Source organism: Anolis carolinensis, chromosome 2 (genome assembly GCF_035594765.1).
Source record: "Anolis carolinensis isolate JA03-04 chromosome 2, rAnoCar3.1.pri, whole genome shotgun sequence".
Taxonomy (NCBI): Eukaryota; Metazoa; Chordata; class Lepidosauria; order Squamata; family Dactyloidae; genus Anolis; species Anolis carolinensis.
Window position 1 is genome coordinate 248,219,981 of NC_085842.1, and position 72,089 is coordinate 248,292,069.

The following is a 72,089-nucleotide window of genomic DNA, read 5'->3' on the forward strand; positions in this document are numbered from 1 at the left end:
GATAACGAATTTTCGTTAATTTCGAATTTTTTGGGGGGCAAAATTCGGAAATACCTTCAGAAACGAAACGCTGCCCCCCTCTAGTTTTGAAACGAGTTTAGAATCAAATTTTTCGTGGATCGATCAAGCCTAATATTTACATAACTGAGAAAAATTGGATGACAGTTCTCAGATTTTTTCCAGTCAACTTGACCAGAACCCTGGCTAACGGAGGATTTTGACAGATGTAGACAAAACCCTGAACGCTTTCCAATCTTTTCCACTCTTCAGTAGGTCTAGGACTCAGACATAGTGCTCATACTCAGGCAAATGCTGAGGCCCTAAGAGGGTCATGTATACCTGAATAAACTCTCCAACATTTCATAGTTTGATCAGTTTAAGACTCACTGTGACCTCAAACCTCTGCAGGGGTGGTGGACTCCAAGTCTGCATCTGGATTTATGCCTGTTTATTTGTCTGAAGTAAGACTTCCTGGCTTTCTTTTGCATTATTTCACTGAGTGTACTGTACTTCCAGGAAGTCTTACTTCAGACAAATAAACAGGCATAAATCCAGATGCAGACTTGGAGCAGGCATACAGAGAGTGAAGGCATTAGAGTCAGTTTGTTACCAGCAAGAACTGGCTGCACCTGCTTCTGCTTTTATAGCCCTGGGTCCCCACACAGCTGCTAGGGCAGTTCCTAATCACTCAGCTGCATTTCTGGCAGCTAATCTAGCTGAACAACATCTCTGCTCTGTCTGGCCCCACCTCCTGCACCACGCACCCTGGGCCAGCCGGCCTGGGCCAGCCAGGCTGCGGCGGGAGTCTCTCCAGGCCACAGCAAAGGCTTCGCTGCGGCCTGCCTGGTAGGCCTCTGCCACAGTCTGGCTGCCCCAGGGTGGATGGGCCAGGGTGCGCTGCGCACCCTGGCCACGCCTCCCGCGCTGTGCACCATGACCCCACCTCTCGCACTCCGTGAGAGGCAGGGCCAGGGCAAGGCGGGAAAGTCCTTCCAAGCTGTGGCGAAGGCCTGGAAAGACTCCTGCCGCAGCCTGACTGGGCCAGGCCGGCCGGGCCACGGCGCGTGGCATGGGAGGCGGGGCCAGACCTGGCCCCACCTCCTGTGCTGCGCTCCCTGGCCCCGCCTCCTGCACTGCGCTCCCTGGCCCCGCCTCTCGCACTGTGCGGGCGGCGGGGCCAGGGAGTGCAGTGCGGGAAGCGGGGCCAGGGCACGGGAGGCGGGGCCAGGTCTGTCCCCACCTCCCGTGGGGCTCAATAGCGCCCCCACAACATGGCACCCAACGCGGGGGCATGGTTAGTGTCCCGTGTTGGGCCGGGCCTGCTTGGAATGAGGGTACTAGCAAAGTACCCCCAGACTCCAACTCACCCTCAGATTCAAGAACACGTTCCTGCTCCCCTCCCTCTTCTGAAGAAGAGGAATCCCTGACACCCTTGTGGCTAATTAAATCAGCCAGAGGAGGGTTGGTAGAGTGGTTTGTGATGATAATTAACACATCTTTAGATCAAGGCAAATTAGGCAAGCCCCCACCCTGGTAGCATTCAGGAAGAGCTTGAAAACCTGGCTCTTCACACAGGCCTTTGGATAAAGATCACCCATCCCCATAACAATCATGTATCCTGACCATTTATGTACTGGTTGCACCTTTTTTCCTGGTTATCTTGACATAGACACAGGGTTTCTCCCACCCCAAATCGCTCTCTCACGAACTTGCAGCACTTTATCAGTTACCTCATGTTTACAACCTTTACATGGTGCACTTTACCCAGTCTATTTTTTCTACAACCTTGCCGTTTTTACTTCATGTTTTATTAGTTTGTTATTTATCTTTACAGGTTAATGTTTAAAATTTATAATGGTGTATGTTTTTTGTCTACTGATATACTTTATATTGTTATTGTTTTATCTGGGCATGGCCCCATGTAAGCTGCCCCCAGTCCCCTTTGAAGGGAGATGGAGGTGGGGTATAAAGATAAAGTTATTATTATTATTATTATTATTATTATTATTATTATTATTATTATTATTATTATTATTAAAACTGAGACACGTGTAACCAAGTAACATCAGTGTGTGGTCACCATGTTCAAAATTATTAATTTCTAGCTTGGGGACCCGGCGATGCCTGCGTTATTTGAAAAAGGCATTATTTGTCTTTGAATGTTAGGTATTCTCAGTTTGGAGTAGGTGAACTACAATTCCCAGAATTGTGGGTCAATCTTCCCCAAACTCTGCCAGTATTCAAAGTTGGCCATTTTGGGTCTGTGTACCAAGTGTGGTTCAGATCTGTCGTTGGCTGGTCATCGCCTGGCTGCAGTGCTCTCTGGATGGGGGTGAACTACTACAACTCCCAGATTCTTGGGGCATTTGTCCTGAAACATCTGTCAGTATCCACAGCAGGCTATGTTGAGTCTGTGTACCAAGTTTGGTCCAGATCCGTTGTTGCCTGGGTTCAGTGCTCTTTGGATGTAGGTGAACTACAACTCCCAAAATCAAGGCCCATTCCCACAAACCTATGCAGTATGTTCAGTTGGTCATGAGGCTTGTCTGTGCGAAGTTTGGTCCTGTTTCATTGTCTGTGGCAGTCACTGTTTCTATGGATGCAGGTGAACTATAACTCCCTTTCCCCCAAACTTGTCCAATATGTTCTGTTGGTTATGGGGGCTCTGTGTGCCAAGTTTGGTCCTGGTCCATCATCAGTGGGGTTCAGAGTGCTCATTCATTGCAGGTGAACTATAAATCCCAGTACCTACTACTCCCAAATGTCCAGGCCAATTCCCCTCAAAACCCACCAGTATTTAAATCTGGGCATATCGGGTATACATGGCAAGTTTGGTCCAGATCCATCATTGTTTGGATTCATAGCGTTCTGGGTGTAGGTGAGCTACAACTCCTCTAAATTCCCCAGTAGGAGTCACAGTGCTCTGACTTGATGCAGGGTGAACTTCCAGTAAGTTTAGTTGGGCTCAGTTCTGCTCTGTTTGTTAATGCAGACACATTTGAAAGGGAAGAGCAGTAGGTGGGGTCATGCAAATTCCACACCAATGGAGAACCCTGGGATGCAAAATCTAGGATGAAATAGTCCCCAAATGAAAGCATTCCTTGGGTGGTGGGCCGTAGTGTTTGGGGAGGACATTGGCAGGGGTTAGGGCTACATGTTCATGGCGCTTGCTGTAACCTGCAATGTTCTAGGAAGGAGTGACTTGGTGGCTCCTCAGCACTGGGAACTATAGCCTGTTTGTGGAGGTCGGAGGCTGTCTGTGTGAGTGGACACCCATGCCACATACACACATACAGGTTTTCACTTTTATTATGTGTATAGATTATCAAGATAGAAGAGGCTACAGCAATTTGCTTTCGGCTGCTTTTGCCCGAGACTACTGGGAAGGGCATAATTGTCCCCTTCTCTCACTGTCACCTCTTCAGTTCATTGAATGGAAACTGCTTTTACATTTTGAACTCACTTTGTAGCAACTGAAGACAAAGATGAAGTAGGAGAGACATATTGGAACACAGATTGCTCCTGAAAATTAGGAAAGGTGGAGGGTATGCTTAAGACCAGCCTAGGATCAAGAGTCCACTTTAAAAAAAAAAAATCATGCCACGGACAGAAGTAGCAAGATTGTGAACACTGAGTCGTCTTCACTTCATTTATCTCCCCCAGAATGCAGCAAAAAGTGTATGCAGGGAGTGGGAGTGCATCAAGAGAGTTCACTCAGAAGGTCTTGGCCATGGGTCCTTCAGACCTGGAAGCAGCCGTGCTTTTCTGTTTGCAAGCATGCTTCCTTTTTCTGCGCATCACCGGGCAGAAAAGAGGCATCATTTCTGTCTCCAGTAACTGTAAGTGTGACCTTCAATCACAAGTAGACTTTTTTTTCTTCAGTCTTTGATCTTGGGGTGACAAGTTTTACCACTTATCTTTGTCACTTGACAAGTGATTGCTTCCACCAGCCATGTCTGAAAATTGTCCTGAGTGGTGATGTTGAGCACAAACATTCTGTAAAGCCACCTGAGACTTAAGGTTTTCACAACCTATGGTAGCTGTTACTTTGCTGCTAGTGTCCTCCATAAGTTCTTTTGAAATGGGTTGGAATGTTGATAGATACAGAATGGAATAAGTAAGTAAGTAAGTAAGTAAATAGGTTCACTGCTTGCCTGTTTGCGTGGTTGTTCACAACTCCTCGGTACCTTTGGATTCCTTTCTTTTTCTTTGTAATGATGCACTCTGTCTTTTCTTTTAGAAATCCCACAGAAGGCAAGCTATGAAATGTTGTAATTAGAAACAAAAAAACTGCTGAAGCTATCTACACTGTCATATAAAATTCAGATTACCATATATACTCAAGTATAAGCCGACCCGAATATAAGCCGAGGCACCTAATTTTACCACAAAAACTGGGAAAACTTATTGACTCGAGTATAAGATGAGAGTGGGAAATGCAACAGCTATGGGTCAAATTCAAAAATAAAAATAGATATTAATAAAATTGCATTATTTGAGGCATCAGGTTAAATGTTTTTGAATATTTATATAAAACTGTAATTTAAGAAAATAATAACACTTTAATAAGATAAGACTGTCCAACTCTGAATACCTATATACTCAAGTATAAGCCAACCTGAACAGAAGCCAGCCAGGACCCTCACTCGAGTATAAGCTGAGGGGAGCTTTTTCAGCCCTAAAAAGGGCTGAAAAACTAGGCTTATACTCGAGTATATACAGTATCTGCTTTGAACTGGATTATATGGCAGTGTAGACTCATATAATCTAGTTCAAAGAGGATAATGTGAATTTTCTACTTTGATAATCTGGGTTATATGGCAATGTAGAAGGGGTCTTTGACCTTAAGTAGACAAGACAAAATTTATCAATGAAGGTACCACAATGAAATTCAGAACAAAAAGATGATAGGCAATTCACCATTAAAAAAATCGCTGCTCTCCAAAATAAGAATAAGGTAAGAAGCTACCTTCATGGAGAGGTAACTTCACTTAATAGTTTTGCATCGATTTCCAGAGCAGACAACTTGAAAACCTTTGCCATAGTTCTGCCCTAGAAGGATGAGAGTTTAGTGTTCTGGTCTAACTTTCTAGAGTCATTGTCCTTCTTAAAGATAACAGACGGAAAAGCCTTGGGTTTACTTTCCTGATTCACAGCACGGTTTGGTTTGAAATGAATGGAAACAGAGAACACAAGAAGCCGCTAGCTATTTGTGAAGAAAATGTTCTTTTTTTCAAGAAAAAAGTGGAGTAGTGAGTGTAATTTTTGTCACATGCATCTGTTGCTATCACCTCTCACTTTATGCTGAAGTGTTCACCAGAGCATTTACCGAAGTGATTCTTCCTCCCACCCCTGACATCTGCCACCGAGAATCCTACATTATTCATCAGCGTGCTAATGGCAGGTGATGAGATCTTTTCACGCTACATCCCTCTCAGTAGGTGTTTATTACTCTGTTCACCAGCAGCCCTGCTATTACTGCAGGGCCAGAAGAACTCTACATACTCGCTTGACAGGTAATGGGAAATGTGCTCTGCTCACTTGGCTCACAAGTGCAGATGAAGGTTATTACCAGGGCAGCCGCTGCATCGTGGGCCCTGAGATGGTGGTCCCTTTAAGCGAACAGATACATTTTGGAAATCCATACAAATGCCAGCAGTCTGCCTTCTTTGCCTTCTATTATTTCAGCCAGCCATCGCGCTGTAATAATTTCACTTCTGCTTCGCCAGTGGTCTCTCTGAATAAAAGGAGTGTAGTCTAGAGTGGGTGGGAGAAGTAATGATGAGCTTGATTTAAGGTCTGAAGATGCTGCTGAAAAAAAGGCTAAATGTCTAGTAATAAGAATCCCACTCTCCATCTTTCTCTCTGTGTGGGCGAGAAAAAGAAGAAAGGAGGGAGAAAGTCTAGCAACTGGCAACAAATGGTTTTTTTCAATTTTTTTAGAATCTACTTGACAAGTGAGAAATTGTTTCCAATGATTTATGTGGAGCCTCATGATAAAAATTACTGAGTACAAGCATACCATTGCATGGGGGCAATTCAAAAAGGTTTTTTTCTCCCCCTACTGAAGTGACAACCTAATTCATAGAAAACCTTCCCTGAAGCTGATGTTTCCTCTAGTATTTTTTGTTATAGGCAGGCATGCTGTGATGAACAACCTAAAGAACTGTGAGGTGATGGCTGTTTATTATTGAAAAATAAGTAAATTTAAGTGGAGAAATTATCCTTCTTTTGGTATATGTATAGTGAAGGTAAAATGTTAGAGGCTATCATCTTTGGGCATATTGTGAAGTGACATGATCCATTGGGAAAAATTATAATGCTTGAATGGAGTAAGACAAGAGGAAGACTGAAACACAGATTGATTTGATCTCATTCCTTCCAACTGTCCTAGTTTTGGCAGTGACTGCTATCCTGATTAACCATCTACCATCTTATCTGTTCAACTGCTTTTAAAATGTCCCAGTTTCTCTTTTTTCCAAGTTCTCCCTTATTTTCTGCAAACTTAGTTCAAAGGGCCGAAGTAGTTTACACTCATTTAATTCTGCATGAGCAGACTTTTATTCTTCCTGTAGACTCTTGCAAAAACATAATTCTGCAGCCTGTCTTAACTTGTGTATTCTTCGTCTTTAATAACTTTTGCCATCTTAACCACTCTGTTGTTGCTTGGTCACATGTGCCCTGCTTTTTGATTTTGTTTTTTTTAGATTTTGAAATGTGTTGTTGAAGACTTTCATGGCCAGAATCACAGGGTTGTTGTGTGTTTTCTGGGCTGTATGGCCATGTTTCAGAAGTATTATCTCTTAACGTTTCACCCACATCTATGACAGGCATCCTCAGAGGTTGTGAGGTATACCACACAAACTCTGAGGATGCCTGCCATAGATGTGGGTGAAATGTCAGGAGATAATACTTCTGGAACATGGCCATACAGTCCAGAAAACACACAACAACCCAGATTTTGAAATATTTGCATGTATATTATAAGATATCTTGGCAATAGGACCCAAGTCTAAACATGAAATTCATTTATGTTTCATATGCACATAGCCTGTATATTGTATATATACAATATATATATACAATGTATATATATATATACATTGTATATACATTGTATATATACAATATATATTTGATATTTGAAAATTTTTCAAAAATATTGTTTTGTTTTATTATCCAGGCAGAGGCTATTAGGAGGTGCTAGAGAGAGAAGGATAGTACATTTTATGGGGGGTGGGGTAGTCGAAGGAGAAAAATCATGTTCACCTTTGCTGGTTATGCCCCCTCCCCCTTCTCATATCACAAACAAGGGCTGTTTCCATGATGGGAACATGGGTGAGGGGAGGAATAACAGGAAAACAATGGCAAATGGTTTTACTTCTTCAAACCACCCTCCACTTCCATAAAATTGACTATCCTTCCCTCTCTAGCCCCCTAGTGGCCTCCACTTGGATAATGAAACAGTACTAATAACTGTATATAAAACAAAGTTTAATTCACGAAATATTTGAAACCAAAGGCGTTACTATCTTAGACACCCGTGATGGTACTTTTGGATTTTGGAGCATTTTGCATTTCTGTACAATCAATCATAATTAGTAGCTGGTAGCAATGCTGAAAGGAACTGAAGCATTGCTTTGTCTATATAGCACTTGGCAAGGTGTGCGTGCGCATATTCTTGGTTCTTTTAGCATTTATTGGCTGCCTGGTTACTATTGGGGAGGTAAGAGAGATAAGATGGTAGGAAGAGATAGGAGACAGAAGGAACAACAGACAGCAGCTGTCACTAGTGTCTTCTCTAACAGATAATTGAGGAAGAGTGATATCACTTGGGATCTTTTCCATTTTCCATTAATCAGCAAGTAACTGGATTCTGGAGAGAGTTAGAGAGTTGGGTATATATCTTATCTCATTCTAAGACTTTATTCAGATATGCACCAGTAGTGCTAGATAATTTGTCCAATAAATGCATGACTGAAATAACTGACTGGTTTGGAGAGTCAGAGTAAGGGGAAGAGACTGTAATTTCTTGGTTCTAGGTTATTTGAAGGAAGGTATTTCTCTTTATAAACCTATCAGAACACTATAATCATCCGGAGAAGGTTTTCTTTGTCCCATCAGCCTCTCAAGCTTCTTTGTTGGGAACAAGGGAGAGGGCCTTTTCGGAAACTGGTTATTGTGCCTATGTCAAATATATATTGGACCTTTTATCATATTTCAATTGATCTACAAAGGCACATATACATTCCTGCAGAGAGTTTAATACATCCAACAGATCTTTAACAATAAGTTTATTGAAACAGTTTTTGAAAAATTGAAAAAAAAAACCCAAATTAGAATGCCATAAAAATATTCAGAATCTGAAGAAAAAAAAATCTATTTTCATCTTCTCAAATAAATGAATGCTTTTGAAAATAGCACAACCTGCTTTGAATCAGCATGATAGGGACAAGCTACATAAACATTCTTTAGCCTTTAAGGCATTTGTATAGACATATTAAAACGTAGAAGCCCATAATTAGATGCAAGAAACGATAAAAGGGTGGAGTGGGGAGGCAAATGACAACTTGTTGACATTAAAGAAACTTGGGTGATCAAAGAAAAGAAATGTCTCAGTTTGTATCTAATAATGGCAAGTATCCACCTAAGGGTAAGTTTGTTTCTTCTTACAGCTTTTGATATGTCTGAATTAAGACAAAATGCTGTGTTTAAGTTGTCGAAAAAGCCATTCTAGAATACTGTGTGTGTTGGGGGGGGAGCATGACAAGGATGTCTTTGAAATGTTGATATCATGATGAAAATATTATAAAAAAGATCTTGAAACAACCTCTGAAGTAGCAGTCAGTCTACATATCTGAAAATTGCATATGAAGAGCAAGACTTTAATCCTGGTAAAATTACAGTATCTGAAACAGACCATAAACATTGTAGTTATTTTAAAACTCTATAAATACAAATGACTTTAAGCTTTCACAGTGATAATATATACTGTGTGTCTGAATTATAGATGGAATTCAAGACAAAAATAATTCTTTGTCTGTGAATCTACAAAGGGGCTTAATCTAAATAAGATGTAAAATAATCCATAATCCATATATTAAACCAGTCTATGTTTGTTCAGACACCTTTCTTGTTATGTGTCTTCAAACCAACTCCAACATATGCCATTGTCTACAATAGAATTTCTTGGCAAGATTTATTCAGGAGAGGTTTACAATGCTTAGTGCCTGAGAGAGTATGACTTGGCTGATCAGGATTCAAACCCTGATTTCTCAGAATCCCAGTCCCACACTGGCATTTATACCACACTGTAAAATTAAATGCAGGCAGTGGCACATATGGCTGGAGTACCTGGCACTCAGTAAATAATAATAAATAGAACACACTTCTCACCAACAGATAACAACAATCTGTCTTTCATTCTACATGTGCTTCCATACTATATTAGTCACAAGGGCCATAAGAAAGGATGTGTTCAGAACACTGACATTTCAAAACATCAACATCAATACCATTGCTTTTTAGGCATATTTGAAAAGGTGTGATTGATTTGGGGCTGAGGCCAAGTGACTCTAAAATGAAAGGGGCTTTAGTTATTAATGACTGACTTAAGAATGCATCTATCACATAGAATTAATGCTGTTTGATACCACTTCACTGCCATGGCTCAATGCTATGGAATCATGGGAGTTGTAGTTTTGCAAGATATTTAGCCTTTGCTGTACAGACCCACAAATCCCATTTCATTGAACCATGTTAGTTAAAGTCATTTCAAACTGCCTTCATGTAGAGCCAGCCTTAGGCGTCTACAACAGGATGGTGAAAATGACCCCGACCTTCTTGGCCTTCCAGACCTTGCAGTATTCCATATTTGGAGATGAGTTAAGGAATTCTAGACTGAACAAATCTGTTTATATCATCAGCATCATCATCATCATCATCATCATCATCATCATCATCATCATCATCATCATCATCTTTAGTTTTATTGTGTTGTTAAAGGCTTTCATGGCTAGGATCAAAGGGTTGTTTTGTGTTTTCCGGGCAGTATGGCCACGTTCCAGAAGTATTCTCTCCTGACGTTTCACCCACATCTATGGCAGGCATCCTCAGAGATTGTGAGGTATATGGAGAAACTAAGCAAGGAAGGTTTATATATATTTATATATCTCTGGAAGATCCTGGGTGGGGAAAAGAACTCTTGTCTGTTGGAGGCCAGTGTGAATGTTGTAATTGATCACGTTAATTAGCATTAAATTGTCTTCCCAGCTTCACCTCCTGGCCTGTGGGAATCCTTTGTTCAGAGTCGTTAGCTGCCCCTGGTTGATTCCTGTCTGGAATTATTCTGTTTTCAGAGTGCTGCTTCTTATATACTGTTCTGATTTTGGAGTTTTTTAAATACTGGTAGCCAGATTTTGTTCATTTTCATGGTTTCCTCCTTTCTGTTGAAGTTGTCCACATGCTTGTGGATTTCAATGGCTTCTCCAATTCACCATGGAAAAAGAAAAGGAAGGAAAACTGCAATTTCTAGATGTTCTAGTCATCCACAAACCCAATCAACAATTGGGCCACACAGTTTACAGAAAGCCTACACACAGAGATAGATACCTTCATTAAACTCCAACCATCACCCAAGTAAAAAAAGAAGTACAATCAAAGCTCTGACAGACCGCGCACAAAGAATCTGCGAACTTCACCTTCAGCAAGGTGAACTAAACCACCTAAACTGTGTTCTACAGGCCAATGGATACTCCACCACAGACATCAGAAGAGCTGCAAGGCCAAGAACAAGCCATGAGAGTAAAGACAAAGATACACCCAGAGGAAAGGTGTTCTTACCATACATCAAGGGAACCACTGACCGTATAGGCAAACCGATGAAGAAACACAACCTACAAATTATCTACAGACCCACTAAGAAAATCCAACAAATGCTATGTTCAGCGAAGGACAAGAGGGATCCTCTCACCTCTGCAGGAGTCTACCGTATACCATGCAGCTATGGACAAGTCTCCTTAGGGACCACCAAACGCTGCGCCCAAACACAATTCAAAGAACATGAAAGGCACTGCAGATTAACTCAACCAGAGAAATCAGCCATAGCAGAGCACTTGATGAACCAATCTGGATACAGTATATTATTTGAAAACACAGAAATGTTCAACCACTCCAACAACTATCATGTCAGACTACACAGAAAAGCATTGAAATCCACAAGCATATGGCAATTTCAACAGAAAGGAGGAAACCATGAAAATGAACAAAATCTGGCTACCAGCATTAAAAAAACCCTCCAAAATCAGAACAGTATATAATGAGCAGCACTCTGAAAAAAGAGGAGTTCCAGACATGAATCAATCAGGGGCAGCTAACCACTCTGAACAAAGGATTTAATCCTCTTCCTCTTCATAAGACAATGAGCAGAAGTATGTTTTCAGTTGTTTTTTGAAAGCGAGAAGGGAGGGGGCCATCTTTATTTCCTTAGGGTGGGGATTGATCACTGAGAAGGCCCTTTCATTCCCACGAGCCATGCTTGAGACAGGGGTGGGACTGAGAGCAGGGCCTCATCTGCTGACCACAATGTCCGAGTTCGTCTATAAGGGGAGATGTGATTAATCAAATAGCATGGACCTGAGCTGTCTAGGGTTTTAAAGGTAATGACTTTGTATTTAGCCCGGAAGCAGATTGGCAGCCAGTGGACCTGCTGCAACATGGCAGTGGTTCTCTTCCTGTGCTCCAGTTAGCAACCTGGCTGCCAATCTCTGGACCAATTGAAGCTTCCGAACTATCATAAAAGGCAGCCTCACATAGAGAGTAATGCAGTAGTCCAAGCGGGCTGTGACTAAGGTGTGGATTACCATGGCCAGATCTGGCATGTCAAGGTACGGATTCAGCTGGTGCACAAGTTTTAATTGTGCAAAGACGCTCTTGGCTACCTGGAGTTCCAGGGTCAGCAATGAGCTCAGGAGCACCCCCAGACTGTGAATCTGGGTTTTCAGGGGGAGTGTGACCCCATCCAACACAGGCTGTAATCCCATATCTTTCATTCCCTCCACTTTGGCTTTAAAGGCAACTTACAACATTAAAACAAACATAGTTAAAAATTCACAGCACGCAAAAGTTAAAAAGCAATCAAATTATGATAATATTTTTTAAAAAACCCAATTAAAATAATAAGCCATTAAGAAAATAATAACTATAGCAACAACTCCATTATATTATGTAAAGTGTGATTTCCCTTTTTAAAAAAAGGACCACTTTGTAATCTTGTAATTTTGTAATCACAATTGATGTGATGTGCACTTAGGATCCATGTCACCCATGCAACAGCTGCTGACTGCCCCATTTTACAGGTCTTATGTTAATTATCCTATTGGGTAATTTTCCATAGTTAGCAGAAATGTGCCTGTATGGTGCTGTTGATCCAGATACCCTTAGTTTCCTCCATCCTTTGGTTGGCATTTAGTGGCAGCATTCTCTGCATAAATGTTGCACCCTGCCATGGGTTACTGCTGAATGAATTAATGCTGACTTTTTTTAGATTGTTTTAAAAACAAGAACAACATGTAGGGGTATTTTTCTGGAAAATAAGTTAGTCCCCAACAGTTTTTGATATACTGTACACATAGGCATTGCCAGCCTCACCTTTGCTTCCTTTCCTTCAGAAGGCAGAGATACTCTGGTTCTGCAGAGTAAGGCAGTCTGAAAAGTCATCAGGAAAGATAGTCAATGTGAGTTTTTTTAGAAGAGTGAAGAATAAGTATTTTTAGACTGCAGTGGAGAAAGTTGAATTGTGCCTTCACAGAAGTTATCAATAGAGTTACTAGTTGGGTAGATGCAGGGAACACTGTGGATGTCGCGTATCTGGATTTCAGTAAGGCCCAGGGCCGGTTGATTATAAGAGGCCGCTGATGCGGCCGCCTCGGGCGCTGGCCGCTAGGGGCGCTGTCGAGGCGTCGACAGCGGCCCGTAGCGCCACGACGCCTCTGGTGTTGGCGCGGGGCTTCAATCCCCGCGCCCACGCCAAACCGCTAAAAACAGATAGGCCATTTTGCCCTTAGTCTACAAACTAAGGGCAAAATGGCCTATCTGTGCTGTGCGCATGCACACAACACAGATAGCCCATTTGGCCCTTAGTCGACAAACTAAGGGCAAAATGGCCTCTCTGGCAGTGCACATGCGCACAGCCAGATAAGCCATTTTGCCCTTAGTTTGTCGACTAAGGGCAAAATGGCCTATCTGTGCTGTGCGCACGGGCACAGCACAGATAGCCCATTTGGCCCTTACTTCCTGGCCACGGCCTATCTGTGCCTATCTGTATCTGTGCGCATGCGCACAGCGCATTTCACCCGTGGAAGCTTCCAGGCACTAACAATCTACCCTCTACGCATGCGCAATACCATAGCCCGCGCTGTGCATGCGTACTGAAAGCAAAACATCTTCCACGTGGCGTGTGGTGTGTGGGGACTGACTAGGACAACCAGCCAAACAACAATCTTTTAACATAAATAATCAAGGGCCAGGGATACCACAGGTCTCCAGCAGCCTTCTGAGCAAGGTAATCAAGGCTGTCTGAATTAGTGACAAGTTGCAACTAAACTTACAAGTCAATCTTACAGTATTTTTCAAAATGGATGGGCATTGCTCTTGTGCTTTCATGTTTCCTAGCTTCTTACTACTATAATCAGTTTTATTTTATTTTTTCTTTGTTGTCAGGAGTGACTTGAGAAACTGCAAGTCACTTCTGGTGTGAGATAATTGGCCATTTGCAAGGACCTTGCCCAGGGGAACACCTGGATATTTAATTATGTTACCATCCTGTGGGAGGCATCTCTCATGTCACAGTTGACTGTGTGTATCAATTGTACAAAAAGTAAACAGTATAAAATATATAGAAGCATAGAATAAAAAATGGAAGTGGATGGGCCAATTTCTAATGTGTGTGCATTCTAATGTGTTAATTCTTCCATCTATGGAATCATTTCTGTAGTAATGTGAGAAATAATTTCAGATATGTGATACAAATACATATTTAAATATTAATTTGTACATGCTTTCTATAAAAGTACATGTTTACTGTTTAATAGGCTTGATCGATCCATGAAAAATTTGATTCTAAACTCGTTTCAAAACTAGAGGGGGCATTTTTTCGTTTTTGTTGCTAATAACGAATTTGGCCCCCAAAATTTTTCGAAATTAATGAAAATTCGTTATTTTCGAAATTAATTCGTTAATGGCGGACGCGCATGCGCGGTGGTCCAAAAACAGCCCGAAGGGGGGGGGACTTAGGGGGCTCTCCCGCCCTCATTTTTTGAGTGATCTTCTTCAAACTTGGTACAGTGGTAGAACACATTTAACACTGATAGCTCACCAAAATGTGGAACGTTTCCCTTATCCTCTGATTTTTGGCAAATTTTCATAGCTTTTATAATAAACCATTTTTTAATAATTGCAGAAACCTGTTCCTGGTTTGAAAGTCTTATTTCCTGTTAAATTGGGTTGTCTTTACTGTGAAAGTCATTGCTCTACTTCAGAAACTTTGTTTTTGTGGCTGAAACTTTGTTAAATTGGTGTAGTCCCCGGTTGAGACACAAGCAGCCCCGCTTGTGTTTGAGAGCGGTGAAGGGACAAAGGCACCCCCTCTTCTTTCCCCAAAAGGAGTTGTATTTTGTACAGGGAAGTATGGGATATGCAACTCTTTCCCAAACTTGGCTTAGGATTATCAGGAAGCGTCCCTGGCTGAGACACAAGCAGCCCCGCTTGTGTTTGAGAGCGGTGAAGGGACAAAGGCACCCCCTCTTCTTTCCCCAAAAGGAGTTGTATTTTGTACAGGGAAGTATGGGATATGCAACTCTTTCCCAAACTTGGTTTAGGATTATCAGGAAGCGTCCCCGGCTGAGACACAAGCAGCCCCGCTTGTGTTTGAGAGCGGTGAAGGGACAAAGGCACCCCCTCTTCTTTCCCCAAAAGGAGTTGTATTTTGTACAGGGAAGTATGGGATATGCAACTCTTTCCCAAACTTGGCTTAGGATTATCAGAAAGCGTCCCTGGCTGAGACACAAGCAGCCCCGCTTGTGTTTGAGAGCGGTGAAGGGACAAAGGCACCCCCTCTTCTTTCCCCAAAAGGAGTTGTATTTTGTACAGGGAAGTATGGGATATGCAACTCTTTCCCAAACTTGGCTTAGGATTATCAGAAAGCGTCCCTGGCTGAGACACAAGCAGCCCCGCTTGTGTTTGAGAGCGGTGAAGGGACAAAGGCACCCCCTCTTCTTTCCCCAAAAGGAGTTGTATTTTGTACAGGGAAGTATGGGATATGCAACTCTTTCCCAAACTTGGCTTAGGATTATCAGGAAGCGTCCCTGGCTGAGACACAAGCAGCCCCGCTTGTGTTTGAGAGCAGTGAAGGGACAAAGGCACCCTCTCTTCTTTCCCCAAAAGGAGTTGTATTTTGTACAGGGAAGTATGGGATATGCAACTCTTTCCCAAACTTGGCTTAGGATTATCAGGAAGCGTCCCTGGCTGAGACACAAGCAGCCCCGCTTGTGTTTGAGAGCGGTGAAGGGACAAAGGCACCCCCTCTTCTTTCCCCAAAAGGAGTTGTATTTTGTACAGGGAAGTATGGGATATGCAACTCTTTCCCAAACTTGGCTTAGGATTATCAGGAAGCGTCCCCGGCTGAGACACAAGCAGCCCCGCTTGTGTTTGAGAGCGGTGAAGGGACAAAGGCACCCCTTTCTTTCCCCAAAAGGAGTTGTATTTTGTACAGGGAAGTATGGGATATGCAACTCTTTCCCAAACTTGGCTTAGGATTATCAGAAAGCGTCCCTGGCTGAGACACAAGCAGCCCCGCTTGTGTTTGAGAGCAGTGAAGTGACAAAGGCACCCCCTCTTCTTTCCCCAAAAGGAGTTGTATTTTGTACAGGGAAGTATGGGATATGCAACTCTTTCCCAAACTTGGCTTAGGATTATCAGAAAGCGTCCCTGGCTGAGACACAAGCAGCCCCGCTTGTGTTTGAGCGCGGTGAAGGGACAAAGGCACCCCCTCTTCTTTCCCCAAAAGGAGTTGTATTTTGTACAGGGAAGTATGGGATATGCAACTCTTTCCCAAACTTGGCTTAGGATTATCAGGAAGCGTCCCTGGCTCGGATCCCTTGTTTCCAAAAACACTTTTGCGTGGAAAAAAGAAAGGAGAAAGCCCACCCCGCCCGCAAGAGGAAAAATGGCGCAGCACCAGGAAAAAAACACCCACAGGACAGCCCTTTGCAAAAACAAAAGAAAAAGAAAGACCCAACTAACACACACCACCCAAACTCAGCCAGCCACCCCACCTTTTCTCCCGGTCTTCACACAGCCATGCTGTGACGCAGCAATCTTTCCTGCCTGCCAGTGCCTGCACCAAAATCTCCCTTCCACCCTCTCCAAAATTCCCAGTGCGACTGAGCCACGAGGCGTGTGTGCACGCTCAGGACGTCCTACCAGCCCCTCCCCCTGGTTAAACGTGCTCTCTGATTGGCTACAAGGTGCAAACAACACGCTAGATTGCCCCAGTGGACTTAAACAAGTTTGGATGATTTGCCAAAGCATTTTTTAAAAACGAAAAAAAAGGCGCCATAACGGAAAACGGCCAATCACGGTTCGAAACCGCGATATCCAGGCGTGTGGACAACCAAGGTTCGATATTGCTTCAAAACAAACGAAAATAACGAATCAATAACGGTAAACGGGGAAAACGAATTATTTGAGCAAGCCTACTGTTTAATCCCTTGTTTTGGGAGTTGTAGTTGGTGATTTTATGTTATGTTAAAAAATTAATTGAGTAGGGAGTTGTAGTTGCTGGGATTTATAGTTTTAATAATTAGTTTAATAATATAATTTAATAATAGTTTTAATAATTACATATATTATATAATAATAAAGTAGCTGTGCCCAACCACGCTTTGCTGTGGCGAAGTATGGTGTTCTGGGAAATAAAGAACAGTAGAGTCTCACTTATCTAACATAAACGGGCCGGCAGAATGTTGGATAAGCGAATATGTTGGATAATAAGGAGGGATTAAGGAAAAGCCTATTACACATCAAATTAGTTTATGATTTTAGAAATTAAGCACCAAAACATCATGTTAGACAACAAATTTGACAGAAAAAAGTAGTTCAATACGCAGTAATGCTATGTAGTAAGTACTGTATTTATGAATTTAGCACCAAAATATCACAATGTTTTGAAAACATTGACTACAAAAATGCGTTGGATAATCCAGAACGTTGAATAAGTGAGTGTTGGATAAGTGAGACTCTACTGTATTGAGGAATTGGTGGTAGTTAAGGTAAAGGGTAAACTTGTTGTCGAAGGCTTTCATGGCCGGGATCACAGGGTTGTTGTATGTCTTTCGGGTTGTGTGGCCATGTTCCAGAAGTATTTTCTCCTGACGTTTCACCCACATCTATGGCAGGCATCCTCAAAGATTGTGAGGTATCCATACCTCATTAAGTCCAGTCATTAGGCTTGAGCGATCCATGAAAAAATTGATTCTAAACTCGTTTCAAAAGTAGGGGGCACCAGCATTTCGTTTCTGATGTCATTTCCGAATTTTGCCCCCCAAAAAATTCGAAATTAACGAAAATTCGTTATTTTCTAAATTAATTCGTTAATGGCGGACGCGCATGCGCAGTGGCCAAAAAAAAACAGCACGAGGGGAGATTTTACAGGACTCTCCTGCCCTCATTTTTGAGTGATCTTCTTCAAACTTGGTACAGTGGTAGAACACATTTAACACTGATAGCTCACCAACGTTTCCCTTATCCTCTGATTTTTGGCGAATTTTCATAGCTTTTATAATAAACCATTTTTTAATAATTGCAGAAATCTGTTCCTGGTTTGAAAGTCTTATTTCCTGTTTCATTGGGTTGTCTTTACTGTGAAAGTCATTGTTCTACTTCAGAAACTTTGTTTTTGTGGCTGAAACTTTGTTAAATTGGTGAACCAAACCATAATATGTTCCATCCATGTCGCTTGCACAAAGTTCAGGCAGTGTCATAGATTTTGCCATGTTTCTATGACAGAACCAATTAGGAAATGACATTTATCACCCAGGAACAGAAATCATAGTACACCATCAAATCCTTCCTGACAGATGGCCATCAGCCTCTGAATAAGGAAATTAGTTCCTGGTTTGAAAGTGCTATTTCCTGTTCCATTGGCTTTTCTGGGCTGAGAGTGTGTGACTTGCCCAAGTGGGTGGCTGAGTGGGGAATCAAGCCACAATTGGAGTCCAAAATTCAAACCTCTTCCTCCCTCCTTCTCTCTAAACTTCTCATACCTTCCAAGAATTCACATACTGTATGAAAGTTTGGTCAAGATGGTCAGAGGAGGGCAACTAAAATGATCTAGGGTCTGGAGAACAAGCCCTATAAGGAGTGGCTTGAAGAACTGGGCATGTTTAGCCTGCAGAAAAGAAGGCTGAGAGGAGACATGATGTATAATATGTGAGGGGAAGTCATAGAGAGGAGGGAGCAAGCTTGTTTTCTGCTGCCCTGCAGACTAGGATGCGGAACAATGGCTTCAAACTACAGGAAAGGAGATTTCACCTGAACATGAGGAAGAACTTCCTCACTGTGAGCTGTTCAGCTGTGGAACTCTCTCCCCGGGCTGTGGTGGAGGTTTCTTCTTTGGAGGCTTTTAAGCAGAGGCTGGATGGCCATCTGTTGGGAGGGATTGGATGGTGTCTTCCTGCCTGGCAGAAGGGGTTGGGCTGGATGGCCCACGAGGTCTCTTCCAACTCTACTGTTCAATGACGCTATGATTCTAAGTGAGGACAAAAGGGGGTGGGGAATGTTAAGAGGAGAGAGGGCCTGGAACACCTGGGAATTGTAGTTTGCAAGTGGGCATAGTACTATTGGAGAAACGTTGGCTTCAGCCCAATGCTTTTATAAATGGTCAATATTCAGAGGCTTCCTTCTCCTGCATTTTGAAAGCTATTATGATGAAATTTGCCAGAATGGAAGCAAAAATTAAGTACTCAGCCTATCAAGTTTCATAATGTTTGACCCATCCACTGATTTTTGGGGATTTCTGAAGCAACATTTTTTTAAAATGTTAGCACATCGATAGCCACGCCTCCCTGTCCTTCTTCCTTCCACTTTGATTGGCTTGCTAAGGCTTCTGGGAAATGGAGTTTTTTCTCTCGTTATGGCGAATTGCTTCATTAATGGTCAATATTCAGAGGCTTCGTTCTCCTGCATTATGAAAGCTATTATGATGAAATTTGCCAGAATGGAAGCAAAAATTAAGTACTCTTTGCCTATCAAGTTTCATAATGTTTGACCCATCCACTGATTTTTGGGGATTTTTGAAGCAACATTTTTTTTAAAATGCTAGCAGATCGATGTCCATGCCTCTCCCTCCCTCCCTCTTCCGCTCTGATTGACTGAGAGGCATGCCAACATGGCTTCTCCTCTCAGAGGGGCTACAGCTTCATCCGAAGACATCAGAAACAAACGAAAAAAGGTACTTTTATTATTCAAATTCGTAATATTTGTAAGGGCAGTGAGCAGATGGTTCAATATTAATTCAAAATTGCTTACGAAACGAATTTTTAACTAATTTAACGAAATAACGAAAAATTTGCTCTAGCCTACCAATCATGTCTGATTCTGGGGGTTGGTGCTCATCTCCATTTCTAAGCCGAAGAGCCAGCGTTGTCCGTAGACTCCTCCAAGGTCATGTGGGATGACTGCATGGAGCGGCGTTACCTTCCCTCCAGAGCAGTACCTATTGATTTACTCACATTTGCATGTGTTTGAACTTCTGGGTTGGCAGAAGCTGGGGCTAAAAGTGAGGGCTCACTCTGTTCCCCCAATTCAAATCTTTCGGTCCAGAAGTTCAGCAGCTCAGCGCTTTAACACGCTGTGCCATCAGGGGATATTATTTCCTAAAGGTTGTGAATATACAATATTTCTAATTGGGTTTTTTTTTGGCTGTTAGATGCAAGCATGAATGCTGCAATTAGGGAAAATGATTAGGATGTAAGCCTTGCAGCTTTAAAGCCTGACTGTTTCCTCCCTGAGTGAATTTTTTGTTGGGCGGTGTTAGCTGGCGCTGAATGTTTCCTGTGTGGAATTCCCCTGTTTTCAGAGTGGTGTTCTTTGCGATATGTTATGTGCTTGTACTGTCTGTGGCCGTGAGAAAACAGTGGATTTATCAGACTTTGATGATGGGAATACTTTGTTGGGAGGTGTTAGCTAGCCCTGATTGTTTCCTTTGTGGAATGCTTTCAGACTGTTGGTCTTTATTTATTGTCCTGGTTTTAGAGATTATATTGTTCTGCATTATTCTATCCCAGTAATTATTTCATATTAAAGTAGAATCTCACTTATCCAACATTCGCTTATACAGTGTTCTGGATTATCCAACACAGTCTGCCTTTTCGTAATCAATGTTTTTGTAGTCAGTGTCTTAAATTCATTGTGATATTTTAGTGGTAAATTTGTAAATACAGTACAGTAGAGTCTCACTTATCCAAAATAAATGGGCTGGCAGAATGTTGGATAAGCGAATATGTTGGATAATAAGGAGGCATTAAGAAGAAGCCTATTAAACATCAAATTAGGTTATGATTTTACAAATGAAACACCAAAACATCATGTTAGACAACAAATTTGGCAGAAAAAGTAGTTCAATACACAGTAATGCTATGTAGTGATTACTGTATTTATGAATTTAGCACCAAAATATCACAATGTATTGAAAACATTGACTACAAAAATGGCTTGGATTATCCAGAACGTTGGATAAGCGAGGCTTGGATAAGTGAGACTCTACTGTAATTACTACATAGCCTTACTACACATGTAACTACTTTTTCTGCCAAATTTGTTGTATAACATGATGTTGTAGTGCTTAATTTGTAAAATCATAACCTAATTTGATGTTTAATAGCCTTTTTTTAATCTCTTCTTATTATCCAACATATTCGCTTATCCAACGTTCTGCCGGCCCATTTATGTTGGATAAGTGAGACTCTACAGTAGAGACTCTACTGTAGAGTCTCTGCTGTACTTAAACAGTCCTCAAGTATAGCATGAAAAGGAATAATGCTCAAATGCTTGGTCCATAACCAGGTCTAGCAAGGCTATTCAATGCTAATCATCATTTTTTGATTATCCAACGCTCTGCTGGCCCGTTTATGTGGGATAAATGAGACTCTACTGTTCTTGGATGGAGCTGCAGGCTGTATTTCTGCTGTGTTGTCATAAGCTGAAAGTTGTTCTGCGTCAATCCCCTTCCTTATATGACGAGTTGGGTTTTTTAGCAGAAAATGTCAAGCAAGAAGAAGCCATCGGGAGCATTTCATCGTAAAAGGAGGTTGCAGCATAGCCAAGAAGATAAGAGTCAAGCTAAAGCATTAAAAAGGTTTTTCACGACTTCACCATCATGCCAGACAGGAAAGCCAGAGACAACTAAATTGACTGAATCAGATCATGCTGATGACGGAAAGATACCAATCTCAGAGCCTCTACCAGGACCATCAACCAGTCAAGACCTTCTCACTGCAACTTCAGCAATACCATTACCACCTTCCTGTATTGGCATTACTGGGACTGACACTGAAGATGTGGATGAGGATTCATTAAGAGATGCAGCCCTGCCATCTACTAGTCGGCAAGCTATTGAATCTGTAAGTAGATTCAATTTAAAAATATTAGTGCAGATTTTTGGGAAATATAATTGGCCTTGGCCTGTCTTGTTCATTTTTTATTTAAAGATTGCATAACGAGGTATTATACTTATTGATCTTGCATTGCATTACATCTTAGAAAAACTTCTAGAAGTTAACATACACCCCCCTTTTTTTTTTCAGGAACAAAGAAGAGACCCATTGTTATTTCTTTCCAATGATTGTGGAGAGTGGCCACTCAAAATAAATGATGAGGCACGGAAAATAATTGTTGAGCGAGGACCACAGCAAGTCAGAGGCATAAAGTTTCCTAAGGACATTCATGGCAGAAAATTTTCCCCATTTCATTATTCAAGGAAGTTGTGTAATGGAGAGCGTGTCAACAGATATTGGCTACAGTATTCTGTATCAAAAAATGCAGTGTTTTGTATTACTTGCAAAATTTTTGGAAACGACACATCCGGTCTTGCAGGTAGCCAAGGGTTTTCTGACTGGCGGAACTTGGGCAGGCTTTTGAGCAGTCACGAGAAATCCCGTCCTCATATGAAAAACCGTTCATCTTGGCGTGAGCTCTCGCAACGTTTGCATTTAAACAAAACTATCGATGCAGAGCATGAAAGACTTATTAATGCTGAAATTAAACATTGGGATCAAATTCTGAAACGCTTGCTATGTGCTACACGGTTTTTGGGGGTTCAAGGATTGCCATTTAGAGGGACAAAAGATGTTCTATTTGAACCTAATAATGGCAACTTTTTAAAATTGATAGAACATATAGCACAGTTTGATGATCCGATGGCTGAACATGTGAGAAGAATCACTTCCAAAGAAACACATGTCCACTATTTGAGTAAAAATGTCCAGAACGAGTTTATTGCTTTCTTGGCAGGCAAGGTCCAGAATAATATTTTGGAACAACTACATGAGGCAACATATTATTCTATTATATTGGACTGCACACCAGATATTAGCAACACCGAACAAATGACGTTGGTGGTTAGATTTGTTACATGTAAAGCAAATGAAGATATCTCGATTAAGGAACATTTTTTAGGCTTTGTTCCTGTTGCCAATCCTTCAGGTGAAGGTATGACAGAAATATTACTCCATGAGTTGGAAGCACTACGTATTCCATTAAAAAACATGAGAGGCCAGGGATATGATAATGGTTCTGCAATGAAGGGACAACATGTTGGAGTCCAGAGGAGGATCCTTGATTTAAATCCTAGAGCCTTTTATGTACCATGTGGAAACCACTCCCTGAACTTGGTCATAAATGATGCAGCTATGTCTTGCAAGATTGCAGCAGACTGTTTCGCCACCATACAAGACCTCTATAACATTTTTTCAGGTTCCCCAGTAAGATGGGGTACTTTGTTGAAGCATGTTTCAACTCTCACACTCAATCCACTTAGCAGTACTAGGTGGGAAAGTAGAATCGAAGCATTGTTGCCTTTGAGGTTCCATATTGAAGAAGTATATGATGCCGTATATGAAGCTTCTCATGATCAGAAATTTGATGGACTCTGTAGGAGCCGTGCTGGTGCTCTTCTTAAAAGACTGCAAAGCTTCACATTTCTGTGCAGCATAGTGACATGGCATGAGATCCTGCACAAGATAAATATCGTTAGTAAACAGTTGCAAAAAGTGTCAATCGATCTTCAAAATTCTATGGCTCTTATTAAGAGTGTGAAAAGTTTTCTAGAAAGGATGAGATCTGAAGAAGGTCTAAATAGCATCATTACAGATGCAAAGGAACTGGCAGAAAAAATCGATGCTACTGCCGACTTTGAAAACGAACAGGAAGCTCGACCGAGAAAAGTAAGCAGACAATTTTCATATGAATGTAAAGATGAAGCTGTACATTCTGGCAAAGAGTCTTTTAAAGTGAACTTTTTTTTTGTTGTGCTTGACACAGCAATATCCTCATTAAAGGAGAGATTTCAGCTAATGGACAACCATAGTGGAAGTTTCAAATTTCTGTATGACATTTCAAGCCTTGGGAAATGTTTGAATGAAAACGAATTGAAGTACGCCTGTCAACGCCTTGAAACTGTTTTGACAGATGGAGAAGACCACGATGTGAATGCTGGTGATCTGTATAAAGAGCTACAATTACTTGCAAATATGCTTCCCCCTGGAAGTCTCCCAGCTGATGCCTTGTCTTTTATAAATCATGGTTTGGAGGATGTTTTCCCAAATATCTACATTGCACTGAGAATTCTGTTAACACTTCCAATATCCGTGGCCAGCGGTGAAAGGAGTTTTTCAAAATTGAAACTTATAAAAAATTACTTAAGATCTACTGTGAGTCAAGAGCGCTTGAGTGGACTATCAACCTTGGCCATTGAAAATAGCTTGTTGGATGACATGGACACAGATTCCCTAGTACATGAGTTTTCCAAATTGAAAGTCAGAAAAATCAGGTTTTAATTTTTACAAGTGTTCAAGTTAATTTGTGTTAAGGAAAACTGGATGTTAAAATATCCACTCAAGTGAAGGGGCCATAGGCTGGCTATGTTGCCACTCCCATTACAATGGTCCACGCTGGCATGGCACTTCTGAAGGACAAGAGTTCACTTCCTGAGAAAGGAAGTATCTATTTTCCTATTCTCCTATTGTTCTCCCAAACAAAACTGATCTAAAGCTAGTCCAAAGTCTGGAAAATCTTCTGAAGAGAGATCATGACCAGGAAACCTTTGTGTAGTACTTGTAGACTAGAAATAACAAAAAAATTAAAATAGTTGCAAAGTTTATTAAAATATTTATTTATTAAAATGCAAGATTGGTGTTAATTCTATGTAATGTTACTATATGAACATAATGTTGTTAATAAACTTCTGGTTGTAAGGTAAACTCTTTTATCCATTCTATTCACCTCTACCTTCTACCTTTTATTTCTCGGTGATTGGGTTTTTTTGGGGGGGGGGGGGCACCAAAATCCTGTTTCGCTTACACTTGAAAATTTCCTTGGGCCGGCCCTGGTAAGGCCTTTGACAAGGTCCCCCATGATCTTCTGGCAAACAAGCTAGTCAAATGTGGGCTAGCCAAAACTACGGTTAGGTGGATCTGTAACTGGTTAAGCGAACAAACCCAAAAGGTGTGCTCACCAATACGTCTTCTTCATCTTGGAAAGAAGTGACGAGTGGAGTGCAACAGGGTTCCGTCCTGGGCCCAGTTCTGTTCAACATCTTTATTAATGACTTAGCCAAAGGGATAGAAGGCATGATCATCAAGTTTGCAGATGACACCAAATTGGGAAGGATAGCCAATACTCCAGAAGACAGGAGCAGAATCCAAAACAATCTTAACAGATTAGAGAGATGGGCTGAAACTAACAAAATGAAGTTCAGTAGAGATAAATGCAAGATACTTCACTTCAGCAGAAAAAATGAAATGCAAAGATACAGAATGGGGGACGCCTGGCTCGACAGCAGTACGTGTGAAAAAGACCTTGGAATCCTTGTGGACAACGTTAAACATGAGCCTACAATGTGATGCAGTGGCGAAAAAAGCCAATGGGATTTTGGCCTACATAAATAGGAGTATAGTGTCTAGATCCAGGGAAGTCATGCTACCCCTCTATTCTGCCTTGGTCAGACCACACCTGGAATCACACTGTGTCCAATTCTGGGCACCGCAATTGAAGGGAGATGTTGACAAGCTGGAAAGCGTCCAGAGGAGGGCAACTAAAATGATCAAAGGTCTGGAGAACAAGCCCTATGAGGCTTAAAGAGTTGGGTATGTTTAGCCTGCAGAAGAGAAGGCTGGGAGGAGACATGATAGCCATGTATAAATATGTGAGGGGATGTCATAGGGAGGAGGGAGCAAGCTTGTTTTCTGCTGCCCTACAGACTAGGACGTGGAACAATGTCTTCAAACTACAGGAAAGGAGATTCCACCTGAACATTAGGAAGAACTTCCTCACTGTGAGAGCTGTTCGGCAGTGGAAATCTCTGCCCTGGATTGTGGTGGAGGCTCCTTCTTTGGAGGCTTTTAAGTAGAGGCTGGTTGACCATCTGTCGGGGGTGCTTTGAATGTGATTTTCCTGCTTCATGGTAGGGGATTGGACTGGATGGCCTGTGAGGTCTCTTCCAACTCTATGATTCTATCTGTTCTTCTTGTGATAAAAATCCTATGGCTTTCAAACAAATAGTCTATGACTTCCCACTCAGTTTTTCAACTTTGGCTTCAGGAAGAATGTATCCCAAAATACATCATATATGTCAGGCTTAAAGCAAGGTGATTTTCATAATGCAAAAAACATTTCATGCACAGTGCTGCATAACAGGTTGAGGGTGTCAAATGATTCTGCATGGTAAAATAGTGGAATATGTTATTTAGTTTTATCTATAGGACTATAATACAACATATAGGCAACTGCTCTTTACTTATGACCAATCCATGATGATACTGGGTGCATCTAAACCATAGAATTCATGCTGTTTGACTCCATTTAACTGTAATGGCTCAATGCTATAGAATCCTGGGAGTTGTAGTTTTACAGTTTTTAGCATTATCTGCCAAAGAGTGCTGGTACATCATCAAACTTAGAAATCTCATGATTTCATAGTATTAAGCCATGAAATTTAAAGTAGTGTCAAACAACAATTTTCATTATTGTTCTGTGTTACTTTATGTCAACACCATGTATAGTGTAGTCCCAGATCTATCAATTCCAAATGTTTGATCTCCAGAGTTGCATTTATCGTCATCTGGTCAAGTTCTGTATATAAAACTTTCTAGCATGGAAGGGAAATGTTCTTTCTTTGACTGCAAGGATAGCTGCCTTTTTAGCAACAGGATATATATGTATATATTAAAAATGTAATATTATATCCTCATTTAGGAGAGAAATGTATGTCTACATATATATATGTGAAGAACAGGCAGCCACTCTTTGGAAAATTAGGAAAATTGTGTAGCAAGATAGAAGTGTCAATTATTTTTATTTTTTTTACAAAAGATCTGAAATGTGAATAGTATTGAAAGTAGAATGTACTCTCCAAATGTGAAGCCTCACCTATATATCTGGTTGTTTTTTTTTTAAAGAGATTTTCCACAACTTGTATTTTTCAGCCCCTCTTTATATCATCCTCTAGCATAAACATTATGACTAAGATGGACACTGTTAGAGGATTGTGAAAACCTTCTGTTTTATCATGAAGAATTTCTTCCACAGACCATAAATCTTCTGATTCAACATTGTCAGGCTACCTGCATGAACTCTTCCTTAATGTTTCTATATTACCTTCAAATCAGCAGAGTAAAAAAAATCAAAGTTTTTTTTAAAAATAGAAAGTTTTCAGAGAATATCCTTTTTTATTTTTCTTCATTATTATGCCTTCACTTTGCCTGTGTGAAGGAGGAAGAGGGGTGAAAGTGGCTGTCAAGCTCCCCTTTCCCCCAAATAAAAGGTGCTGACAGACAAAAGAACTACAGCATGAAAAATTTATAACCAGATCTCCCAATATAGAAAAGAGGGAAAGCCAGCTCTGTTAATAAATGCTGGATCTTCATGCATATCTTGTCAGAGATGTTCCAGTGGCAAAATAATGCTCAAAATGTTTTATGGCCCAACATGGCTATAAAATAGCTACACTTGTCATTTGAGGAGACTAAAATCAGAATTATACTAATGTGCAACAGGATGACAGCAGTATATAATCTTGTCAAGCTGAGTTTGCAGAACCAAACTGTAAGATACAGATTAATGCTCCTAGGAAAGCACATGACATTGCACCAACAATAAACTAGTGCTATAATTCTATATATTATGCATTGGTAACAATGTAACACCTCTTGGCCTGTCCCTCCCATCCCACCTTATGAACCAGCAGCTGGATGAGCTGAAACAGGTCAATTCCGCTTCTAATCAGGCTGCAATAAAGAAAATGTTTCCAACTTCTTCCTGTCAGCAAGCAAGACTGTGGCAAGGACTTTTAACAAGGATCCAGATTCTGCTTGTCACAGACTCCCTCACTGGTAAGAGGTGAGTGAAAACATCCTCCTGTTCCTCCTTTTCATTCATTCATTCATTCATTAATTCATTCATTAATACACATTTTCCCCAATAATTGAAACCTAACAATGTATTTAAAAATAAAAAAATAAAATCTATAAAACCTTTAATAAAATTTAAATCTACATATTATTTAAAAACAACTTGCACATTACTTGCATTGATTCTTGATTAACTGAGAATGGTGTTACATTGACAAGGAAAAGTGGACTTGATCTGGCATCTCAGATGCTGGATGAAGCCTGCTTGGCACCCTGAGCTTTTTAAAAGGCTGTGGGGAATTCATGCCAAACTGCTGGGCAAGGACCCTAAGTGACACCCCGTCCACTAGTGTTGCAACTGTAGTCAGCTAGCAACCTTCTGCTAAGACACAAGCCTCATGAAGAAGGCTGGAAGAGGGAGTGGATAACCTGAACCCAGACAGCATGGGGTAGCTGTCAAGACAGCTACAGCTGCTTCCACTTAGGAACCGGCCAGGTGTCTTGACAGTTCCAAACTGGCTCAGAACTTTACCCCCCCCCCCCCAAATGAGTCAACTGGAAGTGAGAGAAATCTACCCCTAGGAAGGGAAATTCACTCATGAATAATGGGTAAAACGTATCTCTGCTGAAGCTTTATCACTAATACTTGTTTCCATAACAAGCCAACTTTTTCAAAATCAAATTATTAAAGGGACAGAAAAGGAGGTGAAATCTTTTGAACATGGGCACAGACAGCCAAATAAACACCACAGGGGTGTTAATCCTTCCTTATTCTATCAATTTATCTCTCAGTCTATCTATCTATTATCGAAGGCTTTTATGGTCGGAATTACTGGGTTGCTGTGAGTATTTTGGGCTGTATGGCCATGTTCTAGAAGTTTTCTCTCCTGATGTTTTGCCCACATCTGTGGCAGGTATCCTCAGAGGTTGCAAGGTTGCATCCTCAGAAGTTGCATCCTTACAAGCTCTGAGGATGCCTGTCACAGATGTGGGTGAAACGTCAGGAGAGTGAACTTCTGGAACATGGCCATACAGCCTGAAAGATTCACAGCAACCCAGATCTGTCTGTCTGTCTGTCTGTCTGTCTGTCTGTCTGTCTGTCTGTCTGTCGATCTATCTCTCTATCTATTAAGGTGTGCCATTCTTTCATTAGTTATTGTAAGTTGTATCAAATTCCTTAAATTCATACTTGCAATGTGATATTCGATACATGGACATGGCCCGTGCCAAAAAGATAAGACTCAAAACTTACCCAATACTTTTTATTTGAATTTTGTAAACCTTGGAAGTCTTCCAAAATCACTCTCATTTTCAGCACAAGCAAGCAAAGCAAAGCCAAAAAGGCTACCTTTCCTTTTTAAATTAATGACCTCTCGCCATTAGGAGAGGGAAGCATCAGGGAGAAAGCAGATTTCACTGGGAAAGAGACTGAGAAAACACAGAATTCTGGGAAATGTCATTTGGGAAGGTGAGGAACCCTATACCAGGGAATTTAAAAGGCCCTGCCCTAAACTACATTTCCAAGAATTCTGCTCACCATCAGAAAGCCCCAATCAGGATAGGGGAGAGATTTGTCCTTCCATAGCAGCAGCCAGCCAGAGTTCAAATAAATTGTTCAATCTGCAAAGAAGTGGACTGATACTTCTATTAAGTAAATCACTGTGCTGGCCTGGGAAGAAATCCCTAAATGGAAGTTCTATTGGTTAATATGAGAGTCATTCAATGAGGTAGCTATCATGGCTTTTATTTTTTTTATTTTTTTTTAAAAAACATTTTTGTAAAAAAAAATTAAAATCCCTAAAATGAGTGGATGTATGAATATTTCTGAAATTGGGGGGGGGGGGGATGATCCCCTGTTATCTTTTGTCATTGTATAGAAAATTCAAGGAGATAGCTCTTGTAGTTTTTTAAAATGTTGTTTATAAAAACTTTGAAAATTCCCCAAAAATCCGTAAGTGAAACACTCCAAAACTTAATGAGCTAGCAGTGGTAAATGTGTTCTACTATTGTGGCAAGCTTCACCCCAATAGCTGTAAAAATGAGGGAGAAAGGAGCCCCTGAAGTTTCCCCACTTGCACAATTACTATAATGAAAAAGTAATGACATTTCATTACGCTCGTTATAGTAATGACATTTTCACTAACTATACTTTAGAAACATTTTAGAAATGAAGTACCAGCATGCCCTATTTTTCCATGATGTTTGAAACTTTTTTAAATCAATCACACATGCCTACGATCTATCTATTTGGCTGAAGTTACACTTAAATAATGAACCTGTTCAACACTGAACCTCTTCACGCATTTTGGTGGCAGCAGGTATTTAACAGTTCTGTCACAGAGCACAATGGCTCCCATCACACTCCAGAGAAGTCCTTCTGGGGTGGCTCCATGGCTGAACTGATGAAAAACCCCTGCCACCGCCAAAAAGAGGTATCCTGTCTTTCCCTTGAAATCTATGGAAGGAGCCGGCTTCTTCATGTTTCCTCCTGTGTAATGAAGTTAGGGCAGAAGCCGGGATGGTCTGCTACAATTCTCAGTGATTCTGGTGGTGCATGTGACAAGGTCCTTAAGAACAAACCTACATAACCTATCTTGTTCATAACTTGGGATCTACCTGTATAGTATTTCCAATATACATGAATGACAATCAATAAACTAATCACAACATTTAAAAAGTGGCCAAGCCAGCATTGGGGAAGGGGGGATTCCTCTCATCCAGCTTGGGTGCTACACTGTAGAATAAATGTAGTTTGACACTACTTTTCCTGCCAAGGTCAATGCTATGAATCTTGCATTTGCAGTTTGGGGAGGTATCAGCAATCTTTGGCAGAGAAGGCTAAAGACATTATAAAACTAAATCCCCATGATTTCATAGCATTGAACCATGTCAGTTAAACTGCATTTATTCTATAGTGTATATGCATCTTGTGTCTCTGGCAGTTCAACCATTTCAGGCCAAGAAAGGAAGAATTGGGTACTGTAATGTGAAATCATGTGTCTCAAGGAAGATCTAGGGAAAGAGAGATGGCTAATCCCAAAGTATTGAGGTGGTTTTTTGGGGATTTGAACAGGTTAATATTACTTGTAAAAGAAAAATACTAAACTTTAAAGGCAGCCCATGGATAAGCTCTCAGTGGGGAAAGGTATATATTTAATTTAGAACATATGAGTTTGTTTTGAATTTAAAAAATCAAAATTGAAAAGATGTGGTGACAAATATGTACAAAATTGACAGTGATAGGAAATAGAGTGATCCATCCATCCCTAATTTTGGAAGTGCCATCTGGTTGTAGAAGGGCTGTTTCACACCTTACATTGAAAGCTTCGCTCTGAAAATGCAAAATTTTAAATCTGAAAACATTCTACTGGTATGAACTTGCTTTAACCCTTTGTGGAAGAGGAAGTATGAGATCATTAATGAAATTTAATCATGGTAGCATTGTAGAAACCATGTGAACAAGCACTTGAATAACAATGTTACGACAGTTGTTTCCCTCTCACTCATAGCTTGATAGCAGTATAATCTATTATGCCCTCAGGATGGCCTTCTAGTGATGATTGCCAAGAGGTACAGCCAAAGAAATTTGTCCTGGGAGGTGGCCAAAGGGAGTGAAACCCGGCCTAAGGACAGTTCTCACTAGGTGGCTATTAACATAAGAGTTGAATCATTTCAGGTTTATTCCCCTTAATGGTGTTTTTGTTTACAGGTGGTTCCAGAAATTATAAATACAGCAGAACCTCTGTTGAACCTCTAGGCTGCAGAGGCACCTCAAAACCACACTGGAGCCCCAGAATATAAGCAAGTAAGCAAGCTGTTTATTGAAGATTATATGCAAGCAGTAGCAAACCAAAGTTCAAAGTCAATGAAATGAGGTTTAAGTCTACGAGGACAAAATACTTGAGAATCTTGAAGCAAGAGTCTATCAAAGTCATTCAAAGATCAGAGTCCAAACAGGATATCAAAGTTATTCCCAATAAAGGTATCAAGATTAGTCCAAGCAAGGTATCAAGGATTAGTCTAAGGCACAGAATCAAACTGGAACACAGGAGGCAAAACTGGAAGATCCAACTGGAACACAGGAGATGACACCCCAAGATTAATTTAAAGTACAAGATCAATGCTGGAACACAAGGCAGGGTCTTGGCTGGAGCAGAAATCCAAACTGCAAATTACTGGAACATCAACTGGATACACAAAAATCCCCAGAAGCAAGGACAAGACTGGAACAAGAATCAAGGTACAAGGCTTCAGAAATTTACATGGAATTCACAGGAACATTGAGCATGAAGCAGAGATCTCTCTCTTAATGAGTAAAGTTACTACCTCTGAATTTCTTAGAGAACACAGTTCCTCTTAAAGGTAGATTCAAGGCCTCTTGCCATGGGAAGACTGCTCATTATTATTTCTGAATAACAATCTCTGGCTGTGCCGAAAACCCTCCTATTCTCTCCTCTGCTGATAAATCACTTTTCTACGGTCAAGCTCATTGGCCTTATCACAACGAAAATCCTCACTAGAATGCCAATCTGGCAAAGGCAAACCCGACCTTGACTCCTTCAAGGAATGCAGTTCAAGCTGCTGGCTAGGAACCATTGTGTGCCTGTTCCCAGAATCCTCCAGCCCAAACTCTGGCTGGCCTGGGACAGCAGTTTCCTCCACTTCTGGCTGCATAGGAATCTCAGGCAGAATCTCTTGACAAGTCAGATGCAGGAACCATCACAGAGTCAGGAGTAGGAACAATCACAGGTTGCACAGGCCCAACCTCAGGCTGGGCTACAACAACCTCAACATATGAGTGTCCCAACTTGAGCTAAGAGCTGTTGCTCGGCCCAGGTTTTGCTTTGACATATGAGCAGCGTTTTGTGTTGAGAGAGCACTAGTACTGGGGGAGTGAGTGTAAGCGGATTTAGGGCTTCAAGGGCGCAGTCCTTATGCCCTGTTCCTCTGTGTTTTGTGCTGTTGTCCGCTTTGGGAGAGTGCTGTGTGCTTTGCTCTTATCTGCTTTAAGGAACTTTGGATTAGTTGATTTTGTGTGGTTTTTATTTCTGGTATGTTTGACTTCATGAAGAGAGAGAGCAAGAGAGGGAGGGAGGCTGGAATGAGTACAGTATGAAGAAAATGATGCTTCTACTTCTTCATTTTACGCTTCCTTACTACAACTTTGTGCTTCTATCATTTTAAAGTTGATCATTCTTTTTTATTGTTCCATGTGAATGTGCAGATTTTCCCTTGATGTTATACTGGCCAACACACATTTTTTTGCCTCAAATGTGTTTCCTCACTACAACTTACAAAGCAAATTTTCTAATTTAAAAACATATAGCAAAAAAATTGGAAGGGGGGATGTTCGGGTGGCTGGAATGGATTAATGGCATTCTAATGCATTTCAGTGGGAAAATTTGCTTTGAGATAAGGGCAATTTGTGTTAAGAGCATGGTCATGGAACTAATTTAATCCTTAACTAAAGGTATCACTATAAATAGGTCAAGAAATTGCCCTTTAGATCCATATTCTGTATCTGGTCTCCTTATTTCACAGTCAGAGTTCAAATTCATGGGCCTAAATCCATTTGTTAGTTCCAATTATGATATACCCATTGAATAAATGATATTTGCACTATTGTCATGTTGTTACATCAAATATCATTTGATCATTTGTATGCTCTAACAATTAGATTTAAGACTAAATTGTTGTTGTTCAAGTCATTTGCAACCTATTGTGCCAAAGTAAACCTATCACAGGGGTTTCATTGCAAGATTTTTTCAGAGGGCTTTTTCGTTGCCCTCGTCTGAGGCTGGGGGGATGTAATCTAACCATGGTTACCAAGTGAGGTTCCATGGTGAAGTGGAGATTGAATTCCTGATCTTTTAGAGACAAAGGCTTTGTCTGCATTGCCATATAATACAGTTTGAAACTGCATTATGTGATCACCGTGAACTCATGTAATATAGTTCAGTGCAGTTCAAGCTCCATTGTGTGGCAGTGTAGATAGGGCCCTAGTGGAATACCCAAACCACTACATCATACTTACTCTTTAAGCTTAAATATCCATTCGTTAATCCCAACCAGGTCAGGTCCAGTGAATAAATTGCATTTGTATATGTCTTGGCTTCCCATATAGCTATTGATTTTACAATTACATTTAGATCATGACCAGTTTATATTAATAAATTGATCATGGCCTAAAGCTATTGTATGCCTAGATCTTGGTAATTTCCTGAATATTTTTTCTCTTTCCTATTTTTTCTGTTTTTTTTTCTTTATTTCTTATATTCGTAATAAAAATTCAATAAAAATAAAGTAGCAGGTAGGGAAAATGAAAAGCCACATTAAAGCCAATGAAACAGTAATAACACAAAAGGGATGACTTAGATTTAATACAATTTAAATATCATTTAAAGAGAGAGAATTGTTATGAAGAGGTTTGCAGTGAGTTCCTGAAAATGGTTGTTGCATTCCATCTTGTGTAGGGTTATGTTACTATTAGAAGTAATGTGTTTCGGGCTACAAATCACCTTTCTCACTTTTCTAATCTGAACGTATATTAAAGCAATATCAAGTACTCCCTAGGGAAGCAACCATGACACCAACACCGGATGCAGCATTGCATCCCATTGAAATGGGATGCAATGCCTATTGAGTTGAGAAAATTCAGCCTGGGTGGGGGGTGAATTTCAGGAGAGGTATTTAAAATGTGCATGGTGCATGAAATTGCTTTGCATTATAGGAAATACATGCCTTGTAGCAATTATGTCACTTATCCTTACACTAATTAAGTGTTGATGTGTGAGTACTACGTTGCAGTGATGTTGTTAAGTAATGTACATAAATATTCCCTTTAAACTGTAATTGCACTTTGCCAGGAGTTAAAAAGGAGCACATTCAGTTGGGAGGAATGTAGATCAACACCTTAAGAAGTGGATTATCCTCTTCAGGATGCTAGCATGTACTACACTGGAATGCTCAATTTTTGCAAGTTACTTTTTGCCATGCTAGGGAGCGTTTGCAGTCTAGTGAAGAAGAGCATTTACATTTTTTATATACACTATGTCAGAGATGATAGGCAGGAAACAACTAATCCCATCCACAGGGGTTGAATAAACCAGGCCAGATGGATGTAATGTGACTTAATCCACAGTTTCCCTCCCAGCAAACAATGCAGCTGTGTTGCATTTCTGTCAAAAGAACAGAGATGATCTGTGGAAAATATGTAGTGTTCTATTCACTTGCTTGGTTCAAGATTTATGACCACTAAAAGTTAATGCAATTTTGTTTCTATAATGTTAGAATGAGACTCCCTGTTTGCCACACTGGAACCGGGACTCTGGGAAAATGAGAAGATAAGGGAAGGCTTTCGAGTTCTGAACAACATCCCAGCTTATTATACTGTCATGTCATCTACTTTTTATGCTTCCAGAGAAGTATGAGATAGCAGGAGCTAAGAAGGACAAATTTGTTTTAGCATTGACCACTTTAATGTTTTGCTAATCACAAGGCAGTTTTTGTCAAAATGGAAGTGGATGTTTCTTTATGTTACATCAGAGCTTTCCAAACTGTGTGTTATGATACATTGGTGTGTCGGCTACAGTGTGTAGGTGTGTCACACGAATGTAAGGAGAAGCCTGAGTCTATGGGAAATAAGAAATGTCATACATTTATTAATACTATTCATTTTAATGCCAATTAGTAATATGTTTTTTATTTTAACTGGGATTGGTTTATATTTTTGTAATGTGCTGTTTTATGTGAACGGATATTGTCATTGTCTAATATGTTGATGTGATTTTATCTGTATTTTATGTGGTTATGGCACTGTATATGCTTTTGTAAGCTGCCACGAGTCCTTTTAGGGAGATGGTGGTGGGGTATAAATTTATTATTATTATTATTATTATTATTATTATTATTATTATTATTATTTTATGACACAGCAAACAAGATATGCTGGATTTCGTATCACAAAATCACAAGTCGAACATTTCCCAAGTGTCTAGGACTGTGTGATGTATTTTCGGATGATGTGTGCAGATCCCATTATTATTATTATTATTATTATTATTATTATTATTATTATTATTATTATTATATATATACACACAGGCAGTCCCTGAGTTACAAACATCTGACTTACAAATGACCCATAGTTACAAACAAGGGTGAGAGAAATCTAACCCTCGGAAGAATAAACCTCCAGAACCTATCTGCCTGTATACATATGAAAGGTTTTCATGAGATGTGTTGTGTTCCCTTACATTTTGTTACTACAAGTTATTCCAATTTATGTATGTCTCTGTCTCTCTTATAAGGGGTTGGTTTATCCTCCACTTTACTAATAAAACTGAGCTACTGTGTCACAAAATGATGTGTGCCTAAAAAGTGTGTCACGAATATGAAATGTCTGGAAAGCTCTGTGTTACATAATCACATGATACAGGATTATATGGAGAATCCTCTATTGGAGATCAAGCAGTAAATGAATATAACCCATAAGGTGGCTGGAAAAGTGCAGCCGTGATTATGGAACAAGATATACAAAGTGGAGGAAAGAAGTGACACTGCATATATAAAATGGTCCATATAAAATGGAATCCCAGCGATAGCATTATGATTCTACTTTAAATGCCATAACAGCAAGAAGTGAAGGTACCATCACCAGGGGCTTTGAGAGAAGGGGCAGTGTTTGTTTCCCTTGCTGCCCCTGGCTCAGCTCCTGGGGACTCACTCTGGCCGCTTGGTGCTGCCAGACTCCATCTTGACCAGCCTCCGTTTTGGCATCCTGGGGTCAGCACAGACATACCAGCATTTGTTTCTTCCGGCCAATGTCCTTGATGTACCTGGGCCCTATCGAGTGAATGCTGGCACTGCGACCCCAGTTTTGTCTCATTCCTCCTCTGATGGAACAGCTACTCCTTTAAAACTATGTTTTATCTGTTTTATTGCATTTATATGTTTTAATTGTTTTATAATTTGATATGTTATATTTATTATTTGTTGTATAATGCGGCATTGAATTTTGCCATAATCTGTAAGCCGCTCTGAGTCCCCTTCGGGGTTGAGAAGAGCGGGGTATAAATATAGTAAATAAATAAATAACTGCATCATGTCAAATCCTGGGGTCTATAGTGAGGCATTTGAGCTCTCAGGCTGACCACCTCATCAGATGGGCCAATCTGCCCGTTGTTTGCTGCTTCACCTCCTTTTTAGGCATGGAGCCCTTCACATGACATAAAGAGACTTCCAGCCAGACTTCCATGCTGAAAAGGGAGGTGAAACAGCATCCACCGCTGCCATGGCAATATGGGAGCCTTCCCATGTTGCCTTCCCTTCAATGTGGGAAGCTGGGTGGCGATGCTTCCCCCCATGGGATGCGGAGGAAGGTAAGGCAGACAGTGCAGGGTGTGGAGTGGCAGCTTCTCCACACATACTCCCCTCCCACTGGGAGCCCATGGATTTGCCCCAATGCAGGACAAATCCATGGTCCTTTCTGATAAGTTCATGAGACGTCTAAATGCCCCTCCTTATACTGCAGATTCCAGGATCCCATAGGATGTTGTAATGGCACTCAGAGTGGCATTAATGTCCTATAACTATGTAGTGCGAACAGGCCCCTGAGGTGCATTGGAACCAGAGACATCTGTGTCAGAAACTTATTATTTACTCACTGAAGGAATCCATATTGAAGAACTGTGACATTTCAAGGGGTAAATCAAACATAATTATTTGTACTTTAAAATATTCACATTATGTATCCCCACTTTTGATCGATTGAGACTGATTCAATCAAAACCTTTATTTGAGAATAGTATTGGAAATTTAAGCCTCCTCAGGTTGCTACAATTCCTTTTCTTGCTGCGTTTTCATATCCCACATGAATTCCATGATGGATATGCTATTTCCAGCATCATTTTGCTGACTAAAGGCAAGAGAACTCCTTCTTCAGCTATGTCTTTTCACTGTCTTTTCTAGGCTTCTCTCCCCCTTTTCAGTTTGATTTCTGGTTTTTGAACTGGAATCGGTTGATCATTCATAACCCTGGGAGCAATTGATGGAATAAGGTACAGCAACTCTTCACATCAATTTCTGAAACTACAAATCAAAACTGGTATTTGGAACACAACATGGAATGCTTGCTTCAAAATGTGTGGTCATATCTGCCTTCCTTTTCTGCCATATTGACATGGGGTCACATATTTGTATGTCTTCATGCCAGTTTTATGTTCCTACCAAGCTGGGATTTGTATATGTGTGTAAGTGTATGTGTGTGTGCGTGAGTCTGCAAATAGCAAAGGGGCAGGGGATAAGCATAGGATTGTCAGGGTCAGCAAAGATCAACCTCCAACAATTGCAACAAGAAGAATAATCAAAAGCAAAGGGTGGATATCAGGAATATTTGACAGAGGTTCATAGCGAAAGCAAGCACAACATTTAGTGAAAGTAGTCCTGAGAAGAAAAGTGGACTAAAGTGTAATGATATGACACCAAACTGGGAGGGATATGACACCAAACTCGGAGGGATAGCCAACACTGCAGAAGACAGGAGCAGAATTCAAAACGATCTTGACAGACTAGAGAGATGGGCCGAAACTAACAAAATGAAGTTCAACAGGGACAAATGCAAGATACTTCATTTCAGCAGAAAAAAATGGAATGCAAAGATACTGAATGGGGGACGCCTGGCTTGACAGGAGTGTGTGCGAAAAAGACCTTGGAGTCTTTGTGGACAACAAGTTAAACATGAGCCAACAATGTGATGTGGCTGCTAAGAAAGCCAATGGGATTCTGGCCTGCATCAATAGGGGTATAGCATCTAGATCCAGGGTCATGCTCCCCCTCTATTCTGCCTTGGTCAGACCTCACCTGGAATACTGTGTCCAATTCTGGGCACCGCAGTTGAAGGGAGATGTTGACAAGCAGGAATGTGTCCAGAGGAGGGCAACTAAAATGATCAAGGGTCTGGAGAACAAGCCCTATGAGGAGAGGCTTAAAGAACTGGGCATGTTTAGCCTGCAGAAGAGAAGGCTGAGGGGAGACATGATAGCCATATACAAATATGTGAGGGGAAGTCATAGGGAGGAGGGAGCAAGCTTGTTTTCTGCTGCCCTGCAGACTAGGACGCGGAACAATGGCTTCAAACTACAGGAAAGGAGATTCCACCTGAACATCAGGAAGAACTTCCTCACTGTGAGGGCTGTTTGACAGTGGAACTCTCTGCCCCAGAGTGTGGTGGAGGCTCCTTCTTTGGAGGCTTTTAAGCAGAGGCTGGATGGCCATCTGTCGGAGGTGCTTTGAATGCGATTTCCTGCTTCTTGGCAGGGGGTTGGACTGGATGGCCCATGAGGTCTCTTCCAACTCTACTATTCTATGATTCTATGATTCTATGATTCTAGGTGGAACATAAAGTATACATTAGGGACCTCTTCACACGAGGCAAAAATGTATTTATTTATTAATTTCCAATATTTATATCCCACCCTTCTCACCCGAAGGGACTCAGGGCAGCTTACAACACTGGCACAATTAGATGCCTATACAAAATCAATCAACAGTACATAAAATCAGTTTAAAAACAATTAAATACAATATAAAATTACAGTATATAAATTTTAAAAATATATATGCTCAGATCTGTTCATCTGAAAACCTCATGCCTTATCCATAGGTCAATCTGTGTCATCTTTATCGTTTATTCGTTAAAAGCCTGGCCACATAGCCATGTTTTTAGGGCTCTTCTAAAGCCCAAAAGTGTTCGAACTTGTCTGATCTCTTTGGGGAGGGTGTTCCACAGCTGGGGAGCCACCACCAAGAAGGCCCTGTCCCTCGTTCCCACCAGCCGCGTTTGCGAGGCAGGCGGGACCGAGAGCAGGGCCTCTCCGGATGATCTTAAGGATCTTGCTGGTTCATAGGATGCTCTGCTTTGCTGCTTTATTTCACATCTTGGACAGGGCCTGCCATGTGCCATCACATGAAGCATGGCAGGCCTGCCCACTTTCCTCCCAAAGTGGAGGCAAAGCAAACTAACTTTGTAGGCTCATCCTGCACTATGGGATTTTGCTAAGTGGATTCTACAGACCTCTCCTAGGTTACACTGACACGTTACATAGGAGACAAAATACTCAAAAGATGTCTGCACAATAGCACAGTATGACTTTAGATATAATTATAAAATATCAATTGTTTTGAAGAGCTTGACAGAAAGAATCTGGGAAATTTGCCCACTGTCATTTCAGTTAAGCAGTGAGTTGCATACGAGGAACTGAGAAATCATGTGTTGATCACTGGGTGGAGAGAAGGGTGGGTGGGCAGGACCAATAGGATAATATATTTCCATAACAAAATTTCACCAAACGAAATGGATTTTTTTAGGATGTAAATACATTAAACACTACAGGCAAGAAGGGTTTATTTTGCAGTATGCAAAACCTTCACAACCATACATAGAAAGCAGAAATATTGTGACACAGACTATCTGGACCCTGGCTGTGAAATCTAGATGGCGAAGATGCTGATATAAAGAAAATCAATGCTTTTGAAATGTGGTACTGGAAATACAGTGGATACTGCAGACTGTTAAAAAGACAATGGATGGGTCTTAAAGAAATTAAACCTAAACTCCTCCTAGAAACCTAAATGTCTAACCTGAGGCTGTTGTACATTGGACATATCATGAGAGCGCTTATTGTCTTTAGAAAAGACAGTATTATTTTGAAAAGAGAAAGGTCACATTATAGAAGGATAGACTCAATCAAAGCAGCCACAATAATTATGAGTCTGTAGGATCTTAGCAGGTGTTCTCAAAGACTTTCATGGCCGGAATCACAGGGTTCTTTTGTGTTTTCCGGGCTGTATGGCCATGTTCCAGAAGTATTCTCTCCTGATGTTTCACCCACATCTATGGCAGGCATACTCAGAGGTTATGAAGTATATGGGAAAACTAAGAAAGGAAGGTTTATATATCTGTTGAAAGTCCAGGGTGAGACAAAAACTCTTGTCAGTTGGAGGCCAGTGTGAATGTTGTAATTAATCACCTTAATTAGCATCGAATAGCTTCATCTCCTGGTTTCTTCCTGCCTGGGGGAATCCTTTGTTCAGAGTGGTTAGCTGCCCCTGATTGATTCATGTCTGGAACTCCTCTGCTTTTAGGGTGTTGTTCCTTATTTACTGTCCTTATTTTTGAGTTTTTTAATACTGGTAGCCAGATTTTGTTCATTTTCATAGTTTTCTCCTTTCTGTTGAAATTGTCCACATGCTTGTGGATTTCAATGGCTTCTCTGTGTAGTCTGACATGATAGTTGTTGGAGTGGTCGAGCATTTCTGTGTTCTCAAGTAATATACTGTGTCCAGGTTGGTTCATTAAGTGCTCTGCTATGGCTGATTTCTCTGGTTGAGTTAGTCTGCAGTGCCTTTCATGTTCTTTGACTTGTGTTTGGGCAATGCTGAGTTTGGTGGTCCCTATGTATACTTGTCCACAGCTGCATGATATACGGTAGACTCCTGCAGAGCTGAGGGGATCACTCTTGTCCTTCACTGAACGTAGCATTTGTTAGATTTTCTTAGTGGGTCTGTAGATAGTTTGTAGGTTGTGTTTCTTCATCAGTTTGCCTATGCGATCAGTGGTTCCTTTGGTGTATGGTAGGAACACCTTTCATCTGGGTGTATCTTTACTCTCGTGGCTTGTTCTTGGCCTTACAGCTCTTCTGATGCCTATGGTGGAGTACCCATTGGCCTGTAGAGCCCAGTTTAGTTGGTTTAGTTCACCTTGGAGGAGGTGAGGTTTGCATATTCTTTGTGCACGGTCTGTCAGGGCTTTGATTGTGTTTCTTTTTTGACTTGGGTGATGGTTGGAGTGTTTCTGAAGGTATCTATCCATATGTGTAGGTTTTCTGTAAACTGTGTGGCCCAATTGTTGATTGGGTTTGTGTATGACTAGAACATCTAGAAATTGCAGTTCTCCTTCCTTTTCTTTTTCCGTGATGCATTGGATGTTTGGGTGGATGCTGTTGAGGTGGTCCAGGAACTTGCTGAGTTCTTCTCCATGGCTCCAAATGGTGACACCTTCACCCATTGTGCTAGAAACATGTATCCATAAACTGAAACAACACATTGTCTACTTTATAAAACTTGAAACATTGAAGTTAAACTAGAATTGAGCAGAATAGAATCAGAATGTCCTTTGCAAATCAACCAATGAAAAACTGTACTATCTTTTACAGTTTATTAGACTTTAAATTTTGTTTGGTTCACAAAAATTGATTTTGTATGTATATTTACACTATTATATAGCTTTAAAAAGAAACTGTTTCAACAGTTTCAATATTGGTGATATGTGTCCTGTGATGTGAAGTCATTACTGTCTTTTGTTGAATGTATGATAACTCATTGACTGGAAAACTTGTCTTTTGCAGAAACACATGCTCTTTAAAATTATATCCCTGAAATAGGAAATTTAACTTATACTCAATGTGCTCGGATCCTGTCACTAAAAAGCTTATACATCAAGGTTGGTATTCACTATCTATTGTTCAATTGTCATTAAAACTTTACTGTTTTACCTATTCATGAAGGTGATTTTATAGGTATCAGTTACAAGAAAATGTGTTTTTGGAAATATAGTGAGTTATGCCTAGCCCCATGTACCTCTCCCTCTCCTTTCAAACACTTTCCTTTTTACCCTTCTTTCTTAACTATAATTTTAAAAATACAATAACTTACCAACCTCCTCCCCCAAAAAAGAGGTTAATAAATGTGGAAAATGCATCAACATTCATATTTTAGAGGAAATGTATACGAAAGACAAGAATTTTCAAACACAGAGGGGAAATAAAGTCTTTTGACAAAATATGGAACTGGGAAAGAATACTTGTTGGATCCAAGAAAAACAAAATGACAACAAAATTTAAACTGACAGATTTTGATACCTCTAGTCACAACATTCAGAGACACACAAAATCCAGTGGATAGTTAAGTTTCAATCTGAACATTTGTCCCTGAGGTGTAGATCAAATCATTTCACACAGGAATTCACAGAGACTGGACTCCTCAAGCGTTCTACTTCTTCTGTGGTTCACTTCATTTGTCATCTTCTTTTCAGGCTTCCATCCCAAGCGACTATTGCCCCACACAATTGTCCTGAGGGAGCTACAGCCAAACCTGGTCCGCTATATACTATTCTTCAAGAAAAAAAATCCTCAACTAACATCTGTATTATGATCAAAGCCATGCCACTCACTAGCACAATGAAAACCTCTCTATATAATGTTTGGAATATCTGCTGGGGGACTTCCATCACAATAACAACTGTAATTTACCTCTGTTGAGGCCTGTTGGCAATAGATGCAGTATTCACTTTGTATTTTCTGTTTTCCATCCTGTATTTGATGCTTCTCGTTTTTCTCCCTAGCTAGTGTGTAATAACACTTTGTTTTCAGCCTGTCATGTTAGATTAAAACAGGATGACAGTGACAACACTTTTGCATGCAACTGTTAAAGTCGCTTGCTGTATGGCACTTGCTGACTTCCTTTCCAAAGGCTTTGTCTCATGCTCTCCCTCCATTTCCACCCCACTCCCTTTCAATAACCTCCTGCAGAAAATAGCAGAGAGAAAAAAGTTCAGCTCCACTGAACCTCTGAAAATGATAACGATTTCTGGAAGTGTTTATTAACATACCCAAAATTGCAGGTGAGGCATATTCTTTTACTCTAATGACAGGTGTCATGTCTATAATTCATCTGTTTGCCCCATTCATTCATATGACATGAGGTAAGGATCTAATTTTGAAATCCAAGAAAGCAGAAGTTTAATTCTAATCTAACCATGGCCTACTACTTAGGACTTTATCACACGAAGGTTTCAAGCTGGCATTAAAGAAGTTTGTTGTTTATTCATTCAGTCGCTTCTGACTCATTGTGAGCTCATGGACCAGCCCATCCCAGAGCTCCCTGTTGGCCATCATTATCGCCACCCCCAGCTCCTTCAAGGTCAAGCCAGTCATTTCAAGGATACCATCCATCAATCTTGTCCTTGGTCGGCCCCTCTTCCCTTTTCCTTCCATTTTCCCCAGCATCATTATTTTCTCATTATGTGGCCAAAGTACTTCATCTTTGCCTCTAATATCCTTTCCTCCTGTGAGCAGTCAGGCATTATTTCCTGGAGTATGGACCCTGTTTGATTTTCTTGCGGTCCAAGGCACTTTCAGAATTTTTCCCCAACACCACAGTTCAAAAGCATCTATCTTCCTTTGTTCTGCCTTCCTTATGGTCCAGCTCTCACATCTATATGAGGAATACCATTGCTTTAACTATGCAGACCTTCATTGCCAGTGTGATGTCTCTATTCTTCACTATTTCATTGAGATTGGTCATTGCTCTCATCCCAAGAAGTAAACGTCTTCTGATTTCCTCCACTTTTTCTCCCTCTATTTACCAGTTACCAATCAGTCTGGTTGCCATAATGCTTAATGCTTTTAATGCTTAACTGCAACCCAGCTTTTGCACTTTCTTCTTTCACCTTGATTAGAAGGCACTTCAGCTCCTCCTCACTTTCAGCCATTAAAGTGGTATCATCTGCATACCTAAGGTTATTAATGTTCTTCCAGCAATTTTAACTCCAGCCTTGGATTCATCAAGCCCCACACATCGCATGATGTGTTCTGCATACAAGCTGAATAAGTAGGGTGAGAGAATACAGCCCTGCCATACTCCTTTCCCAATCTTGAACCAGTTTGCTGTTTCGTGGTCTGTTCTTACTGTTGCTACTTGGTTGTTATACAGATTCCTCAGGAAACAGACAAGGTGACTTGGTATCCCCATACCACAAAGAACTTGCCACAATTTATTATGATCCACAAAGTCAAAGGCTTTAGAATAGTCAATAAAGCAGAAGTAGATGTTTTTCTGAAACTCCCTGGCTTCCTCCATTATCCAGCGGATATTGGCAATTTTGTCTCTCGTTCCTCTGGCTTTTCTAGACCCAGCTTGTACATCTGGCAACTCTTGCTCCATATATTGCTGGAGTCTACTTTGCAGGATCTTAAGCATTACTTTACTGGCATGTAAAATAAGTGCCACTGTATTAAAGTTTGAGCATTCTTTAGTGCTTCCCTTTTTTTGGTATGGGACTATAAGTTGATTTTTTACAATCTGATGGCCATTCTTGTATTTTCCATATTTGCTGGCATATGGCATGCATCACCTTGACAGCATCATGTTTTGAAATTTTAAACATGATGGGATCCCATCATCTCCTGCTGCCTTGTTGTTAGCAATGCTTCTTAAGGCCTGTTCAACCTCTCTCCTCAGGATGTCTGGTTCTAATTCACTCACCACACCGTCAAAGCGCTCCTCGATATTATTATTCTTCCTATACAGATCTTCTGTATAGTCTCACCACCTTCTCTTGATTTCTTCAGCTTCTGTTAGGTCCTTGCCATCTTTGTTTTTAACTATGCCCCCTTTTGCCTGTAATTTACCCCCAATGTTTCTAATTTTCTGGAAGAGGTCTCTTGTCTTTCCTCTTCCATTGTCTTCTTCTACTTTCATGCACTGTCTGTTTAAAAATAGTTCCTTGTCTCTTCTGGCTAACCTCTGGAATTGTGCATATCTCCCCCTATCACCATTCCATTTTGCTTTCCTTCTTTCTTGGGCTACTTCCAGTGTTTCAGCAGACAACCATATTTCCTTCTTGGTTTTCTTTTTCTTTAGGACGTACTTTGTTGCTGCCTCCTGAACAATGTTGCGAACTTCTGTCCATAGTTCTTCTGGGATTCTATTTATTAAATCTATTCCCTTAAATCTATTCTTCACCTCCACTGCATATTCACTAGGAATATTTGTGAGATCATATGTAGCCAATGTAGACAATCAGTATTTGTGAGATCATATGTAGCCAATGTAGACAAATCTTTTCAATATTCTATTTACGTTTTGAACTCTCGGTTATCATGGATCTGAAATTATATGCCCAAAGATCGTATGCCAGAAATAACAAAGCTCTTATTACAAATATTGAAAAGACTTGTGATACTGGAGCCAACAGTCTTTTTTATGAAGAGAGGGAGCAAGCAATGAATTCCAAGTTGTGCAAATCATCACAAATGTTATGTGGAAAAAAGTTGAACATTACATAAAAAATGCCTGAACAGAAAGAAATTACTAATTCAACACCCCAATTATTTCTAAAAATGGATCTAAAGGCAGAGAAATTGGGCCAGTCAGTTTGACATCAGTCGCTTAAGATTCAGTTTCTAAAGGATCAAATGATGGTACGTTTAAGCAGCACAGCTTGATAAGAGACAATTAGTGTAGCATCAGGCCTAATCTAATGAGGCCTAAGCAGTGTGTGTGTACTTTAAAAATTTGTATCAAAACTCATTGGGTGTGTGTGCACATTGTATGATATAACTCTTTGATTGCATACATCTGTTTGATGAAATGCATTTTCAGTCTATAATATGAATTCCTTGGGAGAAAATCTAGCAAGTTCAACTGATGACTGGATAAAATTAGGCAGAAGAGAGAGTTCTATCTGAGATTCTCAGTGGATTTGCTCTATTTCACAAATATGAGTCACCCAGGGGGACCAAGGCAGCCTTGGCAGACACTTCTGATAGCATCACAAGCTTTTCAGAATCTTCTGTGACAGATCTGGTCTTGGGTCTCAGAGGTGTTAAACACAGAATAGTTAAAAATGAGAGAGATGGGAGAAAAGGGGGGAGAGGTGTCATTTGTTTCCAAGTAAGAGGGCTTGGAAATCTAGTACAGTGAAAATCCATTCATCTATAATATTTCTGTGACATCAAAGCCATTTTGATTAATGTGATAGATGGATTTGTTCTGGGTTGGAATATGGATTCAATTGGAAGCAAAAGTAACATGTATACATACTGCCAAAAACTGTAAGAGGATGAGTTCAGGTTTACATCTCATTCAAGATTATTTGGTACTGTTCTGACATCTATTATAATCTATAGAAACATACTGAATATCCAGTTTGTCCCAATAAGAAATACCGTGTTAAATGAAAAAAAAAATCTATTAAGGGGGATATCTCTAGATATAAGGATTTCACTTTTGCATTTAACACACAGGACAACTACAGATCAATTATTAAGAATGTAGATAGTTTTGATCTGATTTCAGGTTGTTAAATTCAAGGCCAGTTATCAGTGACTTGGAGCTGGAGCTTGAAATTTTTACATTTTGGAGCAAAATTCTAAGAATTCCTCAGCCATGGTCAGGATAGACTATGGGGAACACTATGGTTTTCAATTGGTTAGAGGGTAAAGCAAGGCTTCATTTTAACTTGTATACTTAATTATCTTATATAGAATTTGTGTAGATACTAAAGAAGGAGGCCTGGAAATTAAAAGAAAGAGCAACTTGAGATATGCAAATGATACTGTATTACGGACTGACTCTCTCTTTTCTGGAAATCCAAAATATACCGAAACCCAAATATTTTTACCATTTTACCCATTTCTGCCTTTGGGACAGGGGGCTAGAAACACATCCAGCACCAGCTAAGCTTCCCTTCAAAGAACCCTGATGGGGAAAAGAAAAGAGGGGGACTGGATGGGAAGCCCCTTTATAAAGCAGACATCTCAGACACTTTCATATTTACCTTCCACACAGTGAATTGCTCCACATGGAAGGGTGGCTGCCCTAAAAATGACTTCCAAAAGGGAAATGACAAGTCACTCCACAGGTCACAATTTGTATTAAGTCCTGAAAGAATGAAAGAGACTGATGGGAGGGTGAGCATTTTTCCTTTCCTTTCCCAACTATTTTGCTAAAAGGGTGGAGAGTATCCTGGCAATCAGGGAAGCATTTGGAATGCCTGCTTTTTACAGAGGTCTTATGTAAGAGGAGTCCTTCCATTTTATTTCTTTTCTTTTTCCCTCTTTCAGAGCACCATGAGAAAAAAAAACCTGAGCAGAAGCTAGGGGAATCATCTTCTAGCATGGCATTTTGTGGTGTACTGTTTCCAAAGGAAATTGAGAATTTAACAAAAGTTCCTATCCCACCTTAAAATCTAATAGTTCTTATCTGACCTTAAAATACCCAATTTTAGCCATTTCTATGTGCAGGGAGAGCAGTGGAATCGATTCCTCCCTGACTTCACAATCTTACCATTTCTATACAATTTAAAGACAGAATCACATAGGTAACCACCAGAAGCAGTCTTGTGTCATTTGATGGGCGTTATGGGACTCAGCCTCTAAAGTAAATAGAAATTGGGGCTGGGGGGCTATGTATCAGCAAATGCAGGTGTTCCAAAATCTGAATTTTTTAAAAAGGCTTCAGTTACCAAGCATTTCGGATAAGGGATGATAAGCTGACTTGGAAGTCTCTCTTTCATAGGGTCACCATAAGTTGAAGTTGACTTGACTGTAAATGACAACAACAACAACAGCAGCAGCATCATCATCAAAAAAGGTCTCTGGTTTCAGTGCAGTGGACTAGTACAGTCTGTTGTGGGTTTATGGAGGTGTGTGTGGCAATTATGGACTGGTAGGGAGCCCTTTGGCAGACACCAAAGCTCTCTCTGAGCCCAAAAGACTAGAGGGAAAAAAAGGTAAAACAAAATCCCCAAATCCCACACCACCAGAAAAATAAGATGGAATATTTTCAACCCTGCATGGTTCAATCTGGGTGGATACAGAATCCATGGATATAGATCAGTGGTTCCCAACCTTTGGTCCTCCAGTTGTTTTGGACTTCAACTCCCATAAAGCCCAATGAGTTTACCAGCTGTTAGGAATTGTGGGAGCCCAAATTACTATACCTTTTCCGTAACATCCCCATCATTAGAGGTAAAAAACTATTCAACGATTGGAATCGCGAACTAAATAAATTTATCTGGAAAAATAAAAAACCTAGAATTAAATTTTCCACGATGACTACCCCAAAAGAAAGAGGGGGATTTGACATTCCAAATTTTAATTTATACCATGAAGCATGCGCGCTAGATTGGATAAGAGATTGGGTAAGACTGGAAAAAATTAAAATACTGTCATTAGAAGGAAGCGATTTGAGATGGGGATGGCATGGCTATTTATGGCAAGACAAAGCGAAAATAGACAAACAATTTGGTAACCACTTTGTTAGAGCAGCATTATTGGCAATCTGGCAAAAATATAAGAGATTTTTTTACGAAAAAACTCCACTTTGGTTGTCTCCGCTAGAGGCAACGCAACGTAGGTTGCTCGGCTGGCAAAAATGGCCGACGTATTCGGAAATAATTAAGAAAGCAGAGGCGGGGATAGCTATACCCCCGATGAAAGAATGGGAGGATATTAAAAAAGAATATAAAAATGTCACATGGCTACATTACCATCAACTAAAAGAAAGTTATAAAAAAGATAAAAAATTAGGCTTCAGTACCATTTCAAATTTCTGGGACAATTTGTTGAAAAGGGAGAAAAAAGTTATAACAATCCTTTATAAAAAACTGCTTGAATGGAATACGGAATCCGAAATAGTCAAAGAATCAATGATAAAATGGTCCAGGAACCTGGGAAGATCTATAACTATAGACGAATGGCACACTATATGGAATAAAAAGATTAAATTATGCTACTCTACTGATTTAAAGGAAAATTGGCTGAAAACAATACACAGATGGTATTTAACACCCAAAAAATTAGGATTCATGTACAAAAATAGAGATAATAGATGTTGGCATTGTAGGGAACGAGTAGGATCATACTTCCACATGTGGTGGAATTGTAAGATAATAAAAAAGTATTGGAAAACAATTCACACAGAATGTAAAAAGATATTAAAATTGGAATTCGAGTGCAAACCGGAATACTATTTACTAGGTTTATATAACTTTAAAGAAGGGGAGATAACAACTTTAGAGCAAGAGAAGAATAATAAGGAGAGACTATTTACATACATGGTAACGGCCGCCAGGCTTGTGGTTGCAAGAAACTGGAAGGACGGAAAAAAACTCTCAAAAGAACTGTGGTTGGAGAAGCTAATGGATATTAAAAACATGGACAGACTAACATTCCTGATCAAAAAAACCACAGGAAGACCTATGAGAGAAACAAATTGGTCACCCCTGGAAGAATATCTTCAATGATGATGAAAGGAAGAAACTACATGTTTGAAGATGGAAGCTGGCTGACTGGAAGTCATGTACCCCTCCCCCCTATCCTACCCCCCTAGGATAGGGTTCTCCCCCCCCCCCCTATCTACCTATTGCCCTTCCCCTTCCCAACCACCTATTCCCCAATATTTCCATCCTTACCTTTTCCTATGCTTCCCCTCACATACAAGAATCACATCCCCTCCTCCCTCACCCCCCCCCCACAACTCATTGTAAAACCTCAATAAAAAATTATTTAAAAAAAAAAAAAAAAGGAATTGTGGGAGCTGAAGTCCAAAACACCTGGATGATCAAAGGTTGGGAACCACTGATATAGATGCTATATCATTCAAAGCATAGGTCCAATCTGTTTAGATATTAAAGTGGGCTCCACAGTAGAGCAGAAGTCCTCTTTAGCTTGCCTGCTTTTCACTGAGGAATCCACAAGAATCCAATAGGTTCTGGTCTTCCCTGGAACATACTTGCTCAATCCTTTTCTGTATGAGAACTCTAGATAAGACTTTGCAGGTGAGCTATTGCTGATTGCCAAGGGGAAAAGAAAGTTCTGTGAAAGTGTGCCCTTTTCAATGGCAAGTTTAGTCATCGTAAGTTTTGTTGCATTTCACCCTGACCTGAATGCTTGAAGGAGGCCATATGGCTGCCCTCCATGACCGAGGAAGGCCTTTGCTTCTGATTCAGTTGGCTGTTCAGATTCTGAGTAGCCTAATTAAATCTGACCACTTCTGTTCATGGATAATGATCGGTTCTCTCTGTTACTCATGTTACGGCACAACTTCCTGTCTCAATGACTTTATTCATTTCAGACAGAGACAGCAGGTGCCAGATGGCAAACTGATTCTGCGTGCTGCTGCATAGCATGTTGCTCACTCACCTTGCTCCCTGAGTGTTTGGGTGATGGGAGGGATGCTTGCCATAGTCTTTTCTAATAAGCTTTGGAGCAGTGGAAGCTACAGTATGTCATAGCTCTGGATGAGCAGTTTAAAGGCTATGAAAGTTATGACTTTCATAGAGGCTGCCAATTGCCTCCCCTCCTTCTTTGGATGTGGAAGGTGGGGAGAAAATGGCTTTGATACTTTACATCAGCTTCCAGCATGAACAAGGATATTAAGTGTTCTCTGAGTCCTTAGTGCAGTTTCCCTCAGAAATGGTAGTCTCAAGGTTAATTATATCTGATGCTTTTTTAAAACCAGAAAGCAACCTCTGTGCAAATTGTCTGTGTCCGGTGGGTTTGCTGATGCTGTCAGTCTCAGGAAGCAATTGTAATGACTGCTAGAATGTGTGTTTGTGCATTTATCATCCATTTTTCTTTCTCTTTCTCACTTTTTTTTTGGCCAGAGAAGCTGTGAACGAAGTGGGGAGGGGAGTCATGATAGTTTTCTTACTGAAACAGTAAATTACATGAAAAAGGCAAAATTGAAGCTTGAATAGACAAAGACTTTGTTTATTTATTGCCAGGGGAGACCCATTAGGATGCAGCACTGTGTTTCCATGGTATCGCAGAGACATAAACAGAAAACACAGGCTAATGCATTCAGTTAGACAGAGATTTTAAAGTCTAATGCACAATCTAAATATATATCACATATAACCACTATTTATTTAATCTACTGTATATGCTGCTCTGTGACTTGCTAACTATTCCAGAGTTTTAATCCACTTATAAAGGGAGCTGCAAAAAATGTTCAGTGCTTATGGAAGAAAATACACAAGTAGTTTTTATAGGATCACTTATGACACTTCACTTCAAAACACATCAGTTGTCCACCACTACCTTCTCAATTATTCCATCCAAAATTTAGTCAAATGAGTAGAGCCTTTAAAATGGGTGGGATTTATGTGGCCTTCCGGATGTTGTGAAACTATAAGTTCCAGCAGACTTTCTTAGCATAGCCTACATGAGGAATGCTGGGCAACAGCTGGGAGATCACATCATTTCTGTCTTCAACAATAAACTTATCAAAGCACAGGATTTTCAAAGCCATCATTTAGATATACAACCTTAAACCAAAGGAACAGGAGGGGCTAGATACATACAGAGGTGGCTGCTGGAATAGCAAGACAGGAGTATGATTTTTAAAAATTGGGAATCTTGGCTTTGGGGTCATGGTTGGAGTGAAACAACAACAACAACAACAACAACGAATTTACTACCCACCTCTCCCTGAGGCTCAAGGCGAGATAAAACATGATTAAAATAAGAGATAAAACACTATACAAAGAGATACAAGATTTCAAATACAAGTTAAAATTCACTGATGAAATGCAGATTAAATTTCACAACTTAAAATTGACCAAGTAAGCCTTCTTGAAAAGATGGGTCTTTAATTGCAAATGGTGTCACTTTTACTTCAAGGCAAGAAAGAGCTAATTCAAAATGCAACTGGAATTAAACAGGACTTTAATGATATAAAGGATATAATAACAGAATCCAGGTAAATAGGAGTCACAGTATGCCATTGATCAAGGGGAACAGCTGACTCAAGTGGAAGAAAGCACAACAACAACAACAAAAACAACATCAACCTTAACAGATCTGGAGTAAAATAAACAAATGGGCCCTCACATAAATCTTGAAATGTTAGGGGTTTTACATACTGTCTATGTAGGTGTGACTGAATCAGAGGAATGGACAGAAGCTACCAAAATACTACAAAAGAAGGAGAAAGGTTGTATGCGTCTTTAAGCTCCACACAAATAGAAATACAAATCCTTCACAAAATATATGAGACTATTTAGATGGAAGACACATCTTAAACAGAGAATTAATGATGGTCTAGGTACAAGAAGAAAATTGAGGAAGAATTGGGATAAATAAACTGAGAAATGTGGTGGAATCAAACATAAAAAGAAAGAATTGATGAAATAAAATAGTGAGAGTGAAGGAGAAAAGACAATAAGATACTATGCAATAATAATAATAATAATAATAATAATAATAATAATAATAATAATAACAATAATAAATAATTTTATTCTTTACTCACCTCTCCTCACGATTCAAGGCAGGGAACCACATAATTAAAACACATCATTGTGAAAACATTCAATAAAATGCATATATTAAAATATCTTTCTATAAAATATAGATATTAAAATAAATGGATCAAAGCTTAAAATGCAATGATAATAGAATGCAAAGAAGAGATAGGTTTTCAGTTGTATCCTGAATTCTGATAGCCGATTTAGCTGAGAAATCTATAGAAACAAATGGCTGAAGGACAGTAATAGGCCATATAAGATAAGAAGAGATTATCGTATTTATTCAAATATAACGCTCACCTTTATTGGCTAATTGACCTTCTTAAAATTAGGGTGTGTATTAGATTTGCAAAATATGGTAATATTAGTGCTGATTCAAAGCAAAAGGGGAAGCTACATCAGGATCACCAGGCGCTCCTATTTAAGGGACGTCATCTCTAATTTAATTGCCAAGGGTCAGTGCTATGCAGTTCTGGGATTTGAGTTTGGTGAGGCATCCACATTCTTTGGCTACCCCCATGATACCAAACTACAGCCCCCATGACCCCATAGCATTGAGCCAAGACAGTAAAAGTGGATTCATTTTACAGCATAGACACATCCCAAGGTTTTCTTTCCCATTGCTAGAAGTTTTGGTGTTCTGACAGTTTTGGTTTTAAAGAAGGAATTATAAGCAGAAAGCAACTGTAATGAGCACCTTTTTGGCCAAATTACAAAGAGTGGACTTTTTGCTGCTGCACATTACATTAGCCAGCAAATACTTTTTTTGGTTTCAGGGTTTTGAAAATTTACGTGTGTATTTGAAACGATGGTGCATCAGACTCAAGCAAATATGGTAATTTAAATGGAAAGGGAATATTTTTATTGGGTGGAGGGAGATTAAGGTGATAATCTAAAGATGAACAAAATTTTGGATCTTTGTCAAAATGGAAAAATTGTTCCTTTTAATATTACTCAAAGTTGCGGATTAATTGTACATATATTGTTTTATATTTAGTGGAAGCTGAAATGCAATTAACTAGAACAAGATGTATATGTATTAGTTTGATTAATTTGATAGTTAAGGAGGGAAAAACATTTTGATCCTTTTGGCATCATAATTATTTTAATAAATTATTTTAATACATGAGAACACAGCTGGCCTGAAGAAATTTACTATCTGAGATGGAGCAACATTGTCAAGATGCATAGTACCCTGACCAGGTTATTTTGACACATGAGAAGAACAACACAAAATGACCCAGTAATAAAACAACAAATTAAATACCTATCAATTTCTGCTTTCAATAACATACAAAATTGGAGGTCCAGGGTGACCACTTCAGTCTGCTAAATGGTGGTACCAGCTCCATGTAGAAAATGTACTGGATGATTCCAGGCTTCATCATTGTAGCTCCTTTTATACCCTGGGGGTTTGGCTTAGTTGTGATGTGCAACTTTCCAGCCACCCTGGCTCACTCAGAAAATCAATAGGGCTTTTCAAGTATTCATGTTGAACATTAAAAAATATCTTGAGCTTTTTCAGGAACACTAGAACTATAAAAGCTCAATTGACTGAACTGCACTTTCCTCTTCTCTACTTCATCAAGCAAAAACAAAAAAATACACATCTTGCAGAATGGAGAAGGGGTTATAGATGCCAGTTCTTCACTTTTATACATTTTAGCAGGAAATGATGCTCTATGCATTACTTTTACTTATGAAGATTCTGTGATGTGTTTTAAGTAACTTGGGGATGTGTTGCCTAAAGTCAGTGGAAAGTCTGAATTCTGCTATAGAACTCAAGCTACCCCCTGACTGAGAGCCTGTAGGAACAGTTTGGCCTGTTCTGAAACTGAAACCAGCCACAACTGTCCCTGCTGCCACCCCATGTTTCCCAGGCTTGGGTAGCTTAGGAACATGGGATGGCAGTCCCCTTCTCTCCCTTTCCTCTATGTCACAGAGAACTCCAGGCATGACATAGGTCCTACTTGTTTGCTGTTGCATGCAGTGAACTTGGTTGGGGTGTCAGGATGACCTGGGAAGGGAGCAGGGAAATGATGGGGCCTTCCTCCTCTTCACTCTCTCCTCCCTTGGCACCCTGTTGCCTCTTCTGATGTCACTAGATGCAATGGTGGACAGGTAGAAGGGCAAGGGTTGCTGCTCAATTGCTCTGGACCACAATTGCCACTGCTAGATAGTCTCCACAGTGACTGACAGAGTATCTATGTGGACCATACCTGGGCCATCTGAATTTCATCGAACTCCCCCATATGAATGTACAGGTGTAGATCAGCTGATGAACAGTGATTTGCATTCTGCTGAGCTGATTCCACTGTGCAATGTTATTTGTAGAAAGCTCAGATGCACATTAAGGACTCTATTTTGAACTATTCCCCACCTTTGCTTATGCTGACTTAAAGCCAGATTACGGGTCAGTGTAGATCGGTTCTTAGTTTGGTAACTTGCCTTGCTGACCTCAACTCTAAAGATCCTAAATAAAGCTCCTTCTCCATACATGAAAGCCAATATAGACTCAATAGCTTACATTTCCAGTGATTAGTATTCAATCAATTTTAAATAAAAAATCAGTTTTTAAATAATAATAGGACTTATAATTAATAGGATATGAATGGTGGCATTACATATCTAATAGGCTTGAGCGATCCATGAAAAAATTGATTCTAAACTCGTTTCAAAAGTAGGGGGCGCCAGCGTTTCGTTTCTGACGTCATTTCCGAATTTTGCCCCCCAAAAAATTCGAAATTAACGAAAATTCATTATTTTCTAAATTAATTCGTTAATGGTGGACACGCATGCGCAGTGGCCAAAAAAAAAACAGCACGAGGGGAGATTTTACAGGACTCTCCCGCCCTCATTTTTTGAGTGATCTTCTTCAAACTTGGTACAGTGGTAGAACCCATTTAACACTGATAGCTCACCAAAACTTGGAACGTTTCCCTTATCCTCTGATTTTTGGCGAATTTTCATAGCTTTTATAATAAACCATTTTTTAATAATTGCAGAAATCTGTTCCTGGTTTGAAAGTCTTATTTCCTGTTTCATTGGGTTGTCTTTACTGTGAAAGTCATTGTTCTACTTCAGAAACTTTGTTTTTGTGGCTGAAACTTTGTTAAATTGGTGGACCAAACCATAATATGTTCCATCCATGTCGCTTGCACAAAGTTCAGGCAGTGTCATAGATTTTGCCATGTTTCTATGACAGAACCAATTAGGAAATGACATTTATCACCCAGGAACAGAAATCATAGTACACCATCAAATCCTTCCTGACAGATGGCCATCAGCCTCTGAATAAGGAAATTAGTTCCTGGTTTGAAAGTGCTATTTCCTGTTCCATTGGCTTTTCTGGGCTGAGAGTGTGTGACTTGCCCAAGTGGGTGGCAGAGTGGGGAATCATGCCACAATTGGAGTCCAAAATTCAAACCTCTTCCTCCCTCCTTCTCTCTAAACTTCTCATACCTTCCAAGAATTCACATACTGTATGAAAGTTTGGTCAAGATGGTCAGAGGAGGGCAACTAAAATGATCTAGGGTCTGGAGAACAAGCCCTATAAGGAGTGGCTTGAAGAACTGGGCATGTTTAGCCTGCAGAAAAGAAGGCTGAGAGGAGACATGATGTATAATATGTGAGGGGAAGTCATAGAGAGGAGGGAGCAAGCTTGTTTTCTGCTGCCCTGCAGACTAGGACACTGAACAATGGCTTTAAACTACAGGAAAGGAGATTTCACCTGAACATTAGGAAGAACTTCCTCACTGTGAGCTGTTCAGCTGTGGAACTCTCTCCCCGGGCTGTGGTGGAGGTTTCTTCTTTGGAGGCTTTTAAGCAGAGGCTGGATGGCCATCTGTTGGGAGGGATTGGATGGTGTTTTCCTGCCTGGCAGAAGGGGTTGGGCTGGATGGCCCACGAGGTCTCTTCCAACTCTACTGTTCAATGACGCTATGATTCTAAGTGAGGACAAAAGGGGGTGGGGAATGTTAAGAGGAGAGAGGGCCTGGAACACCTGGGAATTGTAGTTTGCAAGTGGGCATAGTACTATTGGAGAAACGTTTGCTTCAGCCCAATGCTTTTATAAATGGTCAATATTCAGAGGCTTCCTTCTCCTGCATTTTGAAAGCTATTATGATGAAATTTGCCAGAATGGAAGCAAAAATTAAGTACTCTTAGCCTATCAAGTTTCATAATGTTTGACCCATCCACTGATTTTTGGGGATTTCTGAAGCAACATTTTTTTTTAAAATGCTAGCAGATCGATGTCCATGCCTCTCCCTCCCTCCCTCTTCCGCTCTGATTGACTGAGAGGCATGCCAACATGGCTTCTCCTCTCAGAGGGGCTACAGCTTCATCCGAAGACATCAGAAACAAATGAAAAAAGGTACTTTTATTATTCAAATTCGTAATATTTGTAAGGGCAGTGAGCAGATGGTTCAATATTAATTCAAAATTGCTTACGAAATGAATTTTTAACGAATTTAACGAAATAACGAAAAATTTGCTCTAGCCTAATATCTAAGCCATGTAGACAAATGGGACTTATAGCTAATCCTACTTGATAGGTTTGGAGGTAAAGATTTATCATTTATATATCAGCATTTGTCCACAGAAGCTATAAGGATCAAATTGAAAGTGACTGGTAAATGAATGGGGCAGTGGTAACAGAAAGGGGCTCATTCACTCAAAGACCCCAAAGTCTGAAGAGAATTCTGGTTCTTCCATCTGTGGTCTGGTAGTTTCCTAAATTCCTAAACCCTTTCCTCTCTAAATAGGTTGCTGGGTGTACTTTATTTATTTATTTATTTATTATTTATTTACAGTATTTATATTCCGCCCTTCTCACCCCGAAGGGGACTCAGGGCGGATCACATTATAACACACATAGGGCAAACATTCAATGCCCATAAACACATCAAACAGACTGAGAGACACACGCAGAGGCAAGTTAACGTTCTTCTGAGGGGATGTTCGATTCTGGCCACCGGGGGGAGCAGCTGCTTCATCATCCACACTGACGGCACTTCCTCATTTCAGGTCGTAAATTAGTTAATCTTGCCTCCCCACTTTATAAGTGGTACCTTATCTCCTACTTGATAGATGCAACTATCTTTCGGGTTGCTAGGTCAGCAACGAGCAGGGGCTATTTTTTATTTTTAATTGACGGGTGCTCACCCCGCCACGGGCTGGCCTCGAACTCATGACCTCATGGTCAGAGTGATTTAAGGCAGCTGCTCAACAGCTGCGCCACAGCCCGAATCCTTATTTTACAGGATTCATCTTCTATTCCAAGCATCAAAGTTTACACATGGATCCTTTTTCCAAACTTCCTCACCTCATTGTCCAAACATTATGACAATCACTGTCAATTTTTGAGGTGAGAAGGAGGGGAAGCATAATATTTTCAATCTGTAAAACAGTCTTCTGATTTGATTCATAGTTTTTACATAACCTTTTGGGCAAATTGCATTATGTTGTACTTTCCATTCCATGGGGAAACTAAAATTCAAATGAACTGAAGAGAAATTCCCAACTCTTCAAAGTAGAGAAAACAAAAACCAATCAATTAAAGGCCATGAAGCCAGGATGTAGTAGTAGTAGTATTAGTAGTAGTAATACTTTATTTTTCTATCCCGCCTCCATCTCCCCGCAGGGACTTAGGGCGGCTAACATGGGGACAAGCCTGAAGAACAAACAATAAACAAAATAAAATACATGTAAAGACAACATCTTCAAGCAGATAAAATATACACATTAAAGCCATAGTAATGCAATATAATACAATAATAAAACAATAAAATAATAAATTGATAGAATGCAAAGACCACCATTTAATGACAAAGAGAATAAGATGGGAGGGCAGTCTAGACAAAAGTACAAAAATATGTTTTGTAATACCATTTGTGAGCATAAATGGACAAAGTGCTGAAATATTCTCTAATAGAATTGGAGTGGGGAAGGAAATCAAGATACTTCAACAAAGAGCAGAGCAAAGTGTGAGATATAGTGATTTAAGTTTAAATGGTGTTTAATAGTAGTAGTAGTAGTAGCAGTAGTAGGCTATCAGGTGTTTCAATTGGATATTTTAACTATCAATGATTAAGATCAGTGAGTTATCATCAGATAATGTGGCATGTTTCAGCCAGTGTTGCTTTGTGTAATAGTGCTTTTCTTATTCTATTTCTGGTGATTTCATTCAGTTGTTTAATCAGGAAGGCAAGACATCTGTGAATCTGGTAGTTATAGGTTCTCTGGGAACAATTCCAAATTATTGGTGTTGTGGCTTTAATATCCCTCCTTAAATCATGTTGCAAGGAGGATTGTAAATTAAAATTAACAAAAATCTGGTTAAATCAGATAGGTCAACATTAAAATAGAACTACACTTATCAATAACATTCCAAACAATGTAAAACATAATATCACAGTAAAAAAAAACAACAATTTTAAAAAAGTACAGTGAAGAAATAGTGCAATCCTCCTGTGAAAAGTCCCTTTAAAGCATTTCAATTCTCAAAACTCTGTTGAAATAATATCTCTCCCCCTTGATGACCTTCAACAGACACACCTGCAAAAGTTGTGGGACTGAGAGCAGCACCTCTCTAGAGGATCTCGGGGGACATATAGACCCCTGTGGGGAGATATACTCGTAGTTTGCAGCTCTTTGTACTGAAGTTTCCAAACGGTTTGCAAAGAAGTCTATTATGGTATTCAAGATGAGAATTAACTAAGGACTTCATCAGATGATCTTTGAATGTGCATTTTTCAACATTTGCCCATAGGATCGTGTGTCTCCCATTACACAACACGCATCCTATTTCGTCAGAAATCTTGTGGTTCCCACCAGAAAACCATCTGGTTTCCTAAAGTTATTAAGCCAAGTGGGAATCAGTTCTGCCTGTCTCTGGGTGCATCGGAAGTGTCTTCTTTTCCGTGGGATGTGTAATCCATCCCCACCTGTTGTATTCTGTTTGATTTTATCACACTAGCATTTTAAAGAATAGGTACAGCATGTGCGCCAGCTTTTAATCCTGTGGCTGCCTCCACCTCACCTAACCACATTAGCATTTTGAAAAGTAGGTAAAGTGTTTGTTCCTGCTTTCAATCCTGTGTCTCCCTTTGGCAGAATTTTGGGACTTGTAGTTTAGGGAGACATAGGATCTCTCTGGCTGAGAATTCCAAAGAATTCCCCACTTTCAACTTCAAACCCTAGAATTTTGCAAAAGGGAGACAGGATTGAAAGGAGGAGCAAACACTTTACCTACTTTTCAAAATGCTAATGTGGTGAGGTGTGACATCTAAAGTGTGGGTGTGCTCAATGGGCAAGTCTAGTGATTGGATGAATTGAGAAGAGATGGGCACTGCCTGTTTGATAAGGTTGAAAGTGCATTCAATATTTGAAATCAGGAAGGAGCGCATCACGTATGATTGGGGTTTTGCCTCTTGTCTTCTTTTAAGAGGGCTTGCATAATGAATGCTACAGGATGACATGCTTTCCCCCTTCCAAGGGATGAGGTCCTTTGTCATAAGTCACCATGGCCAGATTAGGCATATCTAGGAGCAAATGCAGTTGGCACACTAGGTTTAAGTGCTTAAGTGCAGTCTTAGTCACTACATGCCCAAGGCTGAATCCAAGAACACACCCAAATTGTGAACCTATGTCTCCATGGCAAGTGTCTCTTTCTAAAATACTTTGTACAATATATATGAAGCTACTCAGCTTGTTTTGAAAAGGCCCTAGCCAAGTGAAGCAAACTAAAGAAAAGACTTGTCCTGAGCATGTGCAAAATGTCATTGTTAGGCATTCTACTGATCTCTCACACCTGGCACAAAGACTCAAGACTTCTGGCTAGGAGGATGTGGTGTTGATATAACCTTGGGCATCTCCTGACTTTTCAGAATGGAGCTGCTTTGAAATGAACTGTGTATATCTCTTTAACGATTGAGTGACTGTGGCCCATCCCTTAGCTTGTGTTTCATTTCTTCATATTGGCTCCTATCAGACATCTAACAGCTCAGATGTCTTCTGAGCGGTGGGTAACAATAACGCTGTCTGCACATCCAGTTCCTGGGGGCTTTGAGATCATACTAGCATTTTTGTTTCTCGGGGAGAAATGGTCTGACCTTGTGAACTGACCGAGTCTAAATAGACAAATGCTTTCACTTACTACAGGTTTGCCAAGTTTACAGAGAGCTCAGGTGCACGCAGGAAAATGACCCTGACACCATCAGAGGAAAAATTACTTTAGCTGCAATAAACCATGTAGCTATTATTAACCTGCTTTCCAAATGAGATCTCCTGGACGCTGTTAGCTTTGTGCTGTCTGAATTACGTCTGCTCATGTAATATTGCCAGTTCTTTATTCCCTCTCTTTTTTACCCTTGAAGAGACATTGCTCAGTAGGATTACTTCCCTTTATTGTCTAGAAATATCAGCTATGATTAATACCCTGCCTCAGATAGTACATCATATTTTCCCTTTGGGGCGGCATATGCACTGTCCTTTCATGCACCTTCCTGTCCCAACAAACAGGTTCACTGATATTGTGTTTACAGAGGGACATTATTTTCCAGTGCCTACTGGCTGCACAAATTATCTCACTGGGCTGTGGTAGCTACTAGCTAGTGCTTGAGATAAATTCTGTTCAAGCAAGACATGGCTGTGCATTTGTGGAAAGCCAGGATTTGAAGAACAGTAATGTGCAACACTCTATAAAAATGTAAAAAGGCCTAGTAGACCTCAACTGCAGAAGGAATTAAAAAGGACTTTTCCCCCATTCCACCCAATCTAATCCTTTGGAAACACCTCTCAATAGAATAGCAGCAAAGCTTAGAAAAGGTACTATGTTGTATTTTCATATCTACTCTGCCTAGTATGCTCAGCACATCTCTGGGAAGAAGCACATGTATTTGCTACTTATCAACTCATTCAGTCCTTTTTGTAATAACATGAAAAATAGAAATATCTTTAAGAAGCAAACACTTTATTTTGAAATTTGACTAAATGTCACTACATTTGGCTCTCCACATTTGTGGGTTTAAATTTTGCAGATTTGATCAATATATTCTCTATAAGAATCTCTAGGCCCCGGAGTGACTCTATGTTCATTTCCCACAAGTTTCTCTCTGGGAATCTCTAGGTACTCCAGTGTGATTCAGTGCCCAGTGGAAGTTGACATAATCTTGCTGGAGGACCTAGAATTCCCCAGATAAGTCAGTTTTTCTGTTTGGATTTCTTCACATTTGCAGGGGTCCTATACCCCCAATTTTAGTGAATATGGAGGGCTGAGAACGCAACATGATAGAGTAAGCATATAGACAGGGGGTAAAATACTTATAGATTTAGCTGTATAAATAAGATTCATATGGCCATGTACTGTGAAAACTTAACATTTTATGAAAGGTCTGCTCTAGACAGAGCTTTCAAAATATGTGAACACAATATCCATCAAACATTTTAACATATTTATTCTGATAGCAAAGAAGACACACAGTAAAAGAGAATTCTGTCTGTCCTTATTTTTTCTGTTTTCTGACTTGATTAGTGGTCAGCCCTACCATTAATAAGGTAGAGTGAGGCAACAGCCTTTGAGTGCTATGAAAAGTCTGCAAGTTCTCATTTATTTGCTGAACTATTGTTGTATTTTTACTGCTAGGGGTTGAGAATGCATTTTCTGTCTCATCTGCCAACATGATTGGTTCGGTTTGGGTGAAAGGGTACTATTTGCTCCTCTACCTCAGGCAGCAGATTTCACAAGTCAGGCCTGGTTAGGCTGAACAAGAATGGTTTTGTGGACTCACTGAAGGATGCCAAATCTATGACAGGAAGTACTATATTGAACAGAACAGATGATGAATAAAAATTGGGGGTCAGGGGAAAAGAGTTCAAAAATATGTCTGGGCTTTCATTGTCAAAATGAAAGTGCAAATCTTGGTAATAGTAAACAGTGCTTCTGCACAGCCATTTGTGGACATTTGCACAGAATTAATATTCAATTATAGCATTTTATGTGCAAAAAACCCCAGTTTTTTGTGCACAGAAACAAAGCCATGTATGATTTTTTTTACAATATAAATGGTGAACTGCAATAGTTTTCAGATCTGGAGTTTTGAACACTCCCTGCTAATAGTAAGAAAACTGCTAAAATTACTTATTGCTTTGTTAAAATGAAATTAAAAAATAATCACATCTCTAGAGTGGGGTCAATTTTGGTGCAAGAAGACAGAGAGACTGGTGAGACAATGGTCTGATGCAACCAAACAGGTCTGCTTATGTGTTGATACCACAAAGCCAGGTTGAAGCAAGAGAAATATTTCCTGTGTTACAGGAGATTTTCATTCCATCTTTAAACAAATTATGGTTGATATGCTTCATGGTAGGGGGCATCATAATGGATAAATTACATTATGCAACAAGATTTTTGTTACTGTATAAATGTAATTTAAAAACTGCAAAAACTTTGTTTTTGTGGGCCATCCTGCAGCACATTTTGCTATAGTTTTTAAAGAATATCTCATTGAGTCTCAACCAATTCAACATTGTTTGTGGCAGCCACAAAAACAAAGTTTCTGGAGTATAACAACTACATTCAAAGTAAGTACCACACAATTAAACAGGAATAACACTTTCAAACCAGGAACATATTTTTTTCAAATATTCTTACATTGTGTTATTGTGTGAAGCATGCCACCTTCTTTCAAGTTGACAGCACTAAGTATCACAGTATATTGTAATAATGCTATGGCAATCTCTTTTCCTTCTATTTCTGACACTTGTCTTGCTTTACTTTCAGGTAACAAGCCAGATCATAAAGACACATGAACTCCATCCTCAAACAATCTCCACTTGCTGCTTTGCACTTGAAGTATAAACTGCTGAAGAATTGAGCTTTTTAATGTAAAATGCTGATGTACTCTTATCTGTAAGAGTGATTCTGAATGCTACTAAAATAAAGCTAACAACAAAATCTTTAATTCTTGTGAACTGAATACATACCTCTTACCTGCTGTATTACAGTGTAGGTGCTTATGAACCAGTGTTACTAAAATACATTCTATGTATTTTCTATGGACATTCTGTTGCCAAAAATCTAAGGAGCCTTTTTATGAACAGTAGAATACCCAACATCAACAATAATAGGAGTAGCAGTAATAATAGATTCATTTCTAAAGTTGGCATAGAACTTCCCTAGGTTTCTCTATTCAGTTCAGTAAGCAATTAACTTTACATTAGATGTATAGAGAATATTTGAAAATGCTCTTGTCCTTGATTGGAAAGGGTCTCTCAAAAATATCTCATTGTGTTGGAAGATTTTTTTTTACACCCCTAATTTTGAATGCTTTTGTTGTATTTTGGGATTTTTATGCAACTACCATGTTTTCCCCAAAATAAAACACTTCCTTATATTTATTTTTCCTCAAGAAGACACCTTATGGCTTATTTTCAGGGGGTGTCTTATTTTTTATTAAGTATAATATCACAATCTGCATTTTTGGGATGATCTCTCTCAGCTCAGTAGCAGACTGATTGCTGAAGTTTTTCCCCTATCTCATGGTGTTTGTGTGGAGTGAGAGAGACCCACAGACTGTTGCTGGTTGGTGTTGGAGGAGAGAGACCCACAGTGCTGAGTAAAATTACAGCCACAGCTTTACTTCTTCCCATTGAAGACACACAATACCTATCGTCCTTCTCCTCACTTCACTGAGGAGATGATTACTTTCACTTTCCATGTCTCCCTTTATGCCTCAGCTTGTAGCACACACAGAACGACTGGGACCCAAACTTGTATGCCTCATTGCCATGCTTATCACTATATCTTATTTTCAGGGTATGGCTGATATTGCGCAAATGCTTAGAAATCCTTCTATGGCTTATTTTATGGGTATGTCTTATTTTAGAGGAAACAAAGTATTTTGTTTTTATAAAATATGTTTCACATAAAACACAACTCCCTCCCCCCAAGAAAAAAACCCACTCATGGTGGTCAGAATCCTCTAAGGGACTTACAAATGTATAATTTATGACATTATTCCATGGGGGGAGGACGCAAAGGAAAGCAGGGGAAAGCATCCTGAAAAGTGGGGACCCGTCTTACCTCAACAAGGTCCATCTTCAGGGATAGTCAGCTAAACATTGACCTCTTAATACACTTTTAAATGAGTCCCACACCACAGTTTTAGATAACTCTCCATTATCATTTATTCTATAATATTCTTTTATCTCCTCCTGAAGCTTCAATTTATATTCATCTTTTTCTGTTACCACCGAATTATATCTCCAAATTCTTTGACTAATCTCATTACTCAATCCCAAGTTTGCAATCAGAGGACTGTGGTCTGACAAAAATATTGGTTTCCTTTCTACCTTCTTTATTTGGGCTATGCTTGCTTTATTTAGTAAGATGTAATCTATACAGCTAAATTTATTATGTCTTGCTGAATAAAAAGTATCCCTAATACTTTGATTTGCGTGTACATCCACCATATTAAGCTTATTTACATTTATTGCTTTTTTATTTTTTTTAGTTAAGTCCAAATTGAAATCGCCTGCCCAAATCAATGTCCCTTCTGCATAATTATCCAGCTTCTTTTTAGTATTCAATATATACTGTTTTGTGTTTCTATTCGGTGCATATATCACAGCTAATGTTATTTTAACCTGATTTATCTTGCCTTTCACGAAAACTGTTCTTCCTTCCCTATCTCTTTGAACATCAAGCTCCTGAAATGGAACATTTTCATTGATTAGAATTGCTACCCCTCGTGAGTTCCCTGTCCCTCGAGATTCATAAATTCTATTCCATGTTTTATCTTTAATCAATTTATCCCTCCCCCTCTTTTTATGAGTTTCCAATAACATTATCACATTTATCCTACATTCCTTTGCCATTTTCAACATCCTATAAATCTTAAGATCTGCCATTCCATTTATATTCAGTGCCAATATAGTTAAATCACCCATTTGTTTTGTATAATTCCATTTTTATCTCTCCCCCTTGTCTCTTCAGTTTCTTTTCTTCTCCTCTCCCCCTTTTTCCCCCCCTCCCTGGATCCCCATTGTGCCTCTTCCCCCTCAGAGTCCAGTCCTTTCCCTTCTCCCATCAGAGAAGGACTCGAAAGAGTTCTATTCTCTTCCCTTCCCAGACTCCACTTGGTGGCTGCGTTGCCCTTCGCTAGTTCCCACACCTGCAAATTTTTTTAACCCAGTTTATCAAAGTGGTTTTTTCCCTCTTACATCTTGGATCTTGTTTCCATTCTCCTTGTTTCCTCTTTCAGCTTTTGCTTTTTTAGTTCTCTCAATTGTTTTTCCAAAGTTCGTATTTGGTCTAAGTCCATTTGCTTCAAATTTCTTAAGTCTATAGTCTCTTGTAAATCTTGACCATGCTCTCTTTCCCTATTCATCAAGTCTCCAATAACAGATATACTCTGAGTCGAGCATGATTCTATTTGCCCGCCTCTGTCTGCAGCTTCCAGCTCTGTTGATCTTATCTGTCCAGCTGCCTGAAGAGTGTCCTTGGCCTTCTTACTCCCCTTCTTTCTTTTGAAGCTTCTATGGACCTCTTCATTATCTGACTCCTCCGTCTCATCCGATACTCCCCCTTCTGTACAAAATCTCAGAAGTCTAAGCATGGTCTTTCCACTAGCCAAATCAGTAGCTTTATATAATTTACCATCTCTATAGACGATCAGGGTGGCAGGTAAAGCCCAAGTATATCGCTGGTTCTCCAGGACTTTTGTAATTTCTTTCATCTGTGCTCTTTTATCCAGTGTCTCTGATGAAAGATCCAGGAGAGGCCAGACCTTTTTACCTGCCAAGGTAAGGTCTTTTATTTTCCGAAGCTGATTATACACCTTTTCCTTCGTTGCCTCCCTTGAAAAACGGATCAAAATGTCTCTGGGTTTTTTTCTACCTCTATAAGCCCAATGCGATCGTTCTATATCGTCCGGTGAGATTTCCATCAAAGTCTGTAGCCAACTGACAATATTTTGTTTTAAATTGTCACTCATCTGAAAATCCTGCCCTGCTGTTCTCAGGCGTATATTTGCTCTTCGTGACCGATCTTCCTGGTCAGCAATCTTGTTTAGGAGTTTTTGGTTTGCACTTTCTAAATGTTTTTTTAAGTTGGCTATTTCCTCTTTCTGTTTTCTAGTCTCCTCTTGCATCTCCATAAATTTACCTTCATACTGTTGCACCTTTGACTCCATTGATCCCAGCCGGGTGTTAATCATTTCAACTTGTTCTTTTAATTCATCATTCCCCTTCTTTAAGCTATCAGAGCTTATCTTTAGTTCATTCAATGTTTGTAATATTTGGTCCAGCTTCTGCCCCCATTCCACTCCCTCCGCCATTATGGCACTCACGTTCAGTCCTTTCCTTCACCCGGTCTTCTGATTTATTTTCAAGTTTCAGACGCTCAAACTGCGATCTGCTTTGCTTCCTCTTTTTTCACGACCGGGTCCAGGTTGGAGAGAGAGATTTATGATCTTCCTGGGCTTTAAAAATAAGCTTTATTTCTTTTGCAGTTAGGGAGCTCTCTTAGGCACGTCTATCTTATCTGACGCATGCGCAGCATCCCCCCAGGGATGTATGACATTATTCCATGGGGGGAGGACGCAAAGGAAAGCAGGGGAAAGCATCCTGAAAAGTGGGGACTAGGCTTGATCGATCCATGAAAAATTTGATTCTAAACTCGTTTCAAAACTAGAGGGGGCAGTTTTTCGTTTTTGTTGCTAATAACGAATTTGGCCCCCAAAATTTTTCGAAATTAACGAAAATTCGTTATTTTCTAAATTAATTCGTTAATGGCGGACGCGCATGCGCGGTGGCCCAAAAACAGCCCGAAGGGGGGGGACTTAGGGGGCTCTCCCGCCCTCATTTTTTGAGTGATCTTCTTCAAACTTGGTACAGTGGTAGAACACATTTAACACTGATAGCTCACCAAAATGTGGAACATTTCCCTTATCCTCTGATTTTTGGCAAATTTTCATAGCTTTTATAATAAACCATTTTTTAATAATTGCAGAAATCTGTTCCTGGTTTGAAAGTCTTATTTCCTGTTAAATTGGGTTGTCTTTACTGTGAAAGTCATTGTTCTACTTCAGAAACTTTGTTTTTGTGGCTGAAACTTTGTTAAATTGGTGTGTGTGTGATATATATTGTGTGTATATATAGTCCCTGCTTGTGTGTGTGTGTGTGTGTGTGTGTGTGTGTGTGTGTGTGTGTGTGTGTAGGTAAAGGTAAAGGTATCCCTTGACGTTAAGTTCAGTCATGTCTGACTCTGGGGGTTGGTGCTCATCTCCATTTCTAAGCCCAAGAGCCAGTGTTGTCCATAGACACCTCCAAGGTCATGTGGCCGGCATGACTACATGGAGTGCCATTACCTTCCCAGAAACACCCAGAAAATGGGAATTCCAGACAGGAAACAATCAGGGCCAGCTAATACCTCCCAACAAAGGATTCCCCCAGGTAGGAAGCAGCCAGGCTTTGAAGCTGCAAGGCTATTCAATGCTAATCAAGGTGACCAATTGCAACATTCACACTTGCCTCCCACAGACAAGAGTTCTTTCTCCCACCCTGGACCTTCCACAGATATATAAACCCCACTTGCCTAGCTTCGCACAGACGTCAAAACCTCTATGTCTGCCACAGATGTGGGTGAAACGTCAGGAGAGAATGCTTCTGGCACATGGCCATAGAGCCCGGAATACATACCACAACAGTGTGATCCCGGCCATGAAAGCTTTCGACAACACAACCACAGTATCCATTCAAGTTCATGTAGCGTGGTATGGACTGGAGACCTGTATTGGGGGGAGGGAGGGTGCGAATCTGGGCCCCTGGGAGCAGCCGAGGACGGGCCTGGCCCACACCCCCTTGCATCCCGGGCCTCTTCCTCCTCACCGCCGGGCCCCTCTCGGTCTCTCCAGGCCTGAGCTGAGGCGAGGCGGCGGCGGCGGCCATTTCCCCCCTCCGTCTTCCTCCTCCTCCTCGGCCTCCTTCCCCCTCGCCCCCTCCCATTGGCTGAGCCTCCCATTGGCTGAGGGGCAAAAGGAAAGGAGTTTGGGTGATTTGCAAAAGCTTTTTTTTCTTGACGAAAAAAACGAAGAAATAAGAAAAAACGGCCTCTCGCGATTCGAAACCGCGATATCCAGACGTGTGGACAACCAAGGTTCTATATTGCTTCAAAACAAACGAAAATAACGAATTAATAACGGGTAACGGGAAAATCGAATTATTTGAGCAAGCCTAGTGGGGACCCATCTTACCTCAACAAGGTCCATCTTCAGGGATAGTCAGCTATCCCACAATGTTTCTCCATCTTCTTCCAGCTTTCTTCCGCTTTCCACCACTTTCTCCAGTCTCCTGAAAATTGAGTCTTCTCTCCATCTTCACATGCTGGCAAGATGGAAGTGGCTGTGCATCATGGGATGGCCTCTATGAGATTCTGTTTTGCCAACATGTGAAAACGGGGGCAATTTAAGGTGGGATAATATCCATAGAGCTATGTACAGTAGAGCTCCGGTTAACCGAGCTCCGGTTAACCGAGCTCCGGTTAACCGAGCTCCGGTTAACTGAGCTCCGGTTAACCGAAGCTCTGTATTATTGGAGGTGCCACCGGGGTGCCCCTCCCTCTCCCTCTCCTCTCGAGTTCGAGAGAAGGAGAGGGAGAGGGAGGAGGAAGCACCCCAAGATAGCTGCTGCCTAGCAGCAATGGCGAGGCTCTTCCCAAGGGGCGAGGTCTCGTGGAGGGACGTCCCTTGGCTAGACCTCAGCCCAGGCAAGCGCCTCGCTATTGCTCCTGCCTAGACAGCAGCAATGGCGAGGCACTTCCCAAGGGGTGAGATGTCATGGAGGGACGTTCCTTGGTGAGACCTCAGTCCAGGCAAGCGCCTCATCATCGCTCCTGCCTAGATTGCAACAATGGCAAGCTACTTCCCAAGGGACGAGGTCTCATGGAGGGACATCCCTCTGTGAGACCTCGTCCTATCTGAGCCGTTCAGATATCCAAGATGGGGCTCGCCCCTTTATCTCAGATAACCAGGGCTTTACTGTATTTATAACTGTATGGTTTTCATAATCCTCACATATTACCTCATTTAAGGGACATGTAGGAATGTGAAAGTCCCTCAATCCCCACTTATCAGACATTAGCCATTGTAACCAAGAGGAGTCAATTCTACTCTTGCTTGGGAGACAGATAACTGATATAACCTACACATTCCTTAGGCAAGCAATTTCCATTGTGTGGGTGTCAATCAGCATCTTTCTGAATGACAGAGCAAAATACTTCCCTCAGTTGCAATAGCTGCTTCCCAGTAATGGGAATTGGAAATTGGGAAAGTGTGTGTGTGTGTGTGTGTTGGGGGGGGGGGGGATTCAGGCTTACATAGTTATGCACAATCAGTGTTGGTTAACAGTCATAACTCCCTATCAGGATTTTGGCCATTATCTGACTACATTTTTGTGCAAAAATACTAAGTATACATATGAACATAGATACATTGATATCATAGAATTTACAGAATTATGGAAAATGGATTTGGTTGTCTGAAGACAGGAGCATTACAGTGAGTTAATTGTATTACTCTACTGCAACAAGTACAACAATTATTGTATAATACATTAAAGGATAACTTTTATCTATTTATTTTACAATGGCATAAGCTTTCATGGAATGAAGTCCACTTCATTAGATGCATGAGATGCATATTATGCTGAGGCATAGGTAGGGTTATTCTAAGATGTTTTACTACCCAGCCAGTTTTAAGTATGAATTTTAAATGTTTATCCTTTGTTTAGTCTTTGTTTTGTGCATTTTATAGAAATACATTTTAATATGTGTATTTGTGGTATTTTTACAATGTTCATGTGTTTTAATTATTCTTTAACCCACCTTGAGCCATGAGGAGAGGTGGGTAAGAAATAATAATAATAATAATAATAATAATAATAATAATAATAATAATAGCAACAACAACAACAACAACAACAACAACCACAACCTGTGGAAAAAAGCAAGATGTCAGCCCTTCCATTCCTTGCTTACTGGGAATAGGTATTGAATCTTATGTCCAAATGCTGGCAGATCGATAGCATCCCACAACATATTTGATGACAACAGTTTTGGGCATGTCAGGCAGACTGGGAGGCTCAGTGGGAACAATTACATGGGGCAACTTTGCATGGGGCAACAGAGTGGGGCCATTGTTTTTTTTCTGCCTAATGGTAGGGTTTGCCTTGGTTAGCAGTTTGTGCACAAATGGTTAATAATACACCAATTGGATCCATGTTTAGAACTTAGTAGCTTGGACTGAGTTCGTCATTACTTCTGCAGCCCCGTTCTTGAGAATATTTTTTTTCTTTTCTCTTTCATGAAGACTGTATTGTGAAAGTTTTAAAATAAACACACTTGTACTATCTTTTGCTAAATTTAATCTTTTCCACTTCTCTTTACGGCTCCCATTTTATTACAATATATGCAGAATGCTTAGCTCCTCAAAACAGCTTTAACAGGTCATTTTCCTCCCATAATAGCCAAATCAGCAGCAAAAGCACTTCATGATTGAAAATGCAATGACAGAAGAAGCCTGATGGTAGAAATATGTACTGTTCAATAACTTTCACATCTCTGGAAGCAAAAGATTTTCACGTGAGCAGAAATTGTAGCTATTACAATCTCTTTATTTTTTTCCAACAGCTATTCAGTGTAAATACGGGCAAAAGGCATTTATTGGTTCTGTGCTACCAAGCGCCCTTGACCTACTGACATTATTGATCTTTTTTAAACCATTGTCTTTAGTTGTATTGGTCTGGAAGGACAAAGCTATATTCATGGCATCCCTCAGCAATTAATTATGATCTATATGATTACCACTAAGAAAACCTTTGAAAGGCAAATCACATGTTTAAAAAAAATGTATTTAAAAGATGGAAAGAATATACTAAATGGCAAATGCACCCATACAAACAGTTCTTGTTAAGACAGTACATAAAAGTACTGGAAAGTTATGAAATTGTTTGTACATTTAATCATCATCATCATCATCATCATCATCATCATCATCATCATCATCATCTTTATTTATATTCCACCCCCTCTCCAAACAGGACTTGAGGTGGCTTACAGAAAAATAGATGACATACAAAACCAGAGCAAAAATAAAAAAATAACACATAAATGGCAATATCAAAAAACATAGCAAACTAAAAATAACAATATTATAGTAAAATGTACAGTTTTGATTGTTTTATTAAGACTGCAACCCTATGCACATTTATTTGGCAGCAAGTCTTTCACTGAATTCACTGAAACTTCCTTTTGAGTA

The 72,089-nt window shown here is 40.2% G+C and overlaps 1 protein-coding gene across 1 annotated transcript; it reads left to right on the top strand.

Moving 5' to 3' along the window:
* Positions 1-21,075: 21,075 nt before the first annotated feature.
* LOC100560034 (zinc finger MYM-type protein 1) lies at positions 21,076-31,437 on the top strand. Its single transcript, XM_003216525.4, has 4 exons — positions 21,076-21,677; positions 21,861-23,498; positions 29,999-30,112; positions 31,390-31,437. Exons 1-4 carry the CDS (start codon positions 21,318-21,320, stop codon positions 31,435-31,437), a joined length of 2,160 nt encoding a protein of 719 aa, XP_003216573.2. The 5' UTR covers positions 21,076-21,317.
* Positions 31,438-72,089: the final 40,652 nt, after the last annotated feature.

What these genes read in the sequence shown, in the direction of transcription:
- LOC100560034 (XM_003216525.4), top strand. Translation starts at nt 21,318, where the DNA reads ATGTCAAGCAAGAAGAAGCCATCGGGAGCATTTCATCGTAAAAGGAGG. An exon ending in GTCGGCAAGCTATTGAATCT is followed by an intron (nt 21,678 to 21,860) that starts GTAAGTAGATTC and finishes TTTTTTTTTCAG; the next exon opens with GAACAAAGAAGAGACCCATT. An exon ending in AGGAAGCTCGACCGAGAAAA is followed by an intron (nt 23,499 to 29,998) that starts GTAAGCAGACAA and finishes TGGTGGCAGCAG; the next exon opens with GTATTTAACAGTTCTGTCAC.